We start from the raw sequence: 71,543 nt of genomic DNA on the forward strand, positions 1-71,543 counted from the left end.
AGCTGTGATTGGCTCAGATTCCAAATTCTGCTGCCGGAATTGTGTAGATCGTTCCAGAGAAATAATCCTCCCGATTATACCGCCAAATCCGATACGGAGAACAAAGGAGATCATCAGATGAGACATTTATCGGCGAATAATCACCAACACTTTCACAGCAGATTTATCGATTAGTCAGGAATGTCTACAAATGGATTGTGATGATTACTGAATCGTGTGAAATATTTCTATAAAGACTTGTACATTGCAATATCAGATCTGTATACGATCATGTCACAATGACCGATGTGTGTTTTTCTCTCTTTTAGCCATGTAGCAGTCACTGCCCCCCCCCCCCCCATATCACATTCAGAATATTGATAATACAAAATGACTGGTAGAAATAAGAAGTGATCATGACACCGCCAGATAAATATGTAATAAAATAAAATATCCAGGAAAGAGGAGGGGGGGGGGATGTTTAGTTAAACAGGAGATAAGATGCAGTAAAAGAGTAGAAAGAAAGGTGGGGGTGTTAAAAGGGAGAGTTAAGTAAAGAATAGAGAGCACAGAGAATAGCAGGATCTCAGATGACTTATGTTCGGTTAAGTCAGTGTTTCTCAACTCCAGTCCTCATGGACCCCCAACAGGTCATGTTTTCAGGATTTTCCTCAGATGAAACAGCTGTGGTAATTACTAAGGCAGTGAAACTGATCAAATCACCTGTGCAAAATAATGGAAATCCTGAAAACATGACCTGTTGGGGGTCCATGAGGACTGGAGTTGAGAAACACTGGGTTAAGTTAAATTTGTGAAAGACATTAGTTCCCTCAGTAGCATTTGAAAGAGAATCATTCCTAGTGTTACCCTATCACTAGAGCCTGCCTGGTGTGAAGGGGGACCAGGTAGTGGAAGCATATATATCCCTCTATGGGGACGAGGCGTCTGAACAGATACTAGGGAGCTCTGACTCAGATGTAGTGTAGCTCAGGTTTGTATCATCTGAGCTGAAGGGAAACATTGTCAACCTGTCCAGTAGGCTGGGCGGGCAGGGATAGGATACAATTTAGTGATGTCATTGATCCATTTACAGGTGAAAAAGTTTGAGAGGTAGAGACTTGAAGATCCAGATGTTCTATGTAAAGTAGGCTGTTGAGGCCTTGTTTCAATTCGCTAGACGTCCACTTTTTTAGGATGGCTCTCCTGGCTGACATTAAACAGGAGGCTAGCCAAGGTTTGCGTTTATTGACGAGCAATTGATGGCTAAGACCAATACTTTTGGCAATATAGTGTATATGCAGGAGCATATCTACCGAGAGGCAAACAAGGCGTTTGCCTAGGGTGGCAATTTTTAGGGGGCGGCACCGCCCCCCAGATGAAGGGTCCTTTTGAGCAGCGGCAGGCAGGGCCGCCAGGAGAGGGGTTGCACAGGTACCCTTGCAGTGGCCCGGACAGCAGGAGAATGGATGCGGGGGAGGACAGTTGCAGAGCTATGCCCCTGGATCTTATGGGGCTGCCCCCCCATTCCTGCTGCCCTGAGATCAGCAGCATTTGGAGAAGGTGTTTGTGTGCAGTCCCATATGATGTGGGAAGGGAGAGAGAATCATATATACACACACTTATCTCGCTCTCTCATGGGGGGCGCTAAATTATTGTGTTGCCTAGGGCAGCACAAAATCGAAACACACCACTGTGTATATGTATGTATCTTTATTTTTTTCCTCTCTCTTTTTCATTACAGCAGTCTGTGAATTTCAGGTGCATCAGATTAATACACAGAATGGGAAGTAGAAGTTATAAATTGTAATACGGATATCAGAAATGAGGGGGAATATTGGATGCATTGGGACGATTTACTTCCCTCCCCCTTTACTTTATGTCATCCAATTTACTGAATTATGGACAGAAATAGTCCTCTCTCGGAGATCGCAATTCTTACATTGATAAGACGTTTGAATATATAATTATAAACATATTTCTTATCAATGTTTTCCCATCTGGCAGTAAGGAGCTCCCAGAGAGATCGGGATATTCTACTAACAGAGATAACGTGCAGATCTTGGCGGGAATTAAAAAAAAAAAAACATTCTGAAAATATATGACACATAAATAAAATAATGTTTGTTACAAATAAACTCGTAAATGTGAAATGAATGGGATGAATTGCTGCAGACTAGATGTCCGCCTCCTCACATCCTCAGCGATAGATTGTCATTGTGCCATCAAAGTCCACACTGTCCTCGCCGGGATCGGATTGTCCTTGGAAGTGGGATTCGGAGAGAAAAGGCAGAAATCACATTGTATCTCCTCCCAGATCCGCACACAAGTCATGTCTCTTGTCATCTCGCTCTTCTATAGACGATACATTGCAGCCCTTCTGACTGTCCCTGTTAGTCCACAATTGTGCTGGATGGACCGAGATGGGCGACAAACGTTCTGCTTCTTAGTCCCGAACAGAGGAATCATCGGATCCGTGAGATCGGAGGAGGATCTTCTGTCATCCCATTCACTGTATTATGGAGGAATCCAGTCCGATGTCAATGGATGTAATTGTTACATTGTACAGGGAGTCTCTGATCTCTGATTATTAGCAGATCTCTGATTAATCTTCTCTTCTTTGGTAGTAAGGAGAGCTCCGAGCATTGTATGATGTGGAGGAACTCCCCTCCCCCACCCCTGACACAGCGGGCTTCTCTACCTACACAGATAACGTGCAGATCCTGGCGGGCATTTTGAAAATCCCGCTCTTTTTAAGTAACCCAATCATTAAAAGGGGCGTGGCGTAGTTATCCAATCAGAGGACTGGGATGTGTATAAATAACTGCAGAGCGGAGGGATATTACATTCGCAGTTCCCGGCAAGAGAGGAGTAGAGATGGCTCGTACCAAGCAGACCGCCCGTAAGTCCACCGGAGGGAAAGCTCCCCGCAAGCAGCTGGCCACCAAAGCCGCCCGCAAGAGCGCCCCGGCCACCGGCGGAGTGAAGAAGCCTCACCGCTACAGGCCCGGTACCGTGGCTCTCCGAGAGATCCGCCGCTACCAGAAATCCACCGAGCTGCTCATCCGCAAGCTGCCCTTCCAGCGCCTCGTCCGAGAGATCGCCCAGGACTTCAAGACCGACCTGCGCTTCCAGAGCTCCGCCGTCATGGCTCTGCAGGAGGCCGCAGAGGCTTATCTCGTCGGACTCTTCGAGGACACCAACCTCTGCGCCATCCACGCCAAGAGGGTCACCATCATGCCCAAAGACATCCAGCTGGCACGCCGCATCCGCGGAGAGAGGGCCTAGACCCCCCGCAACAGACATTCCACACAACCCGCCAACCAACGGCTCTTCTCAGAGCCCCCACCTCCCCCCACACAGAGCTCTGTACCGGGACTTCTCCGCCTTTCCTCCTCATGGCGCCTTTTACATTTCAGCGCAATCTGGAGGCGCCCATTACAACATGTAAAGAACCAAACCGGTTTACACAACGCAGCGCCGTCTGTACATGGGGGGCGCCCGATGGGGGAGGGGACTTGGTGGCAAATAGTTTCTGTTCTCCCTCAGTTACAGAAATACAGACTGCGCTAGTAACATATATAGATCGATAAAAGTGTCAGTGACGTGTCGCTCAGCTACCGGGTTTCTGTCTCGGCTAATGTGACCTCACTGCTGACGGGGGCAGGCAAGGATGCTGTGCAGGGGCCCCATGTCCTTATCAATGACGTCATGGGTGGTTCTGTTACCAGCAGCTAGTAGGTTGGGGTAAATGTTGCTGTCTCATCTCCACCTTAAGCTGTCTCCCTGCAATACATTGACTTTCTGCAAATCTCAGGATAATTAGTCTCTGTGGTGATTGATTCTCACCTCCTTGTGCCTTTCAGTGATCAGAAAATCCATCATCGTTTATGACTTTGGCCTGTCTGGGCTGGTTTAGATAAGCCCCTCCCCAAAAAAGTAATGTAATCCTTATTTCCTAATTGTGGCGGAGAAGAGTTGCACATTTGATCATCTCCCTATAAATCAGTGTTTCTCAACTCCAGTCCTCATGGACCCCCAACAGGTCATGTTTTCAGGATTTCCCTCAGATGAAACAGCTGTGGTAATTACTAAGGCAGTGAAACTGATCAAATCACCTGTGCAAAATAATGGAAAACATGACCTGTTGGGGGTCCATGAGGACTGGAGTTGAGAAACACTGCTATAAATGTAGACCAGTTTATGGGGGAAGTCACAGATGGCCCTCTGTCCTGTGAGGGCATTTTCTCTGGAGTGTGAAGTAGTTGAACACAGCAGGATAACTCAAGCATCAGGAAGAACTCTACTGCACGCTGGATGGGCTGCAGGCAAACACCCTGAGAAACGTCTACAAGTCTGATTCCCACTCCATGTACCTGTTTAATATGACATCTCTACTCATATTACTATCCTTTCCTCTCAAAATCTCCTTTCTTTATCCCTCTTCTCCACCTCAACTTTTACATCTCACCCTCACTGCTACCATCTCCCTACTACTGCTCTCATCACCTCCTGCTGACACAAACACCAGGACTGGAAGGCATGTGCACTCATATACATCCCGCTCCCATGTTCTTTCCTCACCCGGCTTCTCCTAACCTCTGGGGATATTTATTTCAGGTACTTCTATAGTGCCGTTAATTTACGTAGCACTTTTACATATATATTGTACATTCACATCAGTCCCTAACCCTCAAGGGGCGTACAATCTAGGGTCCCTAACTCACATTCATACATATACATACTAGGGCCAATTTAGACAGGATCCAATTAACCTACAAGCATGTCTTTGAATGTGGGAGGAAACCCGCACAGGGAGAACATGCAAACTCCAGGCAGGTGGTGCTGTGACTGGGATTCGAACCAACGACCCTAGTGCTGCCAGGCAGAAGTGCTAACCATTTAGCCACTGTGCTGCCCCATATGACATTTTTCTTCACTTCACTCTACACATTATGTTCCCCATTGGAAACTTTCATCAATCTACAAATCCAAAATTACATGCAGTCCATCCTGAATATCTCCCCAAACCTGATCCTCCAGTATCTCACCCCAACACCAGGCACCCTCCTTCGTCCAGGAATAACCGCAATCCACTCAATTTAATCTCAATCTCCATTCTCCTAAAAACCACCCTCCTATTTCCATGTGCGCTCTGGAATGCCAGCTCTGTCTGTAATAAGCTCACCTCTGTCCTTTGACCTTTGTGTCTCCCACTCCCTTAACCTACTAGCAATTACAGAAACCTGGCTCCAAGCAGCAGATTCTGCTTCTCCAGCAGCACTTTCCTATGGAGGCCTTCTCTGAGCTCACTCACCCGGACCCAGTGGTAGGAAAGGTGGTGGAGTTGGTTTGCTTCTATCCCCACTGAGCACCTTTCAAGTCCTCTCTAACCCTTCCTGCATCTGGCTGTTTTCTCCCATTTCTCTGAGGATTGCAGTGATCTATAGGCCTCCTGGACCCGTGTCCCAATTTTTGATGACTTCTCTGCCTGTCTACCCTACTTTCTCCCCTCTGAAATACCCACTATCAATCTTGGAGATTTTAACATCCCCATTAATGTGAACAACCCGACTACATCCCAACTCTTCAACCTAACCTCATCTTTTACCTTAACACAATGGACACGGTCCTCCACTGACTCTCATGGGAATACATTAGACCATGATTCTCCCATCTTTGTACTCCCTACAACCTCACAAACACCCCCTTTCCGCTCTCTGATCACAATCTCAACACCTATCCCTCTGAACAGCAAACAATTACCCTCAGAAACTTTCACAACTTAAACCCTTCTCTTTTCCACTTTGCAACTGACCGCCTCTATGACAGAATCTCTCTCCTGCCCTGCCCTGACCACTGCTGTCTACAACAGTTCACTTTCATCCACACAAGACTCACTTGTTCCTCTAACAACATCAGGCCCCAACCATTACAACCGTGGCAGACTGATGATGCCAGAAATCTTAAGCAATATAGTTGTGCACTGGAGTGATTGTGGCGTAAAACCAAATTTCAGCAAGCTTTCACCCGATATAAATCTGCTTTAACATACAATGCCTCCCTCCATGCTGCCAAATAAGCCTACTTTGTCACTTTTATTAATACCTTGTCATCCAGTCCTCATCTCTACTCTACTTTCTCCACCCAGTACCTCACTCACTGCTCACGAGATTGCATCAATCTTGTGTTTGAAATTATTTGCAATTCGTAGAGGCATCTCGGTTACACAGACATCTATCCCACTTAGCATACCTTATACTAAACCTCCCTCAACACTTTCCTCTTTTGACCTTGCTACTACTGAAGAGGTCACTAAGGTTTCTCAGAAGCCCATCTCACCACCTGCCCCCTGGATCCTGTCCCCTCACAACTACTATGGTCACCCTCTTCTTCTATCCTTTGCTCCCTCACTCACATCTTCAATCTTTCCCTCTCTACAGGTGACTTCCCCTCCCCTCTAAAGTATGCGCACATCACTTTTTTTTTTTAAGTCCGCAAACGTGCAACTATAACGAAAAAACCCGTAAGTGTTCACAAAAAATGTGCACTTAGGGGTGTGCTGTGTCCTACCCCTAAAGGGGCTTGGACCGCTTACCCTGATCCCCCGGGGCATGAAGCTCCTGACGGGGACAAGGTTCCCAATTGGTCCTCCTGGCCAAAAGGCCAGGTGGACCACCGTTCCTTGTGTCCAGCCAAAGCCAGACACCCAGTACTTGGTCAGGGGGCTCTCCCGAAGAAGGGCCCCCTAGGGATCAGGGGAGGAAGGAACCAAAAGGCCACACATCCTCCCCCTAGACTTCAGGATAGGCCCGAGGACCCACACCCTCCATCCGTGAAACACACACATAAGCAAAGAAAAAAGTGACAAACGTGGGAGTGCATAATAAATTAAATAAATAAAAATAAAAAAGTGGTACCGTGCCAAATTGTGCACAGACCAGGCCCTGAGGCTGCCATACTTTGCCATCACTTTTTTTTTGATTGAAAATATACTTTTATTACAGAAGCATAAAAAACAACATGATACTTGTAATCGGGGTACATCTCACCCTGTACTGCGACGCAGCGCACCACATTGCAATACAGTTCCAAGCATACAATAAATACATTCAGAAATAAATACATTCGCGCAGCGGTATGATGCCTGACGTAATGTGCGTAGAGGATGAATCCTCCAGACCAACACGTCATGCATGACGCCGCTTACCCCGAAACCATAGCATCCTAATACACATTACGTTTCCTATTACTACTGCATGCAAAAACGAAAACTCAATATTACGATCAACAATAGGCATCGGGTGTGTAGGAGGGGTGGATGGATGAGGCGCTTTCTGGCGCACCATAAAGCGTCCTTAAAACAACAGAGCACCCGCAAGGCGCTGTCAATGTCCTCCAGAGAAAAAGTCCCACAGAATAGTCCATTCAACACCCCAAAGTGAGTGATGGCTGTCTGTGGTACAAAGTCCTTGAGTTCCGGTTCCAGGGCCCCCAACAGGGCCTGAGCAAATGAGCACTCCCAGAAAACGTGGTGAGACGTTTCCTCATGGATGATGCAGAAGGGGCAGTGTCTGTATCTGCTCAGGTTCCTGGCATGCATAAATGTCCTGAGAGGTACCCCCCCTTGGATTGCCATCCATGCCAGGTCTTTGTGCCTGTTGGTGAGAATGTTGGAAGAAACATTCCTCCAGACCACCTTGCAGGTGTCTGAAGGCAGGCCTGGAACCGACTCCAAAATGTCGCTGGCTCGGATGAGCTTGTAAATGGTCTTTGGTTTCCACAAGTCAGGCTTGACTCCCTGCAGCCCCTGCTCCCTGATGAACTTGAAGGTATCCAAGTAGTACCAAGGAGTGTCCCAGTTGTAGGGGATGGAACTGTCCCAAGTGTCCCACCCGAGGGACCTCCAGAGAGGCAACAGGAAGAAGAGAGACATTGCGTTCCCGCCAGAGTCCATAATCCTTTTAGGCAAAGTTCTGCGGATGCAGTTGCAAGCAAAGAACACCCTTAGTTGGGTGGCGATGTCGGGCACGCCCTTACCGCCCTTGAGGGGTTCCTTGAACATGACTGCCCGCTTCACTCTGTCCATCTTGGAGCCCCAGATGAAGTGAAACACCGCCCTGGTGATGGCCTTACAGGTGTTGACCCGAGGGGGCCAGGCCTGGGCTAGGTACTGCAACACAGGGAGAATCTCGCTGCGGAGTACCAGTGTCTTCCCTTCGATGGTGAGGTCTCTGAGGCTCCATCAAATTTTTGTCGCATCTTTGCTAGTCTCTCCTCCCAAGACTTCAGGGCTGCGCCCTCAACACCAAACCAAACTCCCAGAATTTTCATGAAGTCTGTCTTGATGCCAAAGGGCATGGATGCAGAAGAAGGCAGGAACCACTTTCCGAAGAGCATGACTTCCGACTTCCCGCAGTTGACCTTTGCCCCCGAAGCTTGGCCGAAGTCCTCGCAGGTCTGGACGAGCAGGTCGATGGAGCGCTTTGCCATCACTTTTTTTTTTTTAATTAAGTCCGCAAACGTGCAAACTACAACGAAAAACCCGTAAGTGATCACAAAAAATGTGCAAGTGCGAACACCACACGAAAAAGTGCACTTAGGGGTGTGTTTGTCCTACCCTCGAAGGGGTTGAACCGTTACCCTGATCCCCCGGGGCACGAAGCTGCTGACAGGGACAAGGTTCCCATTTGGTCCTCCTGGCCAAAAGGCCTGGTGGACCACCGTTCCTTATGCCCAGCCAAAGCCGGACATCCAGTACTAGGCAAGGGGGCTCTCCCGAAGAGAAAGCCCCCTAGGGATCAGGGGAGGAAGTAACCAAAAGGCCACACATCCTCCCCCTAGACTTCAGGGTAGGCCCGAGGACCCACGCCCTCCATCCGTGAAAAACACACACATAAGTAAAGCAAAAAGTGACAAACGTGGGAGTGAAATAAATTAAATAAATAGAAAATAAAAAAGTGGTACCGTGCCAAATTGTGCACAGACCAGGCCCTGAGGCCCGCAGCAAAAATTGCCCTGGACTTAGCCAAAAGACCTGGTCCTTAGGGCGCTGTGCAAAAAGAGGTGAAAAACAGTGGCCATGTGTCATCTTCACACCGTGGGGTCCCACACCCAAGTGTTACTAGTGACACCCCTGAGAGCGTCTTCCCCAGGGGGCACTGAGTTTGCAGACTTTTTGCGTCCCCAGCCCCTGGCCAGACCAAGGTAGATCAGTCCAAATCAGGAGGTACTGGGTCTTTCCAGTCTTCCCAGAGGAATTACTCCCAAGGCCCCAGAACGAATCATGGCGCTCCCTGGTTTCTGTCCCTCCGGTACTAGCCTTCCGGACCCCCATCATACCAGTGAGGGTACTATACAACAGCCATCCCCGCAAAGCTAGAATGGCCGGGAGCACCCCCACTGGACACTGATAAGAACAGATACTACACTTGATCTTAGCCAAAAGGCCGTGCTTTGCCATCACTGCCATACTTAAAAAGCCCTCCGGGACCCCACCAACCTGAACATCTTAAGACCCATCTCCCTGCTCCCCGATCACTCTAAACTCTTAGAACGCTTAGTGAGGTAGGAGCTCAGGCGATTGTAGACTGACATCAACCTTCTGGACCCTTTACAGTCTGGCTTTCGCTCACTACACTCCACTGAAACTGCCCTACTAAACCTCACTAATGATCTACTAACTGCTAAAAACCAATGGCCACTACTCCGTACTCATCCCAACCAATGGCCACTACTCCATACTCATTCCAACCAATGGCCACTACTCCATACTCATTCCAACCAATGGGCACTACTCCGTACTCATTCCAACCAATGGGCACTACTCCGTACTCCTCCCAACCAATGGTCACTACTCCGTACTCCTCCCAACCAATGGGCACTACTCCGTACTCATTCCAACCAATGGGCACTACTCCGTATTCATCCCAACCAAGGGCCACTACGCTGTACTCTTACTACTTGACCTCTCTGCGGCTTTTGATACTGTTGACCACCCCCTCCTCCTCCTCAAAAAACTCCACTCTTGGCCTCAGACTCCACTCTCTCCTGGTTCTCTTCCTACCTATTTTAGCACTCCTTCAGCATTACCTATAAAGTTACCTCCTCCTCTTCACTCCCTCAAGGTTCGGTCCTTGGACCCCTTCTCGTCTCCATCTACACCTCCTCCCTTGGTCACTTGATAAACTCCCATGGCTTCAAGTACCATCTCTATGCTGATGACACACAAATCTATCTTTTCACCCCTCACCTCACCCCTTCAGTTTCCACCCGCATTACTAACCTACTAACTGACATAGCGGCATGGATGTCACTCCACTGCCTCAAACTCAATATTTCCAAAACTGAGCTCACAGCTTGTTGCTGATCATTCTAACCCATCCAGAGGATTATATCGTGAACAGATGACATGCGGAGCAGTGTGCGCGCTCAGCGATGTCGGTGTATGTATGGAGAGCTCTGTTGGGGAGAGGTGGGGGCTCTGAGAAGAGCCTTTGGGGGGTGGAGATGAAGGAGGTCGCCGCCCATTATTTCTTCTTCGGAGCGGCCTTCTTGGGCTTAGCCGCCTTCTTAGCTGCCGGCTTGGCCTTAGCGGGACTCTTGGCGGCTTTTTTCGGCTTGGCTGCAGCTTTGCTCTTCTTGGGGCTCTTGGTCACCTTCTTGGCGGCAGCCTTTACTGGTCTCTTGGCGGCTGGCTTCTTCTTGGGGCTCTTGGCTGCGGTGGGGGCTTTGCTGGCCGCCTTCTTCTTGGGGGACTTAACGGCTTTCTTGGCAGCCGGTTTCTTGGGCTTAACCGCAGCCGATGGCTTCTTGTTGCTCTTCTTCTTGGCGGCGCCGTCAGGCTGCTTCTTGTTGATCTTGAACGATCCGGAGGCCCCATGGCCTTTGACCTGGACGAGGCTCCCCTTAGTCACCAGCGCCTTGAGGGCGATCTTCAGGCGGTTCTTGTTCTTGTCCACATCGTATCCTCCGGCGGACAAGACCTTCTTCAGGGCGGCCAGGGACACCCCGCTGCGCTCCTTGGAAGCGGATACGGCTTGGACGAGGAGCTCGGACACGGCGGGACCGGACGCCTTCTTGATGCCTTTCTTGGCTCCTCCTCCGGCTGACGCCTTCTTAGCCGGTCTCTTCTTGGCGGCGGCCTCCGCTGGAGGAGCGGCGGCTGGGGCGCTCTCAGTCTCCGTCATGATTCGGGAAATGTTTCCACAATAGTTCATTCCAAATCACACGGCGCTCCGCCTTATATACAGACCTTCTAACACTGCGATTGGTTGACACACAACTCCACTCTGTCCTGCTATTGGTTACACATCAGACACGCCCACTGGCTGTCATCCCAGTGTTGGAGTATATTCTCTCCCTTCATGTGTTTCCCGGTAGATATAAAACCGATTTTATTCCGAAATAGAACGATGTCCGATGTGCACCGGGGAGCCGATCTGCTCCCTGGACTGTCACTTATCGGGGGTCACTTCCAGCTGTCAGGAGCTGCTCACGAGGCTGAACACAGAGGCTGCAAACACAACCATCCTCCGGAGTGGGGGGCCCATTCCGCCTTCTACCTGCTTGGGGGGACACATTCTACCCACAAAACAATCTGCTCCCATCCCCCACTACAATCCGCTTCACATTACACGAGGGAAGAGGGGAGATCGCCAAACATTTCCCTCTAATACACAACTCGGCTCATCTCTAGCTGACTACAAGGAGCCGGGAACAAAAACATCGGCCGATCACAGGAGATCCTTGTGTCATGTCATGGCAGACATTGGGAGACATACAAAGGGCTCCGCCCATTACAGGGTGTCACGTGTCATGGCCTAGGGGTCATTATTGGATCATCATCACAAATGGACATTGACAGCCAAATCCTGCCAATGACTTGATTGCCGCATTTCACTCCACAGCTCCATAGACTGCTCAGGGGGAGGTTTGCTCGGAATCCTCGGATCTACAATAGGATTTGAGGCTTTCAGTGATGGAAGTCAATCCATCACATTTGGATTCCCTGAGAGATCATTTCAGGAATAGGAAGTTTGCTGCAAATCCCATTCTTGTCTATCATGTGGGGAATGTGGAGAGGAAATGTCGGCTATTTGGAGGGGAATGAGCGGTGGGGTTCCTCTAAGACCAACACATGTCTACTGACACTTACCCCCCCCCCACACACACACACATCTCCGTCCCCAAACAAACCTAAGATACTGTTGTTTTTGTTTGTTTTTCATGTGGCATTGAGGGCAAAAATGAAAGTGTACAAATTATCTGAAGTACAGAAAAAAAACGCACCAAACAAACAATTAAAAAAAGGTTTCTGTTTCGGAAAAAAAGAGGATTGCAGCGTTTTTTCTGCACTCTGCGCTCCATCTTCGGTCTTTGTCCTGTTTCGTGTTATCAGGTAGAGGGAAAGTAAAGGAATATTGCCAAATGTTGAGTTGTCACCAGAATATGACCATAAAGAGATAAATACATCACCTGGGAGACTTCACCCCTTTGATGAATATGTCAGTTGTCATGCACCGCTCCTCTCTATCCACAAAGCTCGGCTCCTCTCTATCCGGGACGGACTAACCTGCATATTGGGGGGATGGGATGATTGGCTGCAATGCTCAACACTCCCATTAGGTGTCACTATATTTTTTACACACATATCCGTGAAGGATTTTGTTGTTGCTTAAGATATGTTTCTCTTTTCTGCTCTTCTTGATACATTGTTGCTAGAGATGAGCGAATCGAAGTAGGCGAAGTGGAATTCGAGTCGAATATTGGAAAAAGTCGAATCCGAAAAATAGCCTACTTCGGACGCGCGAATCAAAATTTTTCCTAAAATGGCGGCGGACATGTGCGGCGACGGAGCGGGGATGTCTGGGAAGGCGCGCTGACCCATAATGCATTTCTTAATGACATGTGATCGCATTAGCCAATCAGCAGCCAGCCAGCCAGCACTGTGTAATGGTCGAGCTATAAATAGCGGCCATTTTAGAATTCTTCATTTGCCTCCAGTCATTCAAGAGAGGCAGACCGCTCTGTATTAGGGACAGAGTTAGGGACACAGAAACGTTACTTGGGGACAGAGAAACATTACTCAGGGACACAGAATTGTTAATGAGGGCCACAGAATCGTTACTTAGGGCCAAAGAAACGCTAGTTAGGGCCACAGAATTGTTACTCAGGGCCACAAAAACGTTATTAGGGCCACAGAATTGTTACTCAGGGACAGACAGAATTGTTACTGAGTGCCAGAGAATTGTTACTTAGGGCCACAGAAACGTTAGTTAGGGCCACAGAAACGTTAGTTAGGGCCACAGAATTGTTACTCAGGGTCAGACACAGAACTGTTACTTAGGGCCACAGAACTGTTACTTAGGGCCACAGAAACGTTACTTAGGGCCACAGAATTGTTACTCAGGGACAGACACAGAATAGTTACTGAGGGCCACAGAACTGTTACTTAGGGCCACAGAAACGTTAGTTAGGGCCACAGAATTGTTACTCAGGGTCAGACACAGAACTGTTACTTAGGGCCACAGAACTGTTACTTAGGGCCACAGAAACGTTACTTAGGGCCACAGAATTGTTACTCAGGGACAGACACAGAATAGTTACTGAGGGCCACAGAACTGTTACTTAGGGCCACAGAAACGTTAGTTAGGGCCACAGAATTGTTACTCAGGGTCAGACACAGAACTGTTACTTAGGGCCACAGAACTGTTACTTAGGGCCACAGAACTGTTACTTAGGGCCACAGAAACGTTACTTAGGGCCACAGAATTGTTACTCAGGGACAGACACAGAATTGTTACTGAGGGCCACAGAACTGTTACTTAGGGCCACAGAAACGTTATTAGGGCCACATAATTGTTACTCAGGGACAGACAGAATTGTTACTGAGTGCCAGAGAATTGTTACTTAGGGCCACAGAAACGTTAGTTAGGGCCACAGAATTGCTACTCAGGGACAGACACAGAATTGTTACTGAGGGCCACAGAACTGTTACTTAGGGCCACAGAAACGTTATTAGGGCCACAGAATTGTTACTCAGGGACAGACAGAATTGTTACTGAGTGCCAGAGAATTGTTACTTAGGGCCACAGAAACGTTAGTTAGGGCCACAGAATTGTTACTCAGGGACAGACACAGAATTGTTACTGAGGGCCACAGAACTGTTACTTAGGGCCACAGAAACGTTACTTAGGGCCACAGAATTGTTACTCAGGGACAGACACAGAATTATTACTGAGGGCCACATAATTGTTACTTAGGGCCACAGAAACATTACTCGGGGACACAGAATTGTTACTGAGGGCCACAGAACCGTTACTTAGGGCCACATAAACGTTACTCAGGGACACAGAATTGTTACTGAGGGCCACATAACCGTTACTTAGGGCCACATAATTGTTACTCAGGGACAGACACAGAATTGTTACTGAGGGACACAGAATTGTTACTGAGGGCCACAGAACCGTTACTTAGGGCCACAGAATTGTTACTCAGGGACACAGAACCGTTACTTAGGGCCACAGAATTATTACTCACGGACAGACACAGAATTGTTTCTTGAAGGACACAGAATTGTTACTGAGGGCCACAGAACCGTTACTTAGGGCCACATAAACGTTAATCAGGGACACAGAATTGTTACTGAGGGCCACAGAACCGTTACTTAGGGCCACAGAATTGTTACTCACGGACAGACACAGAATTGTTTATTGAGGGACACAGAATTGTTACTGAGGGCCACAGAACCGTTACTTAGGGCCACAGAAACGTTAATCAGGAACACAGAATTGTTACTGAGGGCCACAGAACCGTTACTTAGGGCCACATAAACGTTAATCAGGGACACAGAATTGTTACTGAGGGCCACAGAACCGTTACTTAGGGCCACATAAACGTTAATCAGGGACACAGAATTGTTACTGAGGGCCACAGAACCGTTACTTAGGGCCACATAATTGTTACTCACGGACAGACACAGAATTGTTTCTTGAGGGACACAGAATTTTTACTGAGGGCCACAGAACCGTTACTTAGGGCCACAGAAACGTTAATCAGGGACACAGAATTGTTACTGAGGGCCACAGAACCGTTACTTAGGGCCACGTAAACGTTAATCAGGGACAGACACAGAATTGTTACTGAGGGACACAGAATTGTTACTGAGGGCCACAGAACCGTTACTTAGGGCCACATAAACGTTAATCAGGGGGACACATAATTGTTACTGAGGGCCACAGAAACGTTACTTAGGGCCACATAATTGTTACTCAGGGACAGACACAGAATTGTTACTGAGGGACACAGAATTGTTACTGAGGGACACAGAACCGTTACTTAGGGCCACAGAATTGTTACTCAGGGACAGACACATAATTGTTACTCAGGGACACATAATTGTTACTCAGGGACAAAGAATCGTTGAATTAAAGAGTATGTCAGACAACATGCAGAGGAGTGGCAGAGGAGGCAATGTTTTAGGAGCGAGCAGACGTGGCAGCAGAGGAAGGGGTCGAGGCAGCACTATTCGCAGCCAGAGGCCAGTGCTCCCGGTGTCATCCAGCGGTCGTGTCTCCACCGACAACCCTGCCGTCATCGATTGGTTGGCTCGGTCGTCTTCCTCTTCCCAGGTCACCTCTGACACCTACAGCCAACGGTCGGTGGGTACGTCAGACACAACCGTTAGTTGGCATGGCCCGGGAGCAAGCCCACTGAAATCACGTGTCCTCTACCTGCCCCTGTCCTTTGGTGTTCCCTAACCAAGCGAAGTATCGCATGCTGTGGGCTCAGCCCCACTGTACAGTGAGGAAGAGCTAACAGAGGGCGGTCAGGAACGGGGGGAGACATCCGCCTTTTCAGCAGCCAGGCGAAGAAGTACTGGCGAGGAGAGTGGCTCGGTAGCCGGTCTAGAGACAGGTCTGTCTCCTGACCCAGACGCAGCCGAGGGGGCTAGTAGTGAGGCGGAGACCCTACTTGATGATGAGGAGGTTGATCGCACTTGGCAGCCTCGTCGTCATCAGGCAATTTCTTCTGCATCATCAGGAGAAGAGGGTGGCAGCTTGGCAGTGAGCGAAACAGTCGGTGGGTTGCCCAGGAGACAGCAGCAGGGTCGCAGCAGTGTCAGTGGAAGCAGTGTCAGTGGAGCCAAACGGCCACGGAGTAGAGCACCAGCTCCACTGCAGCCTACCACCACGGCCAGTAGTGGTGCCGGTGTGCACGGAGGAAGCAGCAGTCAGCCAGTGAGGAGTATCGGGGGCAAAGTTTCCTACTCGGCGGTGTGGCAATTTTTCGTCAAGCCGCCCGAGGAAGTAAACGTAGCCATATGTCGACTATGTGGCCAGAAAGTCAAGCGTGGCCAGGGGGCCCATGTTGGGACTACAGCGTTGCGGCAGCATATGCAGCATCGCCATTTGGTGGCCTGGGAAAACCGTGATAAAGATACGGCGGTTCAGCCCGCCCCAGCCCCCGCTCCATCACCCGCTCCGTTACTTGCTCCGTCACCCGACGTCAATCGCCCTCCATCAGCCAGTCAAGGCTCCAACACCTCTGCTGAGGGGAGTTGTCGCTCGTTGGCATCTTCCGCTCGTTCAGATGCTCCTTCTCCTGCTACTCCTCTTCACGGATTCCGTCAGCAGTCTTTCTTGGAATCCGTTTCCAAGAGACAACAGTTTGCGAGCACGCACCCGACGGTGCAAAAGCTGAACGTCCTCCTGTCCAAGTTGCTGGTGCTGCAGTCCCTCCCTTTCCAAGTGGTGGACTCAGCACCTTTCCGAGAAATGATGGCTTGTGCCGCGCCGCGGTGGAGAGTGCCAAGCCGTCATTTCTTCGCCAAAAAGGCAGTGCCAGCCCTGCATTCACATGTAGAAGAGATGGTGGGCCAGTCTTTGAGCATGTCGGTCTCTGCCAAAGTGCACGGCAGCGCCGACGTGTGGAGCTGTAACTACGGTCAGGGACAGTACATGTCATTTACGGCCCACTGGGTGAACGTGGTGCCGTCACAGCCGCACCAGCAACTTGGACAGGTCACGCCGCTTTTGCCTCCACGTTTGCACGTCCTTGGTCCACAAAAGATGTCCGCCTCTACCACCTCTTCTTCCGCCGTGTCCTCAGCCGCCACCCCCGTGCCAAGTCCCATTACCCGACCGGCATATCACATGTGCAGGGCGCAACGGTGTCACGCTGTTCTGCACCTGGTATGCCTTGGCGAACGTAGTCACACAGGGGAGGAACTTCTCAGTGTAATGAACAGAGAAATCGACAGATGACTGTCTCCGCGCAAACTGAAAATCGGAACCATGTTGACCGACAACGGAAAGAACATGGTGTCTGCTCTGCGTCAAGGAAGGTTGTGCCATGCGCCATGCATGGCTCACGTGTTCAATCTGGTTGTCAAGCGGTTCCTAAAATCCACCATCCCACTGCAAGACATCCTTAAAATGTCATGTAAACTTTGCATGCATTTCAGCCATTCCTACACCGCAAAGCACACCCTCATTGAGCTGCAGCGGCAGAACGGAATTCCACATCATCGCCTGATCTGCGACGTTGCAACAAGGTGGAATTCAACCCTACACATGTTAGACCGCCTTTACGAGCAGCGAAAGGCCATCACCGATTTCCTGATGTTACAAGCGGATAAAGGTACTCCCCTGTGTAACTTCGATGTCAGCCATTGGCAGCTCATGCGTGACACCTGCCGCTTGCTCAGGCCCTTTGAGGAGGCCACGCTATTCGTGAGTCGGCAGGACTATGGGATGAACGACGTCATTCCTCTATTGCACGTCCTTGAACAAATGCTGTTAACAATGGCTGGTCAGGGTGCGGTAGACGTGGCGCACAGATCTCAATGCCACATGACCCCTGTAGGGGCAGGACAGGAAGAAGAGGAGGAGGTAGAGGAGGACATTTGTGCTCAGGAATTATTGAGTGAAATGGGTGGTTTTTCCACTCAGCGGACAGGAGTGGAGGAGCAGGAGCATCTGGTAGAGGAGGAGGAGGAGGAGACAGAGGACCCAGACGCACCGTGGCAGTATGCTGTGGAGATGGAGGCAGGGAGTCCCTTGCATTCCTTGGCACAAATGGCCCATAGCATGCTCGGTTGCCTGCGTAGCGACAGCCAAATAATAACCATCAGACAGAGGGATGACTTTTGGCTGTCCACCTTGTTGGACCCTCGGTACCGTTCTAAAATGGTGGCCTTTTTCACACCTGCTGAGAGGGAGGCCAAAATAACGTACTATAAAAACCACCTATGTAGTCAGTTGGTATCTGCCTTTGTGCGCCAACGTCCATCCTCAGACACTGTGGGCCCTGTGCGCTTGCGTTCCGCTGCCATGGCAGCAGGGGAGGGGTGGGGTGGTAGGAGCAGTGGCAGCTCCACCAGCAGCGGCTGCCTCAGTCTGCAGTCGATGATGAGTAGCTTTCTTCACCAGCGCAGTGAGGAAACTACTAACCAGCCGCAGCAGCAGCAGCAGCAGCAGCAGCATCAGGTGGACCTGGAGCAGGACCTCAAACAACAGGCTTGGGCCTACTTGGACAGCACCCTGCCAACCGAGGTAGACATCCCCCTTGACTACTGGGCAACAAAACTTGACCTTTGGCCCCAACTAGCTGAATTTGCCCTTGAAAGGCTGTCATGCCCGGCCAGTAGCGTGGCATCGGAGCGTGTGTTTAGTGCGGCAGGAGGTATTGTAACTCCGCGGAGGACACGACTGTCCACCCAAAGTGTGGAGAGACTCACGTTTGTGAAAATGAATCAGGCGTGGATTAGTCTGGATTTCAAACCACCAGTTCCTGACACAACTGACTAAATCCACCATGAATCATGCCTCAAACATGTGCCACTTTCAGGTCTCCTCACACACTGCTGGTGTGTTCCATTTTTTGTCATAGGGTGCTGGCAGATTACGGGCCTCCCATAGCTGCTGCCAGGCCCCTAATCTGCCATAGGCCCCTATATACCGCCTCCTCATGCTGCTGCCAAGTCCAGAGTCTCTCATGGGTCCCTGTACGGCCTCCCATTGCTGCTGTCTCCATCGCCACACTCTGCCATGTGCCACTTTCAGGTCTCCTCACACACTGCTGGTGTGTTGAATTTTTTGACATAGGGTGCTGGCAGATTACAGGCCTCCCATAGCTGCTGCCAGGCCCCTAATCTGCCATGGGCCCCTATATACCGCCTCCTCATGCTGCTGCCAAGTCCAGAGTCTCTCATGGGTCCCTGTACGGCCTCCCATTGCTGCTGTCTCCATCGCCACACTCTGCCATGTGCCACTTTCAGGTCTCCTCACACACTGCTGGTGTGTTCAATTTTTTGACATAGGGTGCTGGCAGATTACGGGCCTCCCATAGCTGCTGCCAGGCCCCTAATCTGCCATGGGCCCCTATACCGCCTCCTCATGCTGCTGCCAGGTCCACAGTCTCTCATGGGTCCCTGTACGGCCTCCCATTGCTGCTGTCTCCATCGCCACACTCTGCCATGTGCCACTTTCAGGTCTCCTCACACACTGCTGGTGTGTTCAATTTTTTGACATAGGGTGCTGGCAGATTACGGGCCTCCTATAGCTGCTGCCAGGCCCCTAATCTGCCATGGGCCCCTATATACCGCCTCCTCATGCTGCTGCCAAGTCCAGAGTCTCTCATGGGTCCCTGTACGGCCTCCCATTGCTGCTGTCTCCATCGCCACACTCTGCCATGTGCCACTTTCAGGTCTCCTCACACACTGCTGGTGTGTTCAATTTTTTGTCATAGGGTGCTGGCAGATTACGGGCCTCCCATAGCTGCTGCCAGGCCCCTAATCTGCCATGGGCCCCTCTACCGCCTCCTCATGCTGCTGCCAGGTCCACAGTCTCTCATGCCATGTGCCACTTTCAGGTCTCCTCACACTGCTGGTGTGTTCAATTTTTTGTCATAGGGTGCTGGCAGATTACGGGCCTCCCATAGCTGCTGCCAGGCACGTAATCTGCCATGGGCCCCCGTACCGACTCCTCATGCTGTGACGTTGCAACAAGGTGGAATTCAACCCTACATATGTTAGACCGCCTTTACGAACAGCGAAAGGCCATCACAGATTTCCTGATGTTAAAAGCCGATAAAGGTACTCCCTGTGTAACTTAGATGTCAGCCATTGGCAGCTCATGCGTGACACCTGCGCTTGCTCAGGCCCTTTGAGGAGGCCACGCTATTCGTGAGTCGGCAGGACTATGGGATGAACGACGTCATTCCTCTGTTGCACGTCCTGGAACAAATGCTGTTAACAATGGCTGGTCAGAGTGCGGTAGACGTGGCGCACAGATCTCAACGCCACATGACCCCTGTGGGGGCAGGACAGGAAGAAGAGGAGGAGGTAGAGGAGGACATTGGTGCTCAGGAATTATTGAGTGAAATGGGTGGTTTTTCCACTCAGCGGACAGGAGTGGAGGAGCAGGAGCATCTGGGAGCGGAGGAGGAGACAGAGGACCCAGACGCACCGTGGCAGTATGCTGTGGAGATGGAGGCATGGAGTCCCTCGCATTCCTTGGCACAAATGGCCCATAGCATGCTTGCTTGCTTGCGTAGCGACAGCCGAATAATAACCATCAGACAGAGGGATGACTTTTGGCTGTCCACCTTGTTGGACCCTCGCTACCGTTCTAAAATGGTGGCCTTTTTCACACCTTTTTTTTTACATTTTGTCATAGGTTGCTGGCAGGTTACAGGCCTCGTATAGGTGCCGCCAGGCCCCAAATCGGCCATGGGCCCCCGTACCGCCTGGTCACGCTGCTGCTGAGCCCACAGTGTGACCTGGGTCCCTGTACCGCCTCCCATTGCTCCCACTCTACCATGTGCCACTTTGAGGTCTCCTCACACTACTGCGGTTTTCCATTTTGTCATAGGTTGCTGGCAGATTAAAGGCCTCCCATAGGTGCCGCCAGGCCCCAAATCTGCCATGGGCCCCCGTACCGCCTGGTCACGCTGCTGCTGGGCCCACAGTGTGACCTGGGTCCCTGTACCGCCTCCCATTGCTCCCACTCTACCATGTGCCACTTTCAGGTCTCCTCACACACTGCTGGTGTGTTCCATTTTTTGTCATAGGGTGCTGACAGATTACGGGCCTCCCATTGCTGCTGCCAGGCCTGTAATCTGCCATGGGCCCCCGTACCGCCTGGTCACGATGCTGCTGGGTCCACAGTGTGACATGGGTCCCTGTACCGCCTCCCATTGCTCCCACTCTGCCATGTGCCACTTTGAGGTCTCCTCACACTCCTGCTGTTTTCCATTTTGTCATAGGTTGCTGGCAGATTACAGGCCTCCCATAGGTGCTGCCAGGCCCCAAATCTGCCATGGGCCCCCGTACCGCCTCGTCACGCTGCTGCTGGGTCCACAGTGTGATATGGGTCCCTGTACCGCCTCCCATTGCTCCCACTCTGCCATGTGCCACTTTGAGGTCTCCTCACACTGCTGGTGGGTTCCATTTTGTCATAGGGTGCTGTATGGCCTCCCATTGCTGCTGCCTCCACCGCCACACTGTGGCTCCAAACACTGGTTTTGGCCCCGTGACTGCCCAAATGAGTGAAGTGTGCGGTGATTCTAAGATCGACGGCACTCATCTGCATGTCATACTGACTGACAGTATTATTTCTCTTCCCCAGCAGACTCCAAGGGCATTTAAATTAAAGGTACAGTGTTCTGCACTAATATTAAGTCTCTCTGAAGCCTAGAAACACCCTTTTTTAAGTTAAATTCACAGCGAATATATTCGACTCAAATCGAATATTTTTCACGAATTCGCCGAATCAGTCGAATCAAATTTTTGAATACTTCGCTCATCTCTAATTGTTGCAATCCATCAACATTCGATTCCCCCAGAGATCATTACAATAATGAGACCTTTGCTGGAAATCCTAATATTATCTGCCATGTGGTGGATCGGGGTGTCCCCCTTTTGCTCAGACCAAGAAGAAGGGAATAGTATTATTAATATTATCTGATGATGATGGTGATTATTATTATTATTATTCAGGATTTATATAGAGCCAACACTTTGTGCAGTGCTGTAAAAATATAAATGGAGACAATACAGCAACAATACAATTCAATACAAGAGGGTTAGGAGGCCCTGCTCCAGGGAGCTTACAATCTAGTACAGAGGGGCTGGTGGGACAAAAGGTAATAACTGCGAGGAATAAACTGATTGGCGAAAATAAAGCTTTACCTGGAAATTGCTTTGGAATATCTCCCCTCCCCAGATGTTTTAAGATGTACCTCAGCTAGTGTTACATTTTCATAAGCTCACAGACATCAAGACCCCCCCCCCCCCCCCCCCCCCCTTCCCTCTGCACACTCGGCCTTTGTAAGAAATAAATAGAATAATAGGAACAATCGGCACACTATTGTAAAAAAGAAAAACAGTTTTGGAGAAAGAGGAGAAAGGGTAAACAGTTTTTCCTGCTCCCTGCGCCCCATTAGATAGATTCACCTTCTCTTTTTTCCTGTTTCCCTTTGTCTGGTAGAATGAAAGTGAAGGAATTTGCCCAGTTTTGGGTTGTCACCAGAATCCTGGGAGACTCACGCCTTCTGAATATGTCAGATCTCATCTGCATCAAAGCTCCTCTGTGTCACATTTATGCCTTATGCAGTGTGTTGCTTGACACAGCCACAGACAGAGGGGAGAATACTATATCTGAAAGTAAAAATAACAACTGGGGGGGATATGTGGGGTCTTTCCTATCTTACTACTGTACCCTTGATCCGAGCACAGGGAGGGAAGAAAACGGGGAGGGGTGGCGATCGAGCAACCTCCCCTGTGCCTTACCAGGCCACGTGCCCTCGGCTTTGGGGGGGACAATGGCCTCTTCCACACAACCCTGGCCCATTTGTTGTGGGGGTTTTCAGAAAGGCAGGCTTATTAGCAACAGGGTATCCCTTTAAATGAAGGGGCACCCTTATGCAGCTCCCTCCCCTTGCGGGATGAGTAAGTGGTAAGCCAGACACCAGACTTTTAAAAATGTCTTTAATTGAACAAAAAACAAAACAAAACAGTTTTGAGAAGTCTTTTAATGCCCACCACCATGTAGCAGTATATATTAATGATTCTGCATATCCGGGTAGGTGGCGTTCGCAAGCCTTACCCACGCCACCAATCGCGGCCCTGGGTGTCAATCACCAGGTCCCAGTGGGTGATTGATGAGGATCATTGATGGGGAGGAGGGCTGCTTTGTTTACCAACAGCCCTCCGCCCTGTCAGTTTGGGCACACTGAGCAGAACCATTCAGAGCAGTGCACTTTACAATGAAGCACACCCCCCCCCTAGACAAAAAAATATCACCCAGCACACAGTTAACCCTTTGATTGCCCCCAAATGTCAACCCCTTCCTGCCCAGTGCCAATTAAACAGTGTCAGTGTTTTTTTTTTTAGCACTGATCACTGTAATTGCTCAGTTTCTCCACAGTTTCAGAATGTCTGCGACAGTCCCATTATAAATCACTGATCACTGCCATTATTAGTAAAAATACAAAAACAAAAAAAATTCCAATATCAATACCACCATTTGTAAACGCTATGAATTTTTTTTGTTTTTGTATTTTTACTAATAATGGCAGTGATCAGTGATTTATAATGGGACTGTCGCAGACATTGGTAAACCAATTAATTTACGTGTATTGGGATTCTTTTTTTTTTTTAGCAAAGACATGTCACAGAATACATTTTGGGCCTAAATTTATGACAACATTAGATTTTTAATTTTTTACTGGACATGTTGAACTGCTTCTGTGCTGCCCTATAGCAGAAATACCTCTTAAATCACCTTAACCAAAATTTGCAGATGTCTATACTTCCCAGCAAAACATCTGCGTTGATGAGTCCCTCAAACAATTTTCTGTCAGTGAAATGAGGAAGTTATGCACCTTCAGGCTTTCAATGTGGTCATTGGATTTCAGGCTCCTGCATGTGGCTAGGCTCCCAAAAAGTCTCACACATGTATTTTGGGGTGTAATTCCACATATACCCATGGCTTGTGTGAGAAATATATAATTTAAATCACAACTTTGTGCAAAAAAAAAATGTCATTTTCCAAAAACTTGTGGAAAAAAAAAAATCTTCCATGGACTCAATATGCCTCTTCAGCAGATAGCTTAGGGTGTTTACTTTCCAAAAAGGTGTCATTTGGGGGTGTTGGTACTGTTCTGGTATTTTAGCACCTCAATAAATGTGATGGAAGTCAAAGTAAAAGCTGTGTAAATTTCATTATCTATACCATAGTTTGTAGATGCTATAACTTTCACACAAAGCAATCAATATACACTTATTGGGATTTTTTAACCAACAATATGTAGCAGAATACATTTTGGACTAACCTTTTGACAACATTTGAATTTTTTGGATGGTTTTTATGACAGAAATTAGAAAATATTGAGTTTCTTTCTAAATTTTCAGTCTTTTTTTGTTTATTGAGCAAAAAAAAAAAGTGCGTAGGTGATCAAATACTACCAAAAGAAAAAGCTATGTTTGTGTGAGAAAAGGACATACATTTAATTCATGTACAGCATTGCAAGACTGTGCAGTTGTTAGTTAAACTAGAGCAAAAATTATGTAAATTGCAGTATCTATACCATAGTTTGTAGACGCTATAACTTTCACAAAAAACAATCAATATACACTTACTGGGATTATTTTCAGCAAAGACATGTAGCAGAATACATTTTGGCCTAAATATATGACTAACTTTGATTTTACTATATATTTTTTTAGTAGAAAGTACTTTTTTTTAATTTCCAGTTTTTTTTTGTTATAGCACAAAAAATAGAAAGCACACAGGTGATCAAATACCATCAAAATAAAGCTCTATTTGTGTGAAAAAAAGGACACAAATTTTGTTTGGGTACAGCATTGCATGATTGTGTAATTTCCAGTTGCCGAATAGCAAAAAAGAGGCATGATCAGGAAGGGGGGTAAATCCTCAGGATGACAAAAAAATGGTTCCATCGATGTAATCCATTGTCAATCACGGCGTCCGGTGTTGTCCTGATGATGCGGACTTGCCAAAATTAAAAAAAGAAAACTACGCCCACCCACCTGTCCGCACCCACCCAGTACTCTTTGCAATAAGACAGGTCTGAGTTAAGTTGCTGGTCAGATGTAAACATTTGGGAAGAGCAGGTGGGGACGTCACCGATAGCTACTTTTTTTTTTTTGGTTTGTTTTAATTTTGGTGAGTTGGCATCCTTGTGACAACGCTGGACCCCGAGATTGACAATAAATTACAATGATGGAGCAATTTTTTTTATTTTTGTTTTAAATTATTAATAAAGGACTTGTCACAATCTGTTTTGTTTCAATTAGAGGATTTTTTTTTTTTTTTAAAGATTGGTCTCTTTTGTTTTTTTTACTGCATTTAACCCTTTAATGAATGAGTAGGTGTGCAAGAACCCCTTACTCATTCACAAGTGATCAGGGTGCCCCCTTATTTATTATTTATTTCAGGTACTTATATAGCGCCGTCAATTTACGCAGCGCTTTACATATCTATCTATCTATATATATATATAGAGTTATAGATATATATATAGATCGTTCAATATATACCGAACAACGATCCTCCCAACTGAGGGAACATCACCTCCTTCACACTCCACGTAGAAAAAAAGAAGTTTTACTATCTGAAGGAAACGTCTAGAACTGTCATTGGCTCAACTTTCTAATTGCTTCATTCAAATCTCCCGCCGGAATTCTATGTGACGTCACAGACAATCCGCCCTCTTACCGCCAAATCCGATACGGAGAACCGACCGCATCCATTTACCGGTTTATCTGGGAAGATCGATTTATTTTTTTTAATCACTGAAAACTCTCAATACAAAATCCGACAATGATATAAAACAAGAGCCAATGTTTGCCCATCTGATGGTCTGAGTCGTGTCTTCCTACGATGTAAGTTGGGTGGATGATGGTGTATATATGTCCCATTGTTAGACTCCCAGGAATGTATGACAAAAGGAGACAAATGATGAGCCCTAAACTAGACCAAGTGTGTCCAGAAGTCCCCATCCTGACCATGTCCCCCCATCCCCCAGCAGCACCCCCCTGTATACTGACAATGTCCCCCATCCCCCTGTATACTGACAATGTCCCCCCTCCCCCAGCAGCATCCCCCTGTATACACGTCTCCAGACATGAGCCTGCTCTGTGCATAGTCCTACATATGTCATCAAACACAAAGCGAACCTGTCCCCCCCATGACCCCTATAGATCTATATTCCTGGATACTATAGGATCGCCCTCCATAGGATGGGAAATACTGACTTCTGTATCGGGGAAGATATACAATGCGATCGGGCGGTTTATTTTCCGGCTCCCACTAGCAGACAATATTCAATGTACAAATGAGAACCTTTACATCTCCAAGAGGGAAAACATCAGAAATCCGGAATAAGGGGAATGTGGGACTCTTATACATAGAATACATCTTCAGATTTATACCTTCCAATCAGATTGTACAACAATGACCGATGTCATGACCCATGGAAGGCCGGCCATACATTCTACAACATTCCTGTAGATTCCCCCAAACCAGGTGCCCCTCCAATGTGTATCCAATGAGGGAGGCCCTTGTACTACAGAATGACGAATGTCCACTGTAAGTGTGACGTGTGGAGGACCTCTAGCGGCAATACAATGTGATGACAGCTCAGTGATTGGAATGGTGGGCGGCTCTTAGAAGAGCCTTTGTGTCCTTGTGGGGATGATGGGGCCCCGGGGGGCGGGGGGATTACTTGGCGCTGGTGTACTTGGTGACGGCCTTGGTGCCCTCGGAGACGGCGTGCTTGGCCAGCTCTCCGGGCAGGAGGAGGCGGACGGCGGTCTGGATCTCCCGGGAGGTGATGGTGGAGCGCTTGTTGTAATGAGCCAGGCGGGAAGCTTCGCCGGCGATGCGCTCGAAGATGTCATTGACGAAGGAGTTCATGATACTCATGGCCTTGGACGAGATGCCGGTGTCGGGGTGGACCTGCTTGAGCACCTTGTACACGTAGATGGCATAACTCTCCTTCCTAGTCTTCCTCCGCTTCTTGCCGTCCTTCTTCTGGGTCTTGGTCACGGCTTTCTTGGAGCCCTTCTTGGGCGCCGGCGCAGACTTGGCTGGTTCAGGCATGATCAGGGTTCACCACTGCTTGGCTGGCTGCAAGGAAAGTGTGCTGGAGCCGCCCTCATGTGCTGCTTTTATAGGCGGCCTATGCAAAGGAGACTCATCTATCCTCACTCTTCTATTGGAGGACTCAGTCAGGTGAAGGAGAGTGACGTCATTTTCCCTTTCCTCGTGTACAGATTGGTGTAGAAACAAGTCTGATCGCTATTAGCTGAATTCTAAAGCAACCAATCACAGCGTGTGACGTCAGAGCATGGAGTGTATAAAGGAGAGGAAGCGGCTGCTGGGCCCTATCTGTGTGTGATTCGTCAGTCATCCAATCATGTCTGGTCGCGGCAAACAAGGAGGCAAGACTCGGGCTAAGGCCAAGACCCGATCGTCCCGGGCCGGTCTGCAGTTCCCCGTCGGTCGTGTTCACCGTCTGCTCCGGAAGGGCAACTATGCCGAGCGGGTCGGGGCCGGAGCTCCCGTCTATCTGGCCGCCGTCCTGGAGTATCTGACGGCTGAGATCCTGGAGCTGGCCGGCAACGCCGCCCGAGACAACAAGAAGACCCGCATCATCCCCCGACACCTCCAGCTGGCTGTCCGCAACGACGAGGAGCTCAACAAGCTGCTGGGCGGCGTCACCATCGCCCAGGGAGGAGTCCTGCCCAACATCCAGGCCGTGCTGCTGCCCAAGAAGACCGAGAGCCACAAGGCCGCCAAGAGCAAGTAATCCCCCCACAGGATTCCCTTCTATCCGCCAACACAACGGCTCTTCTCAGAGCCCCCCACATCTCCATACAAAGGGCGGACATACGGCTTCTATGGACACCAATCCCACACTCCTCTCTATCTCCCGCTTCTGTGGGATGGAGTTTCGGGGAGGAGAAGTCGGAGATCATTTTGCTTACATTGTCACAAGATGTAAAGTAATTAATTGTATTATTATACAGTATTTATAAAGCGCCAATGGTTCGCTCAGCGCTGTACATTACAGAGGGGGACAGAACATGTGACAGAACAATACCAATACAATGCAAAACGGGATCGAGGGCCCTGCTCTTTGGAGTTTACAATCTAGGAGGAGGGGATAGTTATAAAGAGTAATAGAAAATGCTTTCAGTGTGAGACTCTGGGAGATGACATCTTATCTCCATACAAAGGGCGGACATACGGCTTCTATGGACACCAATCCCACACTCCTCTCTATCTCCCGCTTCTGTGGGATTCTCGGGGTCTGGGGGGGTGGAGGAGGAAAAAGTATCACTTTCTGGGGAGAAAGTGATATCTCGGCGCCCCGGGATTGGGCGGGTTATTTGTAGCTGATAACCGGTTTTCACATCCGAATTCTAAAATAATTTTCCTAAAATCGTTTATCAATCCTGATCAGAAAATTTACTCCCAAACATTTTTTTTTCTGTCTCTATATGATTAAACTGTCATTGTTTCAATGTTCATAAATTCCACTTTTTCCGCCGGAGTTCTATGGGCCGTTACAGACAATCTGCATCCATTGACCGTTATATCCGGGAAGATCGATCAATCCTTCCATTCATTCCGAGCATTGCAGATATTCATGTGAAATGTTTTATTTGTACTCAAAACCCGACAAGATGGAGTTCTCAGTTTACTGATTACTGATTTTGTTGCATTTTATTTTTTTTACCCATAAATGCATTACTGGCTGATGGAGACAACGCCCACAGCTGTGATTGGCTCAGATTTCAAATTCTGGCGCCAGAATTGTGTAGATCGTTCCAGAGAAATATTCCGCCCGATTATACCGCCAAATCCGAGCCGGAAAACAAAGGAGATCATCAGATGAGACATTTATCAGCGATCAACAAACACCACTCCCCTGACTAATCGATAAATCTGCTTGGAATGAAAGTCTACAACTGGATTCTGGTTACTGAATCCTTTCAATATCAGATCTATTAAAGACTTGCAGCTGTCACAGATCTCACATCTAGAATATTGATGAAATGATTGGTAGAAATAACTCCTAACACTGCCAAATAAATATGTACAATGAAAAGAATGTTTGAGTTTCTAAATATTCCCCGAGAGATTGATGATCGCGATGTTTCTATTAATAGCCCTTTTATGAGAAGGTGGGGGGCCCTGAGAAGGGCCTTTGTAACGATGAAAGAGGGAGGGGGGGGCCGGTTATGAGGATTTACCCTCCGAATCCGTAGAGAGTGCGTCCCTGCCGTTTGAGAGCATAGACGACATCCATGGCGGTGACGGTCTTCCTCTTGGCGTGCTCGGTGTAGGTGACGGCATCGCGGATGACATTCTCCAGGAAGACTTTCAGCACTCCGCGGGTCTCCTCATAGATGAGGCCGGAGATGCGCTTGACTCCCCCTCTGCGGGCCAAACGTCGGATGGCGGGTTTGGTGATGCCCTGGATGTTGTCCCGGAGCACCTTCCTGTGGCGCTTGGCGCCGCCTTTCCCCAGACCCTTCCCTCCTTTACCGCGACCAGACATGACGATTCTTCTCTGCTGCAAACACAGACTACGCTCTGGGCTGGGCCCGCCTTCCTTTTATACAGCCTGAGCGGACCTGATGGGAACCTTCCTGGGAAGAGGCGGAGTCACACCCATTCTTTACACACAATACAATTGGATTCATTTGGAAGCTTTCTCCACGTTCCGCCCTTTTCAGATCCCTTCATGACAATAGAAATCCATCTCGAGGAGAGAAATCTCTTCATTCTTCTCAATGGTTTTCTATTTCTTCCTCGGAGATTACACAGAAACATTCATCTTTCACATTTCAGAACACAAACCATCATCAGCAGTTACTATTATTAGCAGCAATTTAATATTGATAAATATAACTTGGAAATAAACAACACAAACATTTATACAGATGCTCCACGTTCCTGGTTATCATTCCAAGCGGACCTGAAGGGAGACTGTTGGAAAGGGGCGGAGTCACAGTGATTCATTCCTCTGCAGAGAATTTCATTGATTTAGACCCTTGTAAACATTTGGATGATTTTTAGTGACTGATTTGGAGGAGGAAACCGATTTGGTTCCTCAGACATGTCATATGTTCTCTCTGGATACATTGTCCATATTTCTCTGGCAGTCTCCTTATTTCTACCAGTCATTTCACATTTGTTTTTATGAATATTCTAGATGTGATATGGGGGAGGGGGGATCTGTATTCACAATGTGTTACATGATTCGGTAAATATGGAAATCCATCTCCAGACTCATCAATACATCTACTTGGGATGAAAGCGATGATAATACTTCTCGGATAAATGTCTCATCTGATCAGTTCTCAGGTCGGATTTGGCGGTATAATTGGGCGGAATATTTGTCTGGAACGATCTACACAATCCCGGCGGGCAGAATGTGATGACAGCGTTTTGAAATCTGAGCCAATCACAGATGTGGGCGTTGTCTCCATCAGCCAGTAATGTTTGTCTTACGAGAAGTCCATAGAAATGTATCCGGAGATCTCGGTGTCGATGTTTCTAGTGCAGGAAGTGTTTTCTTGTTCTGTAGACTTTTCATTGATCTCTTCTCTACAACTAAATCAACAGACTAATAACTAGATCTTGTCGGGTTTTGTATTCTGAGGGATTGGAGGGAAAACATAAATCTTAATAAACGTTCTTTATATGAATATTTGCAATGTCCTTATAATGATGTTTGGCTGATCGCAGAGCCTGGAATGAATGGAAGGGTTGATCGATCTTCCCAGATAAAACGGTAAATGGATGCGGTCGGTTCTCAGTATCGGATTTGGCGGTAAGAGGGCGGATTGTCTGTGACGTCACATAGAATTCCGGCGGGAGATTTGAATGAAGCAATTAGAAAGTTGAGCCAATGACAGTTATAGACGTTTCCTTCAGATAGTATATTTATTTTATTAGTATTAGATTTTATTTTAGTTTATTTTTTACTCGTAATCAACGTGTCTTTGATGATAATAATAGAGGAGCGCAGCACGATCTATATATTGGATGACACTATTGTATGAGTTGGTGTGATGTGTTTGCAAACCTATAATTTTGATTTAATAGATGTTTATTGAATATTTTTGGGTTGTTTGCAGAGAATTCACTGTATTGGCTCACAGGTGGACAGTTGGTTTTGCTGGGGAGAAATTGTTTGAATGGAAGTTGGCCAGAAAAATTAATGAGGGACTCATCAACGCAGATGTTTTGATGGGGAGTATTGACATCTGCAAATTTTTGATTAAGGTGATTTACGAGGTATTTCTACTATAGGGCAGCGTAGAAGAAGTCCAGTAAAAAAAAAAAAAAACAACATCAAATTTTGTCATAAATTTAGGCCAAAATGTGTTTTGCTCCATGTCTTTGCTAAAAAAAATCCCAATACATTGGTTTATGTGAAAGTTATAGTGATTAGAAATAGTGGTATAGATACTTGAATTTTTTTGTTTTTTGATTTAATAATAATGTTGGCGATTAGCCGCATATAGCGGTACTGCAGTGCACATTCTAACACTCCAAATAACTTGGTGTCACTGACATTCCCATTGACACCAATACAGTGATCAGTGCTAAAAAAAAAAAAAAACTCTGACACTGTACTAATGACACTGGACAGGAAGGGGTTAACATTTTGGGGCAATCAAAGGGTTAACTGTGTGATGGGTGATTTTTGATAGACTGTCTCTTTGCTGGATTGGGATGTCTCTTTGCCGGACCCAACTGGGAAAGAGACAGCCCAGTCCAGCAAAGAAAGAGACATCCCCATATAGCAAAGATGGGATGTTTTGTTGCTGGACAGGGATGTATCTTTGCTGGATGGGGATGTCCCTTCTTGGACTGGGCTCCCTCTTTGCTGGATTGGGATATTTCTTTGCTGGACTTTGAAAGGATGATTTTCTTATCCCCTCAGAGACCCCCGGTCTGTGGAGAGATTCCTGGTTTATCAGCAGAATTCTGGGAACACCCCTTGAACACGGAAATAACGGCAGCTCATGTTCAGAGATGTTCAAAGTTTATTAGACATTAGTAAGATTTTATAGACTACAGATAATAATAAGGGAGGGGGGAGCAAGTTTCAAAACTGTAACTTGTAAATTTCCATCATGAGCTGACTACATGAAACGTAACATATACATTTCTTGGTACAAATTGTTTTGGCTAACTTTCTGAGAAACAACCAGACAAAGACATTGTCAGGGTCATGTTAGCTTCTGTTGATACATCCTTGAACAACTAAAACAGTTTCATTAAACTTCTAATATATCTGCAAAAAGCTAACTTAATACTTAAAATGGCGTACATATAACAACATGGAGGTTATCTAGATCCTTTCAATCCCCTCTGAGATCATGAACATGATCTCAATTTTTTGCATAGCCAGATAACCTTCATTTTTGTATTTTGCGGCTTGGTAGCTCTAGCAATGCAATATAATGAGCATTTAAAACATAGATATAAAAATAAAACAAAAAACAATATCATGACTATGCTTACAGCGATACCTTTCATCCATGAAAAGACGGAACCAAATCCTGATCCTAACCAATCAAAAGGAGTTCATCCATCTTTTCCTATAGCTCTAGCTTCTTCCATCAAACCATCTACCTGTTCCCTGTGTTGCTTTATTATTTCATAATAATCTGGAACAGTCATTGTGGTATTATATATCCAAGTACAACATTCATAATCCTCTGTCATCTCACACAGACCTGTCAGAGCAGCACTCATACTTTCAATAGCTAATTCTTGCATCTCCAGCTGTTTTCTAATAGCTCTGGTCTCAGTATTTAGCAACCCCATGTCCTTAGAGTTCCTCTCCAGTATATCATCAATAATGTTTGTGTAATTATTTATTTTGTTCATGAGTGTTATTCCCCATCCCGTGTAGGTAGGGAACCATGACCAAACCTTATCGCCTGTAGAGAATAGATCTACCTTTTCTTGTTTGGTTTCCCTTCTCTGTCTCAGAGTTAGTTGGTATTTTGGGTATGTACTGGCTTTTACCTGGTGTTCCTTTTGGTCTATAGCTGCCATGATTGTCACTAATTGGGCTACATAGCACCAGCCCGGGACATTACTCGGTATCCAAGGGTAACAGATCTTACCACAACAGATATACGTATTGTTTCCCAAGGAAATCAGCAATTTTTGTATTGCAGAATGAAATTCAGGGGTGACAACAAATGTAAAATAAAAAAGAAGTTTTCCAAACATAGTTTTCCCCACATTATCTTGTATCCCTTCTAAACTTTCATTCAGGGTTTTACCATTTACTTGCCAGAGTTTCACAGAAGAAGTTCCATCCTTCCTTCCAGGATCAGATATGTTTAATATGGACTGAGAGCACATTCCCTTTCCCTTGTGGGAAGTATTCCCCAGTCTAAAACACCAATCGGGGAGTTGAGTGACTCCCAGAGTTGGAAAAGATATGGTGGCATTAGAAGTAATATTGGTCAAACCAATACTTACATTCCCTTTTATTAACAAAAATATTTTGACTGGAGCGGCCAGAAGAGGAATTTCATATGTGCTAGGATGTAACTTACTACATATCCAACATTTATCAGAACCTGACTTTTGAGCATAAGCATATTTAAACTGCATCATCAACATTTTTCCTGAAAAAAGGATTGTTCTCTTCAAAACTTCTTTTTGACTTTCTTTCACTTTTGGTTATCTGGGTCTCATTTAAAACTAGTCCTTGACCACAGATACCTTTTATTAGACCCAAGTCCTCAGGGTGATAAATACAGTTAGTTATGATGCATACTGGCAGGAAAAAGAGCAGTCAGTGTGCCCAGTAGGACCCAGATCTTCAAAGCACCATGAGGGACAGTAAGAAATGTCATCTTCGGGGTCTTTTTCACTTACTTCACCCGCTCTTCGAGGATTTTCTACTTGCCCTTCACCTCCTTTTTCCGTTTCATGTTTCTCAGGTGTTTGGTTCACCTTCTTCACTCGACTAGCATGGATCCAGAACTGGGAATTCTCCACCAGAACAGCCGTTCTGGTAACCGCTATCACCGTAGTAGGTGGTCCAAAGGGGTAGCCTTGCTTCTTGTCTTTAGCGAGTTGGTGGACCACTACGACATATCCCACTTGGAAAAGGTGTGTTGGTTCCTGAAAAGATAAAAGAAAAGTACGAGCAACATTTCTTTCAACCTTATCTAAAGTCTGAATCAATTTTCTCACATATTCTTGTTGTACCAGGTCAAGGTCCCCTCTTTCTAACATAAGTGGCTGTCTAAACCAAGGAGTGGGGAACGGTCTTCCCATTAATATTTCAAAAGGGGGGGGGGCGTGGTCTGCCGCGATCCGGAATGGCCGCTTAAGACAGGAGCTCCCGCCGGCCGAGGACTTCTCCTTCTGCTACACGGAGGATCGGGTGAGGCAGGGGCACATGACCATGGGGAAATCGGACCGGAACACACCCGGTTCCCGTTCCCGTTCCCCACGGGTCCCTAATCAGCCGCAATCGCGGCATATACAGGAGCTGTTCCGCTCCCAACAGAGGGACAGGGCCCAAGCAGCTTCCCCCTCTCCCCCCCCTCCTTCCTCCTCCACGGCAGCCTGTGTTCAAAGCAGTGACACTGAGCATGTCACTGACACAGTCCCGCAGCATGACCTCTCCTCTGACTCCCAGGCATTATCCCTCAGAGATCTTCAGGCGGTGGCTGCAGATATTAAAGTCACACTCACCACCGCCCTCAGTGATCTGCGAGAGGATTTACTTTCCTTAGGCACAAGGCTGGAGGGAGTGGAACTTGTTAGCCGCAATAATACAGATGCCATAGCAGAAATACAGCAGACAACAGTCTCACACGCATCGCATATCCGTGAATTCTACAGACAAATAGAGGATTTGGATAATCGTGGACGCAGACATAACATTAGACTCCGTGGTTTGCCAGAATCTGTGGAACCGAACGACATCTCTACAACGGTTGTGGCGATCTTTAATGACCTACTAGGTCGCCCGCCGGCCACGCCTATAGAGTTGGAACGAGCACACAGAGCACTCCGTCCCAGGGGCAGAGATTCTGATCCCCCAAGAGATGTAATATGTTGCCTAGTCAGCTTCCCACTAAAAGAGGACATCCTCAGGCGCGCCAGGGACAGAAGGCGCCTCTTATATCAGGGGTCTGAAATACATTTATTCCAGGATCTCTCCAATATTACTCTGCAACAAAGACGGGAACTTCGCCCCTTATTGGATGCACTCCGCTCACATAACATACCATATAGGTGGCGTTTCCCATTTTGTCTTTCCGCACAGGCGCAGGGGCGCACAGCCTACCTGCGAGTTCCGGAGGATCTGCCTAATTTCTGCACTTCCCTAGATATCCCACTAATCGACCTCCCCGATTGGTATAGCAATATGCGTCTCCCAGGTGTTCCGGAATCCAGACCGATGCCAAGTGAGATGGAATGGCAGGGCCCTGGCTCTCGCCGACGCCGATTGATTCCCGCAACCCCGCCGAGACTTCCAGCCGGTGGCTCTACCAGCATAACCAGCCCGACGGCCTCTCCTGCTCATCGCAGGCCTCGTCATGAAGCTTAGAGACCCTTCTCTACATTATGTCCTGATTTCCTTAATTTACTGTGTGCTACCGCTGGTTTCATTGCTCGCGATCCGTTCAGCCACTCTTCGGACTTTGTCTGCAAATTCCTTGTCCCATTTCGCCTTACTTATGGAGCTTTCTGATCTATCATCCTGGGATCTTCCCTCCACATGATCTGGACTGGACTCATTGGTACTCTTGCACACAGGCAGCCCTATGCATCTGGGGCCACTAAGATCTCATCCCTACGATTCTTGACCCTTAATGATTGTTTGGCACAGAATATTCCTATAAGTTCCTCCCTTCTACCCGCCCATTTTCTGCACCACCGCTGTCGCTTCGCAACGGGAATATCGGATCTACAACCAATTTCGTGCTTAACTTCCTCCATGACACCTCTGATAGGTCTATTGACATCTAGAGACCCCGGGTGGACTCCGGAGGGCTCCGATCCTCTTCCATCTCCTGCACAGCTGACTCCGAGCCTATCCTGGGGACCTCCGAGGATATCGAGTTCGCCAATGAAGGACTTTAGGTCCCCCCACACGCATCGTATTCATCTCGCCTTGCACCGTTTCCGGAAGATCGAGTTGGGAGAGGATGAAGAGAGTTCCTCAGCACCATTTATCCTTTTTCACGTACTCTGATGAGCGGGTTGCTGAGTTTGGCTTGGGAGGGGTGGGGGGGGGGGAAACCTTTGCTTATAATTTATTTATTTATTTTTTTTTTTTTTGTGTTAACCTTCACGCTGTTGCTGTGCACCTGTGAACGAGCATCACCTCAATGAGCTCTCCGGAAGGAGACTCCTTGCAGAAATCGGTCTCTCCCATCCCGCTCTGTATCCTTTTTCACTTTCTGAATACTAATGAGTGCCTCTGATGAGGCTCCAATGTAGGTACTCTGCCTGTGCCTTCTTCTTCCCTCCCCACGCATTTCCTCCTATCTGATATGAGGTGCTGCTCGGGTCCAGGAGTACCTTGAGAGTCCAGGCCGGGGGGGGTCGTTCTGTCATATTAGTTGTTCTCAATTTAGTATACTGTGTTTTTTTTTTTGATATGCGATATTTGAGCTGTATGTTTTTTTCTGCACATGTTATGCCTTACTGTTCACCTGCCAATATTTTGTGACTTCATGTGTTGTGCGACACTGCCTGTTCTCTCCCTGAAGAGAGGGCGGTCTGACCGTTCTATGAAGCCATACCTTTGCGGACGACATTCCTAGTAGTTCCACCACGGTATACTCGTGACACTATATTTCCGCTTTAGAATTCCTATGTAGTGCTTTGTTCATATGGGTATCTTCCAAACATTGATATGGCTTGTTGCCTGTCTCACTTCCCTCACTTCCCTCCTAGCGCAGGCTACCGTTCTGTTCTTGACCCAATTTCTCGCTAAATCCTGAGCCATACGTCCTACCAGGTGAGGGTTGATACATCTCCCTCGCCGGCTGGGTGTAGTCCCTCTCTGTGCATGCCCTATCCTCGCCCTACCTCTCCATTCCCTGCACTTTTTAAGGTCCCCGTACGGCGGGCCTCTTTTTTATTTTGGATTTCGGCCCACTGCGTTCCCCACACAGTAAGCTCGGAGAGCTTTTACTGACTCTTGCCGGCTGTTTTTACTCCCTCCTTTCTCTTTTCTGTTACCCTTTAACCCCCCCCCCCCATCTTCTCTTCCTTTCTCTTCTCCCTTTTTTCTTATATATCTAGGCGGATTAGCTGGTCTACTCCTCCCGCTGGTAGTTCTGTTTTTTTTTTTTTTTTTTTTTTTGTTTTTTGTTTTTTTTTTTTTTTTTTTTTTTTTTTTTTTTTCTCTCTTCTCTCCCCCCCCCCCCCCCCCCCAATCCTATTCCCATCCTTTTAGTACCCCGTGTTCCCTTTTTTTTTTAGGTTGCTTTCACATTCCTCTTTGGACATGTCTTCTCCCAAATCGTTGTCAGGACACTTGTCACTGAAAGTTCTATCTCTTAATGTGAAGGGTTTGAACACACCTGAAAAACGCTCCATTCTGCTCTCCTATTTATCTAAACAAAGAGCGGATGTCGTTTTCCTTCAGGAAACGCATTTTAGACAGGATGTCATTCCCAAGCTCTTTAACTCACGTTATCCGACAGTCTATCATGCCCCTAACCCTCATGCCAAATCAAAAGGTGTCGCCATCTTGATTGCAAAACATCTCCCTTTAACTATAACGGAGTCGCTCCCTGACTCAGAAGGTAGGTTCCTGTTTCTAAAAGGCACTTTTGCCAACAGACCCATTACACTGGCAAATTTATATGCGCCCAATACCAAGCAGGTTCCCTTCTTCCGCTCAATCTCCACCTCTCTTTCTTCTTTTCAGTCGGGTGTGCTGATCTTAGGGGGAGACCTTAATGTCCCTTTATGCCCCTTATTGGATTCTTCCTCGGGCAGTTCCTTTTTACCATACAAATCCCTAAGACAGATCCGCACACAACTCCAGGATTTAACACTCCACGATTCTTGGCGAATCTTACACCCGAATGTTAAAGATTATACGTTCTTTTCTCCTCCACACAATAAGTACTCCAGAATTGACTACATTTTTCTCTCGCAAGTGGATCTGCCATTTCTTCATGACACCTCCATTGAACCAATGGTCCTATCGGATCACCATCCCATAACCATGACGTTGCGTTTTCCTGAAAAACACTCCCGCTCTAAGATTTGGAGATTGGACGCATCTCTTCTTTCCGACCCAACACACGAAGCCGAGATCCGCTCCCAATTGGTAGATTACTTCGCGACCAATCAGACTTCAGATACCTCCTCCTTGACGCAATGGGAGGCACATAAATGCGTAATTCGCGGGATTCTCATAGCCATGGCTACGAAGCGCAAAAGGGAGAGACAAGCACATTTGCGACGACTTATGGAGCGCATCCAGTTTTTGGAAAGAGTTCACAAACACAGTCAAGCGGCTTCTACCTTGACTGAACTCACAAACACTCGCACGCAGCTTTTGACCGAACTGGGTAAGGTGGCTAAACGTAGATATGTCTTGTCTCAAAAATTATTTTATGAGTTTGCAAACAAAAGCGGGCGATTCCTCGCCAGATCCCTTCAAGCGAAAAAGTCGAGCTTAACAATCCACAAAATCAGGGGTCCAGACGGTTCTTTTGCCACCACTAATGCTGACATTGCTTCTCATTTTGAGCGGTATTATAAGGCATTATATAACCTCCCTCCGGAACGTCCCCCACCTGAAACCAACAAACTCAGAGCCACGGTGATCTCGGACTTTCTTCATCTTTATAGCCCTTCTGCACTTTCTGAGACATCCGCCCTGGAACTGGAGCAAAATATCACGGCTGAGGAACTGTCGCGGGCCGTCAAACAAATGAAGTCTGGTAAAAGCCCGGGCCCTGATGGCCTGTCTGCGGTATATTACAAGGAGTTTTTACCCGTCTTGTCCATCCCCTTCCTCTCGGCTTTCAACACTTTCTCTTCGCTCCCTGTGCCGTGTCATCGCCTTCTAGAAGCGCACATCACTGTCATACCCAAGGGGGATAAGGATGCAACTTTGGTTTCCAATTATAGGCCCATCTCCCTTCTGAATGTAGACGTGAAACTTTATGCTAAAATTCTGGCCAACCGTCTCCTCCCCTTACTCCCTTCTTTGATTAACCTCGATCAAGTGGGTTTCATCCCTGGCAGGGAAGCGAGAGACAATACTATCAAGGCCCTCAACCTTATCCATTGGCTTCGCACATCAAAGTCTCCTGGGTTCCTTCTCTCTTTGGACGCTGAGAAGGCCTTTGACAGAGTGTCCTGGGATTATTTGAGGGCAACCCTTCAGGCGATTGGTTTGAGAGAACACATGCTTAATTTCATCATGACCTTGTATTCTGGACCCACGGCACAGGTTCGGGTGAATGGCCATTTATCGAACCATTTCTCTCTCGGCAATGGCACGCGCCAGGGCTGCCCCCTTTCTCCTCTCCTCTTTGTGCTATCATTAGAGCCACTGCTGCGTAAACTCCGTTCCAACCCAAATATTAAGGGCGTTTCCGCTCCGGCTCAAGAGTATAAACTCGCCGCCTATGCGGATGACATTTTGCTGTTTCTAACGGAACCTCGGACCACCTTGCCCAATTTGCTTAAAGATTTCTCACTTTTTCAATACATGTCGAACCTTAGAATCAACCATTCAAAGTCTAATGCCCTCAATGTCACCCTCCCTTCTGATGTAGTCTCATTTTGCCGATCGCAGTTCCCGTTTAGATGGGACAGTGAAACTCTCACTTACCTGGGCATTCAGCTTACGTGCGACCTCTCTGACCTTTATGTAAAAAACTTTATCCCAGCACTTAAATCCATTCAGGAAGATCTCACTAAATGGCATCGACCATGCTTTTCCTGGTTTGGCAAAGCTGCTATATTAAAAATGAACATTCTCCCCCGCCTCCTCTATTTATTTCAAACCTTACCTATCCACTTGCCACCCGCCTTTTTCGCTTCATGTAGGAGAATGTGCTCCTTCTTCCTTTGGAACCACAAGCGTCCGCGCATATCTTTCTGCCAATTGGTTCTCCCCAAATCCAGGGGTGGGATTGGGCTCCCAGACCTCAGGCAATATCATTGGGCCTGCCATCTTTGCAGACTTATAGATTGGAATATTCATTCAACTACCAAAGACTGGGTGCATCTCGAAAACTCCTTCTCTCCTTCTCCTATAGCTTCGATCCCGTGGCTCTTGACGAAACATACCCCCCAGGCCCTTCTCACTCATCCACTGATTGGTCCTACCTTGCGCATCTTCCGCTTGACATGCAAGTCGGCCTCCATCTCGGATGCCCCCAACCCTTTAACCTCCCTTTGCTTAAACCCGGACTTCCCTCCGGGTATGCACAAGGCCTTCCTGTCGGAACATTGGCCGTATGACCAGGTGAAAGCGGAACACTTTTTTCATAAAGGCCAATTGAAATCCTACTCCTCTTTGGCGAGCACCATGAAAGATCGTACCTTCCCCTTTTGGGCCTACCTTCAAATCAGGCATTTTCTCACATCCTCTGCTCACCGCCTCAAATGGACTCGTCCTCTCACCCCCTTTGAATCAATTTGTTCTAAGGCTGAACCCCAGCGGCATCTAATCTCATCCATGTACCTCCTTCTCACCGGTGATGGGAATCCTAACTCGCTCCCCGCTTGCCGAGCTTGGAGGAGAGACCTTGATATAGATTTTTCTTCCTCAGATTGGGACCAAATTTTTACATACTCCCACAAATGTTCGCTGAATGTATCGACCCAAGAAAACGGATACAAGCTAGCTTCCCGTTGGTACATTACCCCTTCCAGAACTCATCGTTTTAACCCTTCTCTACCCAATAATTGTTGGAGATGTGGAGCACCCGATGGGTCCCTTCTCCATATTTGGTGGTCCTGTCCTATCGTCCTGCCCTTCTGGCGGGAAGTCCACCGTATAACCTCGTCAGTGTCCACTTTACCTCTCGATTTCTCCCCGGCCCAATTTCTCCTCCACCATACACCGCTCCCCAAACGTCTATACTTCCGATCGTTAGCAATGCATATGATTAATGCTGCTAGACTTTGTCTTCCTGTGCTTTGGAGATCTACTCAACCCCCCTCAATAAAAGATTGGTTCACTCGTCTGGGAAGAATTGCAGAGATGGAGGAGCTGATTGCTTCCTCCCAAGATAACCCGACTAAATTCTCCCATACTTGGTCGTGTTGGACCCACTTCCAAACGACCCCCGACTACCAATCCCTCATGGGTCTTTCTACCTGACTCTGAGCCAGACCTGTGGCTTTGTATTACACTCTGTATTGTACTGACTCCTCGACCCTTGCTGGGCTGTCGATAACACTTTTCTATTATATCCCTTTCACTGATCAGGTAGTGAGACAATCCTTTTCCCTGGTGCCCGATTGTCTGCTTTATGTCTCTATCCCCTAGGGGATGAGCACACCAGCTCTGTCCTTGGAGCTTCCACCTATATGACATGTCTATCCATACCGCCCCCCCCCCCTTAGTCTCCTTCCCCTTTGACCCTTACCCCCCCTTTTTTTTTTTTTTCTCTTCTTCCTTCTTTGGCTTTCCAGCTTCTCACCATTTTTTATTTTTTCTTTCCTCCCGACTCCTTCCTCGTTGTGCCCTGTACCTGCCAGTACTGTCTTTGCTGTTTTTCACATCTTCTCCACTTCATTTTTTCCCTTTTTCTTTTTCCTCTACACTTATGTTTATTCCGCTGTCCATAGGCAACCTAATCTCACACCCGGAATACACTTGCACATGTGCCTCTCCCATTCCACGGAGTAATTTTCATATGCGTTGGCTACCTTTGAGTGGTACCTTTGCTGCTCCTCCTGGATAATACCGAGCTTTCTATATTTTCGCAACTTCTTCCTTGCACCAGAAGCCCAGCACCTTTAGCTTTATTCCCTTCCCCCCTACTCTGCTACTCGACGATGAAAGAAATCTGGGGGTGCAAATAAATGATCCTGCTCGTTTGGTGATATTTTGTATGCTATGTGGTGATTATGATTGGTGTTTGCCTTCTTTTTTTTTTTTTTTTTTTTTTTTTTTTTTTTTTTTTTTTTGCTGTGTTCTCGTGTTTTTTTTTTTTTTTTTTTTTTTCTTCTCCAAGTTCAACTTCATTATTGTTACAGGTGACACGAGAGGGCTTTATTATTTTGTTCACCTGCATATTTCTTATTGTTTGGCATGTGCGATTTGTGTTTTACCGCGTTTTTCTTTGGCACATTGTATTACATTGTACAATTTATACCATTTATATGTTTTGACTTTTTCTCAATAAACTTTGTGGAACAAAAAAAAATATTTCAAAAGGGGATAACCCTGTAGTCTTATTAGGTGTCATTCTTACCTCTGCTAGAATTGCAGGTAACATCTTCTTCCAGTGGGTATAGGTTCCTCCAGTGGCCTTCCTCAACTTATCCTTAATTGTCCTGTTCATCCTTTCTACTATACCCCAATTTTGAGGATGATAGGGAATATGAAATTTCCAATCTATCTTAAGTACTTTTACCAAGTCTTGGCATACCTTGGCCACAAAAGCTGGTCCGTTATCAGAATTTATCTGCAGTGGACATCCCCATCTGGGTATTATGTCCTGTGTAAGAATTCTGACTACAGTTCGTGCATCTTCTTTATTAGTGACAAATGCTTCCACCCATCTGCTGAACATATCCACCATTACCAACAAAAACTCTTGCCTCTGTCCTGTTTTCGGCATGTGGGTAAAATCTATTGGTAAATGGGTGAAAGGTGTAGTTGGGTACACTAGATGCTGGTGTTGTGGTTTCTTTGGGTTCTGTGGATTGTTCCTTATACATGTAATGCACCTAGAAACATATTCTTTCACCAGCCTAGATAAGCCTGTAATATAAAAATCCTGCAATAATGTTTCACATGTTGTTTTCCATCCTCTATGTCCTAGACCGTGGTACTGTGCAATGAACAATGGGGCACTTGACATGGGAATGCATGGTTTCCCCTCTAAGCACACTAGACCAGAAGCTGGATCTAGTTGTGCTCCAGAACCATTCTAGTCTGCTAAATCGATTTTTGTAGCAAATTTTTGTAAATCTGCATACATCTGGTCATGTGGGGTAGTTGTGACGCCTGAAGTGAGCAAAGGCATCTGCTCACTGGCCACCTGTTGTAATGCAGCTTCCTTTGCTACCTTATCTGCTAATGCATTTCCTTTAGCAATAAGATCTCTGCGATTTGTATGTGCCCTGCAATGAAGAATGGCTAATGTTTTCGGTAACTGTATGGCTTTGAGTAGATCAGATATCAAAGAAGAGTGAGATATGGTTTTGCCATCAGCAGCAATGAATCCTCTTCTCTCCCAAATGACCCCAAAATCATGTACAGCACCATGGGCGTACTTGGAGTCTGTAAATGTTGACATCCCGTGCTGCAAATAATTGACATGCTCTTGTAAGGGCAATCAGTTCGGCTGCTTGGGCTGACTGATATGGGATTGGCTTTTCCTCGAGTATTTTGTCAGGAAGTTGCACAATGGCATATCCTGCATGGTAAATGCTGAGGGGGTGGTAAATATTATCATTTGGCCTAGAACATGAGCCATCTACAAACACATCTGGGGCCCCATCAAGAGCCACAGCTGACATGTCGGACCTAGGGGAAGTGTCTTGCTGTATGTGGGTTATACAATTGTGTTCTGGTGCCACTTCATCCTGTTCCCCCTTTAGCCCCAATAGGGCATTCAAAATTGGAGCAGGACCTGAATTTGCTGAAGAATATTTAATATTCAAGTTGGGATCAGATAGAAGAATCACTTCATATCCGCTCAACCTTTGTGCTGACATGTGTTCAGTGTGTATGTTTTTCAGTAGTAAGGACACTTGATGTGTGGTGTGTAGGGTAGTTTCATGTCCCAATGTGAAAGAAATAACCATCTCCACCAGAATCGCGCAGGATGCAACAGCTCTCAGACAAACAGGCATGCCCTGAACCTGAGTTGGCACTACTTTGGAAAAAAAGCTACAGGGCGGAGCTTGCCTCCATGTCCCTGAACCAGGACCCCCGCCATGGTTGTACAATTTTCCCTAGCATACAGATGAAACATTTTCTTATAATCAGGTAGTCCAAGACCAGGGGCCGTTACCATAGCATTATTCAGGTACACAAAGGCAGCCACCATTTCATTTGACCATGTGAGAATGTCAGGTGATTCTGAAAGTGTGGCAGACCTCAGAGTGTGATCATAGAATGAACAATCAGGTATCCATTGGTGGCAGTAACCAATCATACCAAGAAAAGTTAGCATGTCCTTTTTTGTTTGTGGGCGGGGCAGACCCACGAGAGCCGCAGCTCTTTTGTGACTGACATTCCTCTCACCATGATTAGAGTAAAACCAATTTACTCAACCTGTTTTTGGCACCATTGCAATTTCTTTTTAGATGCTTTGTGACCATTCCCTGACAACCATTCTAACAGAGACCAACTATCCTCCTGACTGGCCGCCTGACTTGAACTACAAATCAATAGGTCATCCACATATATAATGAGGACCGAACCATTGGGAGGGATCCAGAACCTCAGTGTGGTCTGGAGGGCAAGTGAGTAGACTGCAGACAAATCTACAAAACCCTAGGGCATTCTACACCAGCTCATCTGGCGATTTTCATAATATAAATACAAATAGCACCCTCGTCTGGTGGTCCACAGAAACCGAAAAAAATAAATTTGTTAAATCAATCACTGTAAAATATTCTGCATGGGACGGAATGGAGGTGAGGAGTGATGGCACATCAGGCACTATTGGGGCTAATGGAACCACAAAATTATTTATGGCCCTCAAAGCTTGTACAAACCTGTAAGAGCCATCCGGCTTCTTAACAGGATTGATAGGTGTGTTGTAAGGAGAAACAGTTTCTTCTAAAATACCTGTTTCTAAAAATCTTTCCACTAAAGGAGCAATCCCTTCCTCCTTCTCTGGCGAGAATTTGTATTGCCTCTGTTTGTAGGGCAATGCCCCTTCCTTGAGTGTGACTGTGTATGGTGTACATAAAATGAATCCTACATCCATAGAATTTGTGGCCCAAACTGGATGTGTATCAGGAGGGGGTGTAATGTGTGAGGGATGACTCTCATCATTGAAATATGCGGGTATAATGGGTACTTTGGAGGATCTGGCAACAATACCTCCTTCCGATGTTACTCTCAGAGAAATCCCCAAAATTCCCATAAAATCTCTCCCTCTCTCTGGAATTGGTCTGTACGTCTCATAGCTTCTGTCCAACCTGCCATACAATCCACCCAGGGATTTATTAAATAATAATCTGTTCCACATACTCTGGCCACATAATCCTTACAATGTTCTCCCTTTTCTGGAGGACCTGGTGGGTAACTACCTCCTTGACCCATATTTAGACAGTGGATAAGACAATTTTACCTTAAAATCTTATTTTGTTCCACACAACAAATTATCTTATACTTCTATGCAACAGAAAGAAAAAGCAAAAGACAGATAAACCAGAATCTGCTCCACAGACTTATTAACCTTTTGATAACTTCCCAAAAGTTATCTCTTCACTGTTTTACCAAAAAACAGTGTGTTCTACCAGAGAACAATCTGTGTTTACCAAAAACACTTTTTTTTTAATTTTTATAGTGCACTATTTTGTAACTCTACTAAAGAGTTAAGTCTGCTTACCAAAAGCAGCTACAGGTTATCACGGGTCTATATAGACAATACAGAATGATTCAAGACCTTCCCTCAACACAGGGCAAGAAAGAGCTTTTAGTCATAAAAAGACAAAAGGTTTACTTACCAAGTGAGGTGGGTGGTCATCCCGGGCTGAGCCCCCAGCTGAAAGGATGATTTTCTTATCCCCTCAGAGACCCCCGGTCTGTGGAGAGATTCCTGGTTTATCAGCAGAATTCTGGGAACACCCCTTGAACACGGAAATAACGGCAGCTTATGTTCAGAGATGTTCAAAGTTTATTAGACATTAGTAAGATTATATAGACTACAGATAATAATAAGGGGGGGGAGCGAGTTTCAAAACTGTAACTTGTAAATTTCCATCATGAGCTAACTACATGAAACATAACATATACATTTCTTGGTACAAATTGTTTTGGCTAACTTTCTGAGAAACAACCAGACAAAGACATTGTCAGGGTCATGTTAGCTTCTGTTGATACATCCTTGAACAACTAAAACAGTTTCATTAAACTACTAATATATCTGCAAAAAGCTAACTTAATACTTAAAATGGCGTACATTAACAAAATGGAGGTTATCTAGATCCTTTCAGACCCAACTGGGAAAAGAGATAGCCCATCTAGCAGAGACAGACGGTGCAGAAGAGACAGCCAGTGCAGCAAAGAGGCAGCCAAACCAGCAAAGATACTGCCACTCCAAAAAAAGACAGCCAGTTCAGCAAAGGGACAGCTCGTCCAGCAAAGAAATAGCCCTCCATCAAAGAGGCAGCCCTTCTTGTAAAAAGACAGCCATTCCAGCTAAGAGACAGCCCCTCTTGAAAAGAGACAGCCCTTCAAGCAAAGAGACAGCCCCTCAAGCAAAGAGACAGCCATCCAGCAAAGAGACATCCTGTACATCAAAGAGACGGCTTCTCCAGAAAAGAGACAGCCAATCCAGCAAAGAGACAGCTGAACATAAAATAGACAGAACTTCTAGCCAAGAGACAGCCCCTCTAAAAAAGAGACAGCCCATCTAGAAATGTTACAGCCCCTCCAGTAAGGAGACAGCCCCTCCACCAAATAAACAGTCCAATTAGCAAATAAACAGCCCATCCAGCAAAGAGACAGCTTGTACAGCAAAGTTACAGCCTGTACAGCAAAGAGACAACTCCTCCAGAAAAGAGACAGCCCATCCAGCAAATAGACAGCCCATCCATAAAAGAAACAGAACCCGCAGCCAAGAGACAGAGTCTCCAGAAAAGAGACAGCCAATCCAAAAAAATCACAGCCCCTCCAGCAAAGAGACAGCTCGTACCAGGGGCGGACTGACAACTCATGGGGCCCCCGGGCAATAGGGGATCATGGGGCCCCTGTGTCCTTGCCCAAACTAAAAAAAAAGCCTATGAAAAAGGTACCAGGGGCATCTCATGGGGCCCCTACTGACCCCGGGCCCTTGGGCAGTGCCCGAGTTTCCAAATGGTCAGTCCGCCCCTGGCTCGTACAGCAAAGTTACAGCCTGTACATCAAAGATACAGCCCATAAAGCAAAGAGACAGCTCATCCAGCAAATAAACTGCTCCTCAAGCAAAGAGACAGCCTGTCCAGCAAAGATAAAGCCTTTCCAGCAAAGAGAAAGCTCGTACAGCAAAGTGACAACCCATCCAGCAAACAGTCAGCCCCTCCAGCAAAGAAACAGTCTGCCTAGCAAATAGACAGCCCATCCAGAAATGAGACAGCCCGTCCAACAAAAAGACTGAACTTCAAGCCAAGACACAGCCCCTCCAGAAGAGAGACAGCCCATCCAGCAAAGAGACAAGCTATCCAGCAAAGAGACAAGCCATCCGGCAAAGAGACAAGCCATTCAGCAAAGAGACAAGCTTTCCAGCAAAGAGACAAGCCATCCGGCAAAGAGACTGCCCATCCAGCAAAGAGACAGCTCATACAGCAAAGATAATGCCCATACAGCAAAGAAACAGTTCATCCAGCAAAGAGACAGCCTGTCCAACAAAGATAAAGACTTTCCAGCAAAGAGAAAGCTTGCGCAACAAAGTGAAAAAGCGTCCATCAAAGAGACAGTCTGTCTAGCAAAAAAAAGCCCCTCCAGCAAAGAGACAGCCCCTCCAGAAAATAAACAGTCTACCTAGCAAATAAACAGCCCCTCCAGCAAAGGAACAGTTCGTATAGCACAAAGACAGCCTGTAGAGCAAAGAGAAAGCCTGTCCAGCAAAAAGACAGCTCATGCAGCAAAGTGACAGCTTTTCCAGCAAAGAGACAGCCCAGTCCAGTAAAGATATAGCCCCTCTAGCAAAGAGCCTGCCCATCAAGCAGTGAAAGTCCATCCCGTTAAGAGACAGCCTACCCAGCAAAGAGAAAGCTCATACAGCAAAGAGACATTCCCATATTGCAAAGCCGGGATGTCTCTTTGCTGACAGGGGTGTCACTTTGCTGGATTGAGATGTCTCTTCTTGGTCTGGGCTGTCTCTTTGGCAAAGAGACAGCCCAGTCCAGCAAAGAGACAGCCCCTCCAGCAAAGAGACAGCTCGTACAGCAAAGAGACAGCTCGTACAGCAAAGAGACTGTGCATCCAGCAAAGAGACAGCTCATACAGCAAAGAGACAGCTGTCCAGCAAAGAGACAGCCCATCAAGCAGTGACAGCCCATCCAGCAAAGAGACAGCTCCTCCGGAAAAGAGACAGCCCATCCAGCAAAGAGACATCTTGTACAGCAAAGTGACAGCCCATCCAGCAAAGAGACAGCATATCCAGCAAATAGACATCCCTATATTGAAAAGACAGGATGTCCCTTTTCTGGACAGTGGTGTCTCTTTGCTTGATGGGGATGTCCCTTCATGGACCGGGTTGTCTCTTTGCTGGATTGGGATGTCTCTTTGCTGGACTCAATTGGGCAAAGAGACAGCCCAGTCCAGCAAAGAAACAGACCATCTTGTAAAGAGACATCCCCATATAGCAAATATGGGATGTTTCGTTGCTGGACAGGGATGTCTCTTTGCTGGATGGGCAAGTCCCTTCTTGAACTGGGCTCTTTGCTGGATTGTGATATTTCTTTGCCCCATGATCTCCTATTGCCTGGGGGCCCCATGAGTTGTCAGTCTGCCCCTTGTCAAAGTAATTCCTCTATGGCCAGTCCTACTCTGCTCTTCCTATGCAAATGCTACTGTGGACACAATTATAATATAGGGGAAAAGACACAATGGGGGAGAGCTACCAGGTTCAGGTCTAGCTACTGACCCAACAATACAACAAACAAGAGATCCCTGTGCTCATATCCCAACAGCTAGTGCATGCATTCATCCATCAGGTGCTAAAGGGGTGTAACCACATATTAACACTAGAAATTCTGAAGGACCCTCTGCACACTGGTATATACCCTTTCAAGCAGACAGTGCAATAAATAGGGATATTTAGCTCACACATATTGCAATAGTGTTACTATGTGGTTACACCCCTTTAGCACCTGATGGATAAATGCATGCACTAGCTGTTGGGATTTGAGCACAGGGATCTCTTGTTTGTTGTATTGTTGGGCCATAATCATCACAATGATGACAAATCACGGCTTGAACTATGTTGCTTTGCATGTAATGAGTCTATCTCATATATTAGTTTCACCGTTTAAGTTGCTGCACTGAAATAAATGAACTTTTGCACAATACTTGATAGGATGGCCAGTGGGCAAATTTGGTGGGACAGCCAGTGGGCAGGCTCTGGGGATTGTTGATGATCAGGCCTGGGGGGGGTTCAGGCCTAAAGCTGTGTAAGGGTTCCCCAAATTTTTAAGGGGGGGAACTGCGGCGGTGCAGTAAAACATGGGGGGAGGGGACGGTGACACAGTGTTTTATTACACCAGGTTACACCAACCCTAGTGATGCCACTGCTCTGCCATCAAGTGATATATATTATATGCATAAAATACGTAAAAATATTTTACATAATTTTAAATAAATATTTCCTTCAAATACTATTGTTGGGTTAGTGCAGATGGGTGTTTTAGGTTTTTGTGAAGCATTTGTAAAGGTTCTGGGAGTCTTCATTGGTTTGTTTATTTTGGTGTAAATGAATTGCTGCTCTGCATTTTGAGGAAGGAGGATTGGAATAGCAATGTCGATATAATGTTCTCTTCTACGTGAAAATTCTCTTTTTCTTAGAATACCAGGATTGGGGTTTGCTTTCATTTTATTCATGGCCATACACAGGCAGTCATAAGAAGGTTCTGATGTGTTTAACAGTAACAGAAGGTTTCCTCATATTTCACGTTATTTTCAATACCAACAATTGGAGGAATATTCCTCATTTCAGATAGTGGGTGAAGCCATGCAGTTTTTTCCTATATACCTTCTGTCCCGCTCTGCATCCAGAACCACCAGTTTCTAGCAAAGATTCTGCCTTGTTCTTGGCATTGAATGGGACATTGTGAATACCTTGTGTTCTACAAAGACTCCATTGTGCCATGCATTGGTCCAGTTGGGGGCTTTCTGTTCCTATTTGCCCACCTTATAACCGGTTGGGTTATGACTTCCTAAACCTTTTGATGAAATCTCCCACCATCCCTTCCAAATAGAAATATGAATATAAGGATCAACATCAAATGGAAACCTTTAAAGGACTCTTCATATCCCAAACCTCCTGCTGGACTGATTCTCTTTGTCTCTGTGTTAGACTTCTAGCATTCTCATTAACAAAGGGGTCTCTTTATTTAAAAAAAAAATAAATAAAAATATATGATGTGCGATAGTCTCAAGCATTCTCTCAGTTGTCATGAATTTTCCCATATTTTACATAATATGTTTATTTCCTGTGTCAGCCATATCTAGTGGACACAATGTGGTATTTTCTTGATAGATGTAATTCAGGAAAATACTGGCTTATGGCCACTAGATGGAGCTGATGATCATAAGAAATAAATGCCTTAGGCCAACATGTGTTTATTCATGACAACTGAACAAGTGCCTGAGACATTCTCACAGCAAATTGACTATAAATAGACTCCTAGGCTGTGTGTCTCAAGCATTCCCTCAGCTGTCATGAATTATCCCGTATTTTGCTTTCCACCAGTGTATTAAGGTTTGAAAATGAGCCCAATAAAGGAGATTGTTTTGAGATGTTTGGGTTTTTGCCCACAAATGGAGGAATCTGCATTCAGTCAAGGCTCCTCCTGGGGAAGATGTTGCTGTTGAGGTAGAGTATGTGAGTGTGGACACTCTGGAAGCTCATGTCCGGGCCGGTCACCTTTGATAAGACAACAATCATTTTTGGAACAACAATTCTCAACAAATTACAATTGTATCCATGATGTCATATATAGACCCCAGATGGTTTAGCCAGATCAGGGAAAGCTGCATCCCAACATATGCTTTGGAAACTGTAACACAGTTGGCAGATGTGTTGATATTGTTCAACTGAAACCAGAACTCCAGGTTCCTTTTCCCCTTAAAGTGATACTAAACCCCCCACTGTTCAATTTACATGATCCCTTCCCTTTCTGCATATGGATGATGACACTGTATTTACAGTTGTGTCCAAAATTATTCAACCCCCAATGCTGTAAAGGGGTTTAGGGACTATAGTGTACATTTGGAATTGTATTCAGAATCAAATCCTACAAGGACGTTGTAACTACCCAAATGCAACTAAAATGACATCAATTGTTTATGTAATACAGTAGTAAATGGTTCTTATGTGGTTTCTTCATTGCCACAATTATTCAACCCCTTAAAGACTACCACTCTGAAGAACAGAGGTTCATACAGGTGCTTTCCATCAGGTATTGAAAACACCTGTGGATGTCACCGAGCAGCAATCAAGCATAATAAGCACCAATTAGGCAGCTTTAAAATGACTGTGATACTCAGCTCCTTCTAGACATTTACTGGTGTGGTTACAAACATGGTGAAGGCAAGAGAATGGTCCAGGAAGACAAGAGAAGAGGTGATTTCTCTTCACAGGAAGGGCAATGGCTATAAGAAGATTGCAAAGATGTTAAACATACCAAGAGACACCTTAGGAAGCATCATTCGCAAATTCAAGGCAAAGGGCACTGTTGAAACGCTACCTGGTCGTGGCAGAAAGAAGATGCTGACTTCGACTGCTGTGCGCTACCTGAAGCGTAGAGTGGAGAGAAGTCCCCGTGTGACTGCTGAGGAACTGAGAAAAGATTTGTCAGATGTGGGTACAGAAGTTTCAGCCCAGACAATAAGACGCACACTGCGTAATGAAGGCCTCCGTGCCAGAACTCCCAGGCGTACCCCCTTGCTGTCTCCAAAGAATAAGAAGAGTCGACTGCAGTATGCCAAAAGCCATGTGGACAAACCACAAAAGTTGTGGGATAGTGTTCTGTGGACTGATGAAACAAAATTAGAACTGTTTGGGCCCATGGATCAACGCTATGTTTGGAGGAGGAAGAACAAGGCCTATGATGAAAAGAACACCTTGCCTACTGTGAAGCATGGTGGAGGGTCAATCATGCTTTGGGGCTGTTTTGCTTCTGCAGGTACAGGGAAGCTTCAGCGTGTGCAAGGTACCATGAATTCTCTTCAGTACCAGGAGATATTGGATGGAAACGTGATGCAGTCCGTCACACACCTGAGGCTTGGGAGACGTTGGACCTTTCAACAGGACAATGATCCCAAGCATACCTCCAAGTCCACTAGAGCATGGTTGCAGAGGAAAGGCTGGAACATTTTGGAGTGGCCATCGCAGTCACCAGACTTAAATCCGATTGAGAACCTCTGGTGGGACTTAAAGAAAGCAGTTGCAGTGCGCAAGCCTAAGAATGTGACTGAACTGGAGGCCTTTGCCCATGAAGAATGGGCGAAGATACCCGTAGATCGCTGCAAGACACTTGTGTCAAGCTATGCTTCACGTTTAAAAGCTGTTATAACTGTAAAAGGATGCTGTACTAAGTACTAAGATTGAATGTCACTTGGGGGTTGAATAAAACTGATAATGCTGTGAGCACAGAAAAGACATTTGTGGTTATTTCATTATAACTGTTATGTTATATTTGTCTGACCTACAAGTGCCTCTTTAATGTAAATGTAAGCAAGATGACTGAATGATCAAAAGCAATGTCAAACTGGCCAAAACACTCAATTTCAGTGGGGGTTGAATAATTTTGGACACAACTGTATTTTATAAAGAAGAAAATAAAAAATATTGAAGCAACTTTTTCCTAATAGATATACAGCTGTCACATGAGCCAGCTGTTTCCCATTCTGTCTAGGAGGAGCTTCTAGGCCTCTGCTGATGGTCACATGTTTACAATAAAAAATAAAAAAAAACGCTTTTGGAATACAGAATAGAAATAAATAATTAATATCTATAAACTGTTTTAGATTGTCATACAAATATATATTTGAAATCAAATTGTTATTATTTTTTGGCAATAACATGGTGTGGGCAGATTTCTGCCAGTCACAGGCTGTGTCACGCCCTTGCAGCTTGTGTCTTAGAATAACAGGGAGGTGAAGCCTCAATCAATCAAGACGTAATATCCAGCTCCATTGTGTTTAGCTGATTAGTGGGCATGGGAGAGGAGGGAGTGGCTGTCATTTACCCCTGTGTAAACGACCACATGTGTGACTCTATAGTCAGATGTGCTGCTCAGATGTGATAGGAAGAAAATGCTCAACATGGAAACTCGCTGAAAACTGAGCATGTGCAGTAACTACCAACACTGCTCTACAAAATCCCCAACTGAGTTGAGGACATGGACAGAAGGGAGAGATAGAGAGAAAACAGCAGGTTGATTGCAGATTACAGAAAATGAATCCGATAGTGAATGAGTGAGTATAAACAGCATGTTTTTCTTGATCGCTTTTATTGATGTGGGTTTAGTGACACTTTAAATTGTTAATTTGGGCCAGTTCATTCCAAACAAATTATTTCCATGGCAGAATGGTCTGGGTATGCTGTTTTTTTACAAATCAAAATTCTGACACATTTTTCATTATTCAGAGAGTAGGAATGTGGATGTAATAAAATTTTGGATGTATCTGATTTTGAGAAAAAATATTAAAATTAAAAATGGAAACATATTGCAATAATACCATAAGGTATAAAGTGAACTAAGACGGTGCTTCATACTTAGGCAGCTTTATAGAAGAGAGCAGAAAAATAATATAATATAATAAAATAAAATAAAACAAAACAAAAAAAAATTAAATAAAATAGAAAAAACAAAATAGAATAGATAAATAAAAGAATAGAACAGAATAGAATTATATTCTATTCTGTTTTATTCTATTCAGCAGCCAGAGTGGGAATCATTATCTTATTTCACATTTATACCTTACTGTATTTATTGCAATATGTTTCTATTTTGAATTCAAACTAATTTTTGAATGCACATAATTTTGAATCAATTTGAAAATAACAAATATTAAAAACTAATTTACAAAAAAATGAATAATTCTAGCATAAAGAATATGACAATAAAACATATTAACTTAACAAATGAACCAGAAACAACATACATTGTTCCGTTGTGCACATCTCTAGCTGTTATTGACCCTAGTTGCCTTGTATTTTTATTGACTATTATTATTAGAGATGAGCGAAGTATTCAAAAATTCGATTCGACTGATTCGGCAAATTCGTGAAAAAAGTTTGATTCAATGCGAATATATTCGCTGCAAATTTAACTTATAAAAGGGTGTTTCTAGGCTTCAGAGAGCCTTTATATTAGTGCAGAACACTGTACCTTTAATTTAAATGCCCTTGGAGTCTGCTGGGGAAGAGAAATAATACTGTCAGTCAGTATGACATGCAGATGAGTGCCGTCGATCTTAGAATCACCGCACACTTCACTCATTTGGGCAGTCACGGGGCCAGAACCAGAGTGTGGAGCCACAGTGTGGCGGTGGAGGCAGCAGCAATGGGAGGCCATACAGCACCCTATGACAAAAATGGAACCCACCAGCAGTGTGAGGAGACCTGAAAGTGGCACATGGCAGAGTGTGGCGATGGAGACAGCAGCAATGGGAGGCGGTACAGGGACCCATGACACACTCTGGACCTGGCAGCAGCATGAGGAGGCGGTACAGGGGCCCATGACAGATTACGGGCCTGGCAGCAGCATGAGGAGTTGGTACGGGGCCCATGGCAGATTAGGGGCCTGGCAGCAGCAATGGGAGGCCGTACAGGGACCCATGACACACTCTGGACCTGGCAACAGCATGAGGAGGCGGTACAGGGGCCCATGACAGATTACGGGCCTGGCAGCAGCATGAGGAGTTGGTACGGGGGCCCATGGCAGATTACGGGCCTGGCAGCAGCAATGGGAGGCCGTAAAGGGACCCATGACACAATCTGGACCTGGCAGCAGCATGAGGAGGCGGTACAGGGGCCCATGACAGATTACGGGCCTGGCAGCAGCATGAGGAGTCGGTACGGGGGCCCATGAAACACTCTGGACCTGGCAGCAGCATGAGGAGGCGGTACAGGGGCGCATGACAGATTACGAGCCTGGCAGCAGCAACTTGGACAGGAGGACGTTCAGCTTCTGCACCCTCGGCTGCGTGATCGCAAACTGTTGTCTCTTGGAAATGGATTCCAAGAAAGACTGCTGACGGAATCCGTGAAGAGGAGTAGCAGGAGAAGGAGCATCTGAACGAGCGGAATATGCCAACAAGCGACAACAGGGGCCCATGACAGATTACGGGCCTGGCAGCAGCATGAGGAGTCGGTACGGGGGCCCATGGCAGATTATGGGCCTGGCAGCAGCAATGGGAGGCCCGTAATCTGCCAGCACCCTATGACAAAAAATGGAACACACCAGCAGTGTGTGAGGAGACCTGAAAGTGGCACATGGCAGAGTGTGGCGATGGAGACAGCAGCAATGGGAGGCCGTACAGGGACCCATGAGAGACTCTGGACCTGGCAGCAGCATGAGGAGGCGGTACTGGGGCCTATGGCAGATTACGGGCCTGGCAGCAGCAATGGGAGGCACGTAATCTGCCAGCACCCTATGACAAAAAATGTAACACACCAGCAGTGTGAGGAGACCTGAAAGTGGCACATGGCAGAGTGTGGCGATGGAGACAGCAGCAATGGGAGGACGTACAGGGACCCATGAGAGACTCTGGACCTGGCAGCAGCATGAGGAGGCGGTACAGGGGCCCATGGCAGATTAGGGGCCTGGCAGCAGCTATGGGAGGCCCGTAATCTGCCACCACTCTATGACAAAAAATGTAACACACCAGCAGTGTGAGGAGACCTGAAAGTGGCACATGGCAGAGTGTGGCGATGGAGACAGCAGCAATGGGTGGCCGTACAGGGACCCATGAGAGACTCTGGAAATGGCAGCAGCATGAGGAGGCGGTACAGGGGCCCATGGCAGATTAGGGGCCTGACAGCAGCTATGGGAGGCCCGTAATCTGCCAGCACCCTATGACAAAAAATGGAACACACCAGCAGTGTGAGGAGACCTGAAAGTGGCACATGGCATGACACACTGTGGACCTGGCAGCAGCATGAGGAGGCGGTACAGGGGCCCATGGCAGATTAGGGGCCTGGCAGCAGCTATGGGAGGCCCGTAATCTGCCAGCACCCTATGACAAAAAATGTAACACACCAGCAGTGTGAGGAGACCTGAAAGTTGCACATGGCAGAGTGTGGCGATGGAGACAGCAGCAATGGGAGGCCGTACAGGGACCCATGAGAGACTCTGGACCTGGCAGCAGCATGAGGAGGCGGTACAGGGGCCCATGGCAGATTAGGGGCCTGGCAGCAGCTATGGGAGGCCCGTAATCTGCCAGCACCCTATGACAAAAAATGTAACACACCAGCAATGTGAGGAGACCTGAAAGTGGCACATGGCAGAGTGTGGCGATGGAGACAGCAGCAATGGGAGGCCGTACAGGGACCCATGAGAGACTCTGGACCTGGCAGCAGCATGAGGAGGCGGTACAGGGGCCCATGGCAGATTAGGGGCCTTGCAGCAGCTATGGGAGGCCCGTAATCTGCCAGCACCCTATGACAAAAAATGTAACACACCAGCAGTGTGAGGAGACCTGAAAGTGGCACATGGCAGAGTGTGGCGATGGAGACAGCAGCAATGGGAGGCCGTACAGGGACCCATGAGAGACTCTGGACCTGGCAGCAGCATGAGGAGGCGGTACAGGGGCCCATGGCAGATTAGGGGCCTTGCAGCAGCTATGGGAGGCCCGTAATCTGCCAGCACCCTATGACAAAAAATGGAACACACCAGCAGTGTGAGGAGACCTGAAAGTGGCACATGGCAGAGTGTGGCGATGGAGACAGCAGCAATGGGAGGCCGTACAGGGACCCATGAGAGACTCTGGACCTGGCAGCAGCATGAGGAGGCGGTACAGGGGCCCATGGCAGATTAGGGGCCTGGCAGCAGCTATGGGAGGCCCGTAATCTGCCAGCACCCTATGACAAAAAATGTAACACACCAGCAATGTGAGGAGACCTGAAAGTGGCACATGGCAGAGTGTGGCGATGAAGACAGCAGCAATGGGAGGCCGTACAGGGACCCATGAGAGACTCTGGACCTGGCAGCAGCATGAGGAGGCGGTACAGGGGCCCATGGCAGATTAGGGGCCTTGCAGCAGCTATGGGAGGCCCGTAATCTGCCAGCACCCTATGACAAAAAATGTAACACACCAGCAGTGTGAGGAGACCTGAAAGTGGCACATGGCAGAGTGTGGCGATGGAGACAGCAGCAATGGGAGGCCGTACAGGGACCCATGAGAGACTCTGGACCTGGCAGCAGCATGAGGAGGCGGTACAGGGGCCCATGGCAGATTAGGGGCCTTGCAGCAGCTATGGGAGGCCCGTTATCTGCCAGCACCCTATGACAAAAAATGGAACACACCAGCAGTGTGAGGAGACCTGAAAGTGGCACATGGCAGAGTGTGGCGATGGAGACAGCAGCAATGGGAGGCCGTACAGGGACCCATGAGAGACTCTGGACCTGGCAGCAGCATGAGGAGGCGGTACAGGGGCCCATGGCAGATTAGGGGCCTGGCAGCAGCTATGGGAGGCCCGTAATCTGCCAGCACCCTATGACAAAAAATGTAACACACCAGCAGTGTGAGGAGACCTGAAAGTGGCACATGGCAGAGTGTGGCGATGGAGACAGCAGCAATGGGAGGCCGTACAGGGACCCATGAGAGACTCTGGACCTGGCAGCAGCATGAGGAGGCGGTACTGGGGCCCATGGCAGATTACGGGCCTGGCAGCAGCAATGGGAGGCCCGTAATCTGCCAGCACCCTATGACAAAAAATGGAACACACCAGCAGTGTGAGGAGACCTGAAAGTGGCACATGTTTGGGGCATGATTCATGGCGGATTTAGTCAGTTGTGTCAGGAACTGGTTGTTTTTAAATCCAGACTAATCCACGCCTGATTCATTTTCACAAACGTGAGTCTCTCCACACTTTGGGTGGACAGTCGTGTCCTCCGCGGAGTTACAATACCTCCTGCCGCACTAAACACGCGCTCCGATGCCACGCTACTGGCCGGGCATGACAGCCTTTCAAGGGCAAATTCAGCTAGTTGGGGCCAAAGGTCAAGTTTCGTTGCCCAGTAGTCAAGGGGATTGTCTACCTCGGTTGGCAGGGTGCTGTCCAAGTAGGCCCAAGCCTGTTGTTTGAGCTCCTGCTCCAGGTCCACCTGATGCTGCTGCTGCTGCGGCTGGTTAGTAGTTTCCTCACTGCGCTGGTGAAGAAAGCTACTCATCATCGACTGCAGACTGAGGCAGCCGCTGCTGGTGGAGCTGCCACTGCTCCTACCACCCCACCCCTCCCCTGCTGCCATGGCAGCGGAACGCGAGCGCACAGGGCCCACAGTGTCTGAGGATGGACGTTGGCGCACAAAGGCAGAGACCAACTGACTACATAGGTGGTTTTTATAGTACGTTATTTTGGCCTCCCTCTCAGCAGGTGTGAAAAAGGCCACCATTTTTGAACGGTAGCGAGGGTCCAACAAGGTGGACAGCCAAAAGTCATCCCTCTGTCTGATGGTTATTATTCGGCTGTCGCTACGCAAGCAAGCGAGCATGCTATGGGCCATTTGTGCCAAGGAATGCGAGGGACTCCCTGCCTCCATCTCCACAGCATACTGCCACGGTGCGTCTGGGTCCTCTGTCTCCTCCTCCTCTACCAGATGCTCCTGCTCCTCCACTCCTGTCCGCTGAGTGGAAAAACCACCCATTTCACTCAATAATTCCTGAGCACAAATGTCCTCCTCTACCTCCTCCTCTTCTTCCTGTCCTGCCCCCACAGGGGTCATGTGGCGTTGAGATCTGTGCGCCGCGTCTACCGCACCCTGACCAGCCATTGTTAACAGCATTTGTTCCAGGACGTGCAACAGAGGAATGACGTCGTTCATCCCATAGTCCTGCCGACTCACGAATAGCGTGGCCTCCTCAAAGGGCCTGAGCAAGCGGCAGGTGTCACGCATGAGCTGCCAATGGCTGACATCGAAGTTACACAGGGGAGTACCTTTATCCGCTTGTAACATCAGGAAATCGGTGATGGCCTTTCGCTGTTCGTAAAGGCGGTCTAACATGTGTAGGGTTGAATTCCACCTTGTTGCAACGTCGCAGATCAGGCGATGCTGTGGAATTCCGTTCTGCCACTGCAGCTCAAGGAGGGTGTGCTTTGCGGTGTAGGAATGGCTGAAATGCATGCAAAGTTTACGTGACATTTTAAGGATGTCTTGCAGTGGGATGGTGGATTTTAGGAACCGCTTGACAACCAGATTGAACACGTGAGCCATGCATGGCGCATGGCACAACCTTCCTTGACGCAGAGCAGACACCATGTTCTTTCCTTTGTCGGTCAACATGGTTCCGATTTTCAGTTTGCTCGGAGACAGCAATCTGTCGATTTCTCTGTTCATTACACTGAGAAGTTCCTCCCCTGTGTGACTACGTTCGCCAAGGCATACCAGGTGCAGCACAGCATGACACCGTTGCGCCCTGCACATGTGATATGCCGGTCGGGTAATGGGACTTGGCACGGGGGTGGCGGCTGAGGACACGGCGGAAGAAGAGGTGGTAGAGGCGGACATCTTTTGTGGACCAAGGACGTGCAAACGTGGAGGCAAAAGCGGCGTGACCTGTCCAAGTTGCTGGTGCGGCTGTGATGGCACCACGTTCACCCAGTGGGCCGTAAATGACATGTACTGTCCCTGACCGTAGTTACAGCTCCACACGTCGGCGCTGCCGTGCACTTTGGCAGAGACCGACATGCTCAAAGACTGGCCCACCATCTCTTCTACATGTGAATGCAGGGCTGGCACTGCCTTTTTGGCGAAGAAATGACGGCTTGGCACTCTCCACCGCGGCGCGGCACAAGCCATCATTTCTCGGAAAGGTGCTGAGTCCACCACTTGGAAAGGGAGGGACTGCAGCACCAGCAACTTGGACAGGAGGACGTTCAGCTTTTGCACCGTCGGGTGCGTGCTCGCAAACTGTTGTCTCTTGGAAACGGATTCCAAGAAAGACTGCTGACAGAATCCGTGAAGAGGAGTAGCAGGAGAAGGAGCATCTGAACGAGCGGAAGATGCCAACGAGCGACAACTCCCCTCAGCAGAGGTGTTGGAGCCTTGACTGGCTGATAGAGGGCGATTGACGTCGGGTGACGGAGCAAGTAACGGAGCGGGTGATGGAGCGGGGGCTGGGGCAGGCAGAACCGCCGTATCTTTATCACGGTTTTCCCAGGCCACCAAATGGCGACGCTGCATATGCTGACGCAACGCTGTAGTCCCAACATGGGCCCCCTGGCCACGCTTGACTTTCTGGCCACATAGTCGACATACGGCTACTAGAGATGAGCGAATCGAACCAGGCGAACCGGAATTCGAGTCGAATTTCAGGAAATATTCGATTTGCGTCGAATCCGAAATTTTGCCTACTTCGGGTGCGCGAATCAAACATTTTCCGATCAGCCGGCAAAAGTGTCCCTGCAGTGAGCTCCGCTATTTCTGACAGTTCTCTGACAGAAGGAACACATGTTTAGCGGTTGAAACATTGTATCTATTAGTTTACATTTAGGATACAGATGTTTCAACCGCTGTACATGTGAAGAAGCTGTGAGAGAACTGTCAGAAATAGAGGAACTCTGCACATACACTTTTTGCCGGCTTGGAATTATTCTTCTTTTCATCCTACTTCTTCTTCTTCTTCTTCTTCTTCTTCTTCATCCTCATCCTCTTCTTCTGAGGATGAGAATGAGGATGAAGAAGAAGAAGTAGGATGAAAAGAAGAATAATTGCAAGCCGGCAAAAAGTGTATGTGCAGAGTTCCTCTATTCTGCAGATACACTTAGAGGAGCTCTGCAGATACACTTAGAGGAGCTCTGCACATACACTTTTTGCCGGCTTGGAATTAATCTTATTTTCATCCTACTTCTTCTTCTTCTTCTTCATCCTCATCCTCAGAAGAAAAAGAAGAGTATGAGGATGATGAAGAAGAAGAAGAAGTAGGATGAAAATAAGAATAATTCCAAGCCGGCAAAAAGTGTATGTGCAGAGTTCCTCTATTCTGCAGATACACTTAGAGGAGCTCTGCACATACACTTAGAGGAGCTCTGCACATACACTTTTTGCCGGCTTGGAATTAATCTTATTTTCATCCTACTTCTTCTTCTTCTTCATCCTCATCCTCAGAAGAAGAAGAAGAGGATGAGGATGAGGATGAAGAAGAAGAAGAAGAAGAAGAAGTAGGATGAAAATAAGAATAATTCCAAGGCGGCAAAAAGTGTATGTGCAGAGCTCCTCTAAGTGTATCTGCAGAGCTCCTCTAAGTGTATCTGCAGAATAGAGGAACTCTGCACATACACATTTTGCCGGAAACCGCTGTATGGAGGGAATGTCCCAGAACTGTCAGAAATAGACTATTTCTGACAGTTCTGGGACATTCCCTCCATACAGCGGTTGAAACCGCTGTATGGAGGGAATGTCATAGAACTGTCAGAAATAGACTATTTATGACAGTTCTGGGACATTCCTTCCATACAGCGGTTGAAACATTGTATCTATTTGTTTCCATAAATGGATCCATTTATGGAAACAAATAGATACAATGTTTCAACCGCTGTATGGAAGGAATGTCCGAGAACTGTCATTAATAGTCTATTTCTGACAGTTCTATGACATTCCCTCCATACAGCGGTTGAAACCGCTGTATGGAGTGATTGTCCCAGAACTGTCAGAAATAGACAGAAACTGTCACAGAACTGTCCTTCTTCTCATCCTTCTCCTTCTTCTCATCCTTCTCCTTCTTCTCATCCTTCTCCTTCTTCTCATCCTTCTCCTTCTCCTTCTTCTCATCCTTCTCCTTCTTCTCATCCTTCTTCTCATCCTTCTCCTTCTTCTCATCCTTCTCCTTCTCCTTCTTCTCATCCTTCTCCTTCTCCATCTTCTCATCCTTCTCCTTCTCCTTCTTCTCATCCTTCTCCTTCTCCTTCTTCTCATCCTTCTCCTTCTTCTCATCCTTCTCCTTCTCCTTCTTCTCATCCTTCTCCTTCTCCATCTTCTCATCCTTCTCCTTCTCCTTCTTCTCATCCTTCTCCTTCTGCTTCTCCTTCTCCTTCTTCTCATCCTTCTCCTTCTTCTCATCCTTCTCCTTCTTCTCATCCTTCTCCTTCTTCTCATCCTTCTCCTTCTTCTCATCCTTCTCCTTCTCCTTCTTCTCATCCTTCTCCTTCTTCTCATCCTTCTTCTCATCCTTCTCCTTCTTCTCATCCTTCTCCTTCTTCTCATCCTTCTCCTTCTTCTCATCCTTCTCCTTCTTCTCATCCTTCTCCTTCTTCTCATCCTTCTCCTTCTTCTCATCCTTCTCCATCTTCTCATCCTTCTCCTTCTCCTTCTTCTCATCCTTCTCCTTCTCCTTCTTCTCATCCTTCTCCTTCTCCTTCTTCTCATCCTTCTCATCCTTCTCCTTCTTCTCATCCTTCTTCTCATCCTTCTCCTTCTTCTCATCCTTCTCCTTCTTCTCATCCTTCTCCTTCTCCTTCTTCTCATCCTTCTCCTTCTTCTCATCCTTCTCCTTCTTCTCATCCTTCTCCTTCTTCTCATCCTTCTCCATCTTCTCATCCTTCTCCTTCTCCTTCTTCTCATCCTTCTCCTTCTCCTTCTTCTCATCCTTCTCCTTCTCCTTCTTCTCATCCTTCTCCTTCTTCTCATCCTTCTCCTTCTCCTTCTCCTTCTTCTCATCCTTCTCCTTCTTCTCATCCTTCTCCTTCTCCTTCTTCTCATCCTTCTCCTTCTCCTTCCTCATCTCCAAGGGCATTTAAATTAAAGGTACAGTGTTCTGCACTAATTTAAAGGCTCTCTGAAGCCTAGAAACCCTTTTAATAAGTTAACTTCGTAGCGAAGAAATTCGCATCGAATCAAATTTCATACTGGAATTCGCCGAATCAGCCGAATCGAATTCTTGAGAAATTCGCTCATCTCTAACGGCTACGTTTACTTCCTCGGGCGGCTTGACGAAAAATTGCCACACCGCCGAGTAGGAAACTTTGCCCCCGATACTCCTCACTGGCTGACTGCTGCTTCCTCCGTGCACACCGGCACCACTACTGGCCGTGGTGGTAGGCTGCAGTGGAGCTGGTGCTCTACTCCGTGGCCGTTTTCCTCCACTGACACTGCTGCGACCCTGCTGCCTCCTGGGCAACCCACCGACTGTTTTGCTCGCTGCCAAGCTGCCACCCTCTTCTCCTGATGATGCGGAAGCAATAGCCTGATGACGACGAGGCTGCCAAGTGCGATCAGCCTCATCATCATCAATTAGGGTCTCCGCCTCACTACTAGCCCCCTCAAATGCGTGTGGGTCAGGAGACAGACCTGTCTCTAGACCGGCTACCGAGCCACTCTCCTCGCCACTACTTCTTCGCCTGGCTGCTGAAGAGGCGGATGTCTCCCCCCGTTCCTGACCGCCCTCTGTTAGCTCTTCCTCACTGTACAGTGGGGCTGAGCCCACAGCATGCGATACTTCGCTTGGTGAGGGAACACCAAAGGACAGGGGCAGGTAGAGGACACGTGATTTCAGTGGGCTTGCTCCCGGGCCATGCCAACTAACGGTTGTGTCTGACGTACCCACCGACCGTTGGCTGTAGGTGTCAGAGGTGACCTGGGAAGAGGAAGACGACCGAGCCAACCAATCGATGACGGCAGGGTTGTCGGTGGAGATACGACCGCTGGATGACATCGGGAGCACTGGCCTCTGGCTGCGACTAGTGCTGCCTCGACCCCTTCCTCTGCTGCCACGTCTGCTCGCTCCTAAAACATTGCCTCCTCTGCCACTCCTCTGCATGTTGTCTGACATACTCTTTAATTAAATGATTCTGTGTCCCTGAGTAACAATTCTGTGTCCCTGAGTAACAATTCTGTGTCCCTGAGTAACAATTATGTGTCCCTCAGTAACAATTTTGTGTCCCTCAGTAACAATTCTGTGTCCCTGAGTAACAATTCTGTGTCCCTCAGTAACAATTATGTGTCCCTCAGTAACAATTATGTGTCCCTCAGTAACAATTCTGTGTCTGTCCCTCAGTAACAATTTTGTGTCCCTGAGTAACAATTCTGTGTCCCTCAGTAACAATTCTGTGTCCCTCAGTAACAATTCTGTGTCTGTCCCTGAGTAACAATTCTGTGTCTGTCCCTGAGTAACAATTCTGTGTCCCTCAGTAACAATTCTGTGTCCCTCAGTAACAATTCTGTGTCTGTCCCTGAGTAACAATTTTGTGTCTGTCCCTGAGTAACAATTATGTGTCCCTCAGTAACAATTTTGTGTCCCTCAGTAACAATTATGTGTCCCTGAGTAACAATTATGTGTCCCTGAGTAACAATTCTGTGTCCCTCAGTAACAATTTTGTGTCCCTCAGTAACAATTCTGTGTCCCTCAGTAACAATTCTGTGTCTCTGAGTAACAATTCTGTGTCCCTCAGTAACAATTCTGTGTCTTTCCCTGAGTAACAATTCTGTGTCCCTAAGTAACGTTTCTGTGGCCCTAAGTAACGGTTCTGTGGCCCTCAGTAACAAATATGTGTCCCTCAGTAACAATTATGTGTCTGTCCCTAAGTAACAATTCTGTGGCCCTAAGTAACGTTTCTGTGGCCCTAAGTAACGTTTCTGTGGCCCTAAGTAACGTTTCTGTAGCCCTAAGTAACGTTTCTGTGGCCCTAAGTAACGTTTCTGTGGCCCTAAGTAACATTTATGTGTCCCTCAGTAACAATTCTGTATCCCTCAGTAACAATTCTGTGTCTGTCCATGAGTAACAATTCTGTGTCCCTAAGTAACAATTCTGTGGCTGTCCCTGAGTAACAATTCTGTGTCCCTAAGTAACGTTTCTGTGGCCCTAAGTAACGGTTCTGTGGCCCTCAGTATCAAATCTGTGTCCCTCAGTAACAATTCTGTGTCTGTCCCTAAGTAACAATTCTGTGGCCCTAAGTAACGTTTCTGTGGCCCTAAGTAACGTTTCTGTGGCCCTAAGTAACGTTTCTGTAGCCCTAAGTAACGTTTCTGTGGCCCTAAGTAACTTTTCTGTGGCCCTAAGTAACGTTTCTGTGGCCCTAAGTAACGGTTCTGTGTCCCTCAGTAACAATTCTGTATCCCTCAGTAACAATTCCGTGTCTGTCCCTGAGTAACAATTCTGTGTCCCTAAGTAACAATTCTGTGTCTGTCCCTGAGTAACAATTTTGTGTCCCTAAGTAACGTTTCTGTGGCCCTAAGTAACGGTTCTGTGGCCCTGAGTAACAAATCTGTGTCCCTCAGTAACAATTCTGTGTCTGTCCCTAAGTAACAATTCTGTGGCCCTAAGTAACGTTTCTGTGTCCCTAAGTAACATTTCTGTGGCCCTAAGTAACGATTCTGTGGCCCTAAGTAATGTTTCTGTAGCCCTAAGTAACGTTTCTGTGGCCCTAAGTAACGTTTATGTGGCCCTAAGTAACGTTTCTGTGGCCCTAAGTAACGGTTCTGTGTCCCTCAGTAACAATTCTGTATCCCTCAGTAACAATTCTGTGTCCCTCAGTAACAATTTTGTGTCCCTGAGTAACAATTCTGTGTCCCTCAGTAACAATTCTGTGTCCCTCAGTAACAATTCTGTGTCCCTCAGTAACAATTCTGTGTCTGTCCCTGAGTAACAATTCTGTGTCTGTCCCTCAGTAAATATTCTGTGTCCCTAAGTAACGTTTCTGTGGCCCTAAGTAACGTTTCTGTGGCCCTAAGTAACGGTTCTGTGTCCCTCAGTAACAATTCTGTGTCCCTCAGTAACAATTCTGTGTCTGTCCCTGAGTAACAATTCTGTGTCCCTAAGTAACGTTTCTGTGGCCCTAAGTAACGGTTCTGTGGCCCTCAGTAACAAATCTGTGTCCCTCAGTAACAATTCTGTGTCTGTCCCTAAGTAACAATTCTGTGGCCCTAAGTAACGTTTCTGTGGCCCTAAGTAACGTTTCTGTGGCCCTAAGTAACGTTTCTGTGTCCCTCAGTAACAATTCTGTATCCCTCAGTAACAATTCTGTGTCTGTCCCTGAGTAACAATTCTGTGTCCCTAAGTAACAATTCTGTGTCTGTCCCTGAGTAACAATTCTGTGTCCCTAAGTAACGTTTCTGTGGCCCTAAGTGACGGTTCTGTGGCCCTCAGTATCAAATCTGTGTCCCTCAGTAACAATTCTGTGTCTGTCCCTAAGTAACGATTCTGTGGCCCTAAGTAACGTTTCTGTGGCCCTAAGTAACGTTTCTGTGGCCCTAAGTAACGTTTCTGTAGCCCTAAGTAACGTTTCTGTGGCCCTAAGTAACGTTTCTGTGGCCCTAAGTAACGGTTCTGTGTCCCTCAGTAACAATTCTGTATCCTTCAGTAACAATTCCGTGTCTGTCCCTGAGTAACAATTCTGTGTCCCTAAGTAACAATTCTTTGTCTGTCCCTGAGAAACAATTCTGTGTCCCTAAGTAACGTTTCTGTGTCCCTAAGTAACGGTTCTGTGGCCCTCAGTAACAAATCTGTGTCCCTCAGTAACAATTCTGTGTCTGTCCCAAAGTAACAATTCTGTGGCCCTAAGTAACGTTTCTGTGGCCCTAAGTAACGTTTCTGTGGCCCTAAGTAACGATTCTGTGGCCCTAAGTAACGTTTCTGTAGCCCTAAGTAACGTTTCTGTGGCCCTAAGTAACGTTTTTGTGGCCCTAAGTAACGGTTCTGTGTCCCTCAGTAACAATTCTGTATCCCTCAGTAACAATTCTGTGTCTGTCCCTGAGTAACAATTCTGTGTCCCTAAGTAACAATTCTGTGTCTGTCCCTGAGTAACAATTCTGTGTCCCTAAGTAACGTTTCTGTGGCCCTAAGTAACGTTTCTGTGGCCCTAAGTAACGGTTCTGTGTCCCTCAGTAACAATTCTGTATCCCTCGGTAACAATTCTGTGTCTGTCCCTGAGTAACAGTTCTGTGTCCCTAAGTAACAATTCTGTGTCTGTCCCTGAGTAACAATTCTGTGTCCCTAAGTAACGTTTCGGTGGCCCTAAGTAATGGTTCTTTGGCCCTCAGTAACAAATCTGTGTCCCTCAGTAACAATTCTGTGTCTGTCCCTAAGTAACAATTCTGTGGCCCTAAGTAACGTTTCTGTGGCCCTAAGTAACATTTCTGTGGCCCTAAGTAACGTTTCTGTGGCCCTAAGTAACGGTTCTGTGGCCCTCAGTAACAAATCTGTGTCCCTCAGTAACAATTCTGTGTCTGTCCCTAAGTAACAATTCTGTGGCCCTAAGTAACGTTTCTGTGGCCCTAAGTAACGTTTCTGTGGCCCTAAGTAACGTTTCTGTGGTCCTAAGTAACGGTTCTGTGTCCCTCAGTAACAATTCTGTATCCCTGAGTAACAATTCTGTGTCTGTCCCTGAGTAACAATTCTGTGTCCCTAAGTAACGTTTCTGTGGCCCTAAGTAACGGTTCTGTGTCCCTCAGTAACAATTCTGTGTCCCTCACTAACAATTCTGTGTCTGTCCCTGAGTAACAATTCTGTGTCCCTCAGTAACAATTCTGTGTCTGTCCCTAAGTAACGTTTCTGTGGCCCTAAGTAACGTTTCTGTATCCCTAAGTAACGTTTCTGTGGCTCTAAGTAACGATTCTGTGGCCCTAAGTAACGTTTCTGTGTCCCAAATTAACTTTTCTGTGGCCCTAAGTAACGTTTCTGTGGCCCTAAGTAACGTTTCTGTGTCCCTAACTAACGTTTCTGTGTCCCTAACTAACGTTTCTGTGTCCCTAACTAACGTTTCTGTGTCCCTAACTCTCTCCCTCAATACAGCCAGGTCTGCCTCTGTTGAATGACTGGAGGCAAATGGAGAATTCTAAAATGGCCGCCATTTATAGCTCGACCATTACACAGTGCTGGCTGGCTGGCTGCTGATTGGCTAATGCGATCACATGTCATGAATGAATGCATTATGGGTCAGCGCGCCTTGTCTGCGCGCCTTCCCAGACATCCCCGCTCCGTCGCCGCACATGTCGCCGCCATTTTAGGAAAAATTTTGATTCGCGCATCCGAAGTCTGCTAATTTTCGGATTCGTCGCAAATCAAAATTTTCCTAATATTCGAAACGAATTCCACTTCGCCTAGTTCGATTCGCTCATCTCTAATTATTATTATTATACAGGATTTATATAGCGCCAACAGTTTGCTCAGAACTTTACAATATAAAGAGAGACAATACAGCAACAATAAAGTTCAATACAAGAGGGTTAGGAGGGCCCTGATCCTGGGAGCTTACATTTTAATAGGGAGGGGCTGGAGGGACAAAATGTAAGAACTGTAAAGTAAGGAACTGATGGGGGAAATACAAGATTTGGTTATTAGCTGAAGCAGGATAGGCTTCCCTGAAATTGTTACTAAACCTACAACAGTACAATCAGTCTGTATATGCAGTAAACCAATGCTTGCTATACTCACGGTGGAACCTAAGAGGTTAATCCTCTGCATTGTGTAAAAAGGCTGTTTAATCCTGTATATTCTGATCCTCTCCTTCTTCCACAGCCTCCAATCCATCTGATGATAGTACAGAGTTCTAGGAGTCACTCTGCACATGCCCAGTTTGGTTTGTATTGCTAGAGATTTTTTTATTTTGTTTGGGAGATTACGTGTTATCAGCTCACTGCACTGTTCAGACAGAGGGCCAGGGGTTACTCAGCCTCATAGGACAGTCATAGGAGAATGAAAACGCCTCCTACAAGATTGACCAGTGCTCAGCCGGAAACTGATAGAAGTCACAAGACTGCTATATACTGCTGATCAGAAAAGGTATTTAGCAGTTTATAGTTACTACAATATTTGCATTTCCATGTTCTGTGTACTGTGGGAGACCAGATGTAGAGAATGCCGGGTCCAGGGTTTAATAACACTTGAAGAGTTATGTTTTCAGGGATCGCCTAAAATTTGTTTTCAGGGATCGCCTAAAATTTGACAGAGTAGGAGATAGCCATACAGATTGGTTAAGAGAGTTCAAGAGGATGGGAGAGGCTCTGGAAAAGTCCTGTAGATGAGCAGGGGAGGAAGCCAGAGAGCAGGAGGTCTTGGAAGGGGCAGAAATGATGGTCCGGGTAACATTTGGACACAAGATTGATGATGTAGCTCAAGGCAGAGTTGTAATTTTCTTTGTGTGTTATTGTTAATGTTTTGAATTGTAGTTGTTGGACAATGGGGAGCCAGTGGAGAGATTGGCAGAGAGGGGTGGCAGACAATGAACTGTTGGTAAGGAAGATGAGTCTAGGGGCACCATTCATGATGAACTGAAGAGGGGACAGCCTGAAAAGAGGTAGGCCTATGAGGAAGGAGTTACAGTAGTCAAGTCAAGAGATAACAATGAAGTGAATGAGTTACTTAGTAGTTTCAATGGTTAACAAGGGGCATATTTTTGGAGATGTTATGGAGATGAAGTCAACAAGATTTGGACAGTAATTGGGATTGGGGCTGAAAGGCCAGGTCAGAGTCCAAAATTTCAACTTGTACCCTTGTTTGAGGGGAGGGACTGATAGTTGCATTATTGATCTTGATGGAAAAGTCATGGAGGAGGGCACAAGTGTGAGGGGGTGGGGAGGGTATTATGAGCAGGGTTTTAGAAAGGTTGAACTTTAGGAAATTAGTAATGCAAAAGAAGAATGGATGAGTGAGAGGTGAAGTGAGGAGAAGATAGGTAGATTTGGATGTCATCAACATAGAGATGGATAGTACTGGAAGCCATGGGAGTTAATTAAGAGACTAAGGGAGAAGGTGTAGATGGAGAAGAGGGTGGCTCCGAGGACAGGATTTTGGGGGACACCTACAAAAAGAGGAAGTGGAGATAAGGAGACAGAGTCATAGGTAACACTGAAGGAGCGCTGTGATAAGTAGGATGAAAACCAAGATAGAGCAATGCAATGCTTGCTTTGAACTGTCATGAATGGGTTAAGTTCATGACAGTTCAAAATAATAGTGATTTGTGATTGTCTATAGATAATCATACGTACAGGGTGCTGTGATTGGCCCATACACCATGAGAGAGCTGTGGGCCAATCACAGTTCATCAAGAAGAGAAGCAATGCTGTTATGATTAAGATTGACTCATAACAGCTTTGCTAACATTGTGATCATGTGATCACATATCAATCACATGATCACTGGGTCCTGATTACCGTGATTGCGCAGTGTCCCTTGTGTTGGTACAGCCACATCGGCATACCAGTACTTAGCTGTACAAGGCAGGCGGGTGAATGAGAAATGAACGTGTGAAAATAATAAACAAACCAGACAAAAAAAATAAATAAATATATATATATATATATACTTTTTTAATTATTAATACAGTAGTTTATTAAATAAAAAAAAAAATCATCAGGAAGATAATTAAATGGAGAAAGATAAAAAGGAGTTAACTAGCGCTGATTACAGTAAATGAAGGGTTAATAAGGGGTTACACAGAGGAACATTTAATTAAAAAAATAAATAAATGCATTTTTGACAGGTTGCTTTTAACTGACTTCAACTGCAGATTGAAGTTCATCCCTTTGACCTGTAGATGCATAAACAGAAAGATACAAAATTAAACAATGTTTCTTCTTATCTTTCTGTTTTAGGGCTGAGCAATGCTGTTTATAAACATTGTTAGGCTGCTTTTTTTTTGACAGTTCCATTTTCTGGGACATTTATTTTCTTTACACTTCGGATTTCAGCAGGGGAACCCCACTGAAAGCTGAATGAGTCATCTGTTGTTAAGAACGTGGCGGCCTACTCCTTAACAACCAGCAATTGACCTTTTTTTTTTTACAGCTTTTTTAAAACTTACATTTCAGCTGTCAGTCGGGGAATCTCGCTGACAGCTGAAAGAACTGAGCCTGAAAGTATTGGTTTGCAAGTATCAGAGCATTTGTACCAATACTCATGCAAATGCCTAGTATCGGCACCGATATCCATATCTGTATCAATGCAACCTTAGTTTATAAACATAAGTAAAAAAAAAATACATCCAAATAATTTAAACCATTAAAACACACCCGTTTCTTGGATCTCCACCTCAAGAACACATCCTCCATTGATGGAGAATGTTCTTAATGTTCATAGCAACTGTGTAGAGATCCGCAAATATCATTTTGTCCAAATATATCCATCAAATGCTATTGCGAGCTGCATAGATCCATGTGGAGCAGGACAGCTCTGGGCCCCATAGGAAAAGCGTGGTCTGTTATGGCTCTAGCTACACCATTAACCCCTTTGTGTCATCTGCTGACCCTTTCAAGTGGACTTTAAAG

General features: G+C 46.8%; 5 protein-coding genes across 5 annotated transcripts; 2 read left to right on the forward strand and 3 right to left on the reverse strand.

Annotated features, from left to right (window-relative positions):
- The first annotated feature begins 2,840 nt into the window (after positions 1-2,840).
- LOC149442267 (histone H3) lies at positions 2,841-3,324 on the forward strand. The gene has a single exon (XM_089656235.1). The coding sequence runs from the start codon at positions 2,854-2,856 to the stop codon at positions 3,262-3,264; it is 411 nt and encodes a 136-aa protein (XP_089512361.1). The 5' UTR covers positions 2,841-2,853; the 3' UTR covers positions 3,265-3,324.
- A 7,127-nt stretch (positions 3,325-10,451) lies between these two features.
- On the reverse strand, positions 10,452-11,165 carry LOC149442268 (uncharacterized). The gene has a single exon (XM_089656236.1). It carries the CDS (start codon positions 11,163-11,165, stop codon positions 10,506-10,508), a length of 660 nt encoding a protein of 219 aa, XP_089512362.1. The 3' UTR covers positions 10,452-10,505.
- A 15,109-nt stretch (positions 11,166-26,274) lies between these two features.
- On the reverse strand, positions 26,275-27,132 carry LOC149442269 (histone H2B 1.1). The gene has a single exon (XM_089656237.1). The coding sequence runs from the start codon at positions 27,105-27,107 to the stop codon at positions 26,727-26,729; it is 381 nt and encodes a 126-aa protein (XP_089512363.1). The 5' UTR covers positions 27,108-27,132; the 3' UTR covers positions 26,275-26,726.
- A 268-nt stretch (positions 27,133-27,400) lies between these two features.
- Positions 27,401-27,874, forward strand: LOC149442270 (histone H2A type 1). The gene has a single exon (XM_089656318.1). The coding sequence runs from the start codon at positions 27,424-27,426 to the stop codon at positions 27,814-27,816; it is 393 nt and encodes a 130-aa protein (XP_089512444.1). The 5' UTR covers positions 27,401-27,423; the 3' UTR covers positions 27,817-27,874.
- Positions 27,875-28,916: 1,042 nt separating this feature from the next.
- On the reverse strand, positions 28,917-29,574 carry LOC149442271 (histone H4-like). The gene is made up of 2 exons (XM_089656280.1): positions 29,267-29,574; positions 28,917-29,052 (listed from the first exon to the last, which is right to left on the reverse strand). Exons 1-2 carry the CDS (start codon positions 29,572-29,574, stop codon positions 28,917-28,919), a joined length of 444 nt encoding a protein of 147 aa, XP_089512406.1.
- Positions 29,575-71,543: the final 41,969 nt, after the last annotated feature.

Source organism: Staurois parvus, unplaced genomic scaffold (genome assembly GCF_062004578.1).
Source record: "Staurois parvus isolate SC_StPar_1 unplaced genomic scaffold, SC_StPar_1.0 ptg000897l, whole genome shotgun sequence".
Lineage (NCBI taxonomy): Eukaryota > Metazoa > Chordata > Amphibia > Anura > Ranidae > Staurois > Staurois parvus.

What these genes read in the sequence shown, in the direction of transcription:
- LOC149442267 (XM_089656235.1), top strand. Translation starts at nt 2,854, where the DNA reads ATGGCTCGTACCAAGCAGACCGCCCGTAAGTCCACCGGAGGGAAAGCT.
- LOC149442268 (XM_089656236.1), bottom strand. Translation starts at nt 11,165, where the DNA reads ATGACGGAGACTGAGAGCGCCCCAGCCGCCGCTCCTCCAGCGGAGGCC.
- LOC149442269 (XM_089656237.1), bottom strand. Translation starts at nt 27,107, where the DNA reads ATGCCTGAACCAGCCAAGTCTGCGCCGGCGCCCAAGAAGGGCTCCAAG.
- LOC149442270 (XM_089656318.1), top strand. Translation starts at nt 27,424, where the DNA reads ATGTCTGGTCGCGGCAAACAAGGAGGCAAGACTCGGGCTAAGGCCAAG.
- LOC149442271 (XM_089656280.1), bottom strand. Translation starts at nt 29,574, where the DNA reads ATGTCTGGTCGCGGTAAAGGAGGGAAGGGTCTGGGGAAAGGCGGCGCC. An exon ending in ACTCTCTACGGATTCGGAGG is followed by an intron (nt 29,053 to 29,266) that starts GTAAATCCTCAT and finishes TCAATATTCTAG; the next exon opens with ATGTGAGATCTGTGACAGCT.